The sequence below is a fragment of the Pleurodeles waltl genome, chromosome 5 (genome assembly GCF_031143425.1).
Source record: "Pleurodeles waltl isolate 20211129_DDA chromosome 5, aPleWal1.hap1.20221129, whole genome shotgun sequence".
NCBI lineage: Eukaryota > Metazoa > Chordata > Amphibia > Caudata > Salamandridae > Pleurodeles > Pleurodeles waltl.
Window position 1 is genome coordinate 1,401,348,435 of NC_090444.1, and position 72,089 is coordinate 1,401,420,523.

General features: G+C 45.6%; 1 protein-coding gene across 1 annotated transcript; it reads left to right on the top strand.

Moving 5' to 3' along the window:
* Positions 1-26,811: 26,811 nt before the first annotated feature.
* On the top strand, positions 26,812-50,802 carry COX7A2 (cytochrome c oxidase subunit 7A2). Its single transcript, XM_069235670.1, has 4 exons — positions 26,812-26,967; positions 36,915-37,004; positions 49,745-49,829; positions 50,581-50,802. Exons 1-4 carry the CDS (start codon positions 26,950-26,952, stop codon positions 50,631-50,633), a joined length of 246 nt encoding a protein of 81 aa, XP_069091771.1. The 5' UTR covers positions 26,812-26,949; the 3' UTR covers positions 50,634-50,802.
* Positions 50,803-72,089: the final 21,287 nt, after the last annotated feature.

The following is a 72,089-nucleotide window of genomic DNA, read 5'->3' on the forward strand; positions in this document are numbered from 1 at the left end:
TCTATTGTCTCTAGTTTTTCACTTCATTTTTTTTGCTATTCGTAGAACGAACATTACCTGACATTAAGGTAATAAATGTAATTCACTACAGGTACAGTTGTCAGTGCATTTGTCTTATTCATACTTACATCTGAAATGGTTGTGTGTGATGTCAGCACGCCCTTTGCCTTCCCTCTGCTGCACTGCTCCTGTCTGCTGGCTGTAGGGGTGGTATGGGATCATCATCCTCATCAGATTCAGATTCACATATTTCTACACGTATGCCCCTGGTGGTAGCTATATTGTGCAAGATTGCACAAGTAGCCACTATTCTACATGTGGTCTCTGGACTGTACTGTAGTGCCCCTCCACTTTTGTGGAGGCACCGGAAACGACTCTTCAGCAGTCCAAATGTGCGCTCCACCACGTTGTGGGTCGCCCTTTGTGCTGCATTGTATCTCCGTTCAGCAGGTGTTCCAGGATTGAGGTAGGGCATCATCATGTAGGTGCCCACTGCGTAGGCACTGTCTCCTGTAAGGGACAGAGGGTATGATGAGCCATCTGACATCAGCACGCCATCAATGTGCCATTGTTTAGAGGGACAATACCTGGTAGATATCCTTCTCCAAACTCCCCAGCTAGCAGTCTTGTGTGTATGCCGCTATGGCAAAAGATGTACGAATCATGTGTGCTCCCTGGGTACCTGGCCACGAGATCAGTAATGATGTAGGAAGCATTGCAAATCGCCTGTATATTCATTGAATGTTGGTATTTCCGGTTGCGGTACACAGACTCAGTGGCTGATGGTGGGCAGATTGCAACATGTGTCCCATCTATGGCACCTAGGACGTGGGGGAACTGTGCTATCTGGTAAAAAAACATTTTTTGTCTGCTGTATTTCCTGTGGGGTGTGGGGGAATCTGATGTACTGGTGTAGTTTGCTCAGCATGGCGTTGATAAATGCATTGAAAAATCTGGAGAGGGTACTCTGTGAGACCCCTCCAGCTGCTGCTATGACCCCTTGATATCTCCCTGAGGCGAGTAGTTGGAGGGAGCATAATACCTGCACATGGGTGGGTATGCTGTGAGTCCTTAGTGTTCTGCGCTGCAGTATGGGTTGTAGCTCAGCTATCAGATCAAGTATCATGGCTGAGTTCAACCTATACCTCTCATATATTTCCTCCTCTGTCAGGTTAAAAAGTGTAATGCGCACTCTGAAAATGCGCTCCTGTCTTCTCCTCCTTCTCCTCAAACCTGCCAAGATCCTCATCCTCCTCGCCATGACATAGAGTGCAGCCATTGTGGAAAAGAGTCTGATGCATTCTGGGGCTCGCTATATAAGTTGCACCTGGTTACCACCTGGTTTCACTTAGTGGTATTTTGCATGTGCAGAATGCCATTCTGCGAAAAATTGCAATTTGCGATTTTTTGCAGCATCGAATTGCGACTTGGATTTTGTGAAACGCATTTTGCACCTCGCAATTTCCTACTGGAAATACTGACTCGCAAAATGCGACTTGCAAAACCAGGTCGCAACACAAAAAATCTGAATTTTTGCGATTTCTTATTTTTGGTCTGCGAATGCCTTTCCTGCATCGTAGACCACGTTTTTGCACTCGCAAACGGCCGATTCTTACGATTCGCACCGTTTGCGAGTGCAAATAAGTTTCATACATCTGGCCCTAAACGAATAACTGATTGAGTCAACAGCTGATTTTCACCTTTTGTAATAAGTTAAGCATTTAATAAGCCTTCATGGCTTTGACTTTAGTACTTGTCAGCTTTTACTGTGAAGCCAAAAGTGTTTTACATTTAATTCAGAAATGTTATTTTGATGCTAAACTGTTTGAATGACGAGATCCAGTGAGGAACAACAACATTCTAAGGTGATTAAAACCACTTCTAGTAAATTAGTAGCACTTAAGATTGATTTTGGGGGAAAATCAATACACCAATATTCAACCTCCTATAATTTAACAGGCTTCCCTAGGCTTACATAATATCACTCTCTTTATGTCACCTTCCAACAATGTTTTTTTTTCACCATTTACTCTAATGAGATCCCACTCCTAAACATCTGCCCTTATTCTCATTTGAGAGACTACTGTTTGACAGGAACATGTACACAGTTCTCAAGTTTTGCAGGTCCATGTGTGAGAGGCTCATTTAGTCTACACAGCAGTTCCCAACCTGTGGTTCGTGGCCCCGCAGGGGTCTGTGACACATTTCCAGGGGGCCACAGACTTGGGCTTGCAAGAAGGCACTTCTCCAGCTGGGGTCTCTCGAAACTTGTATGTTTTTATATTTATTTGTTCCTCTCTGCAGCAGTATTAAAAGCACTGCAAAGTTCCTTGTTCATCCAGCAGCTTTCAGGAAAACATAAAAGCGTCAAGATAACTCTAGTGATGAATGTACCTCCTGGAAAGAGATGGGAGTTTTGTCGAGTGACAGTTTTGAGTCATCTAAGGTTGCACATATGGTTAATATGCCTGCTGCAAAGAATGTGGATCATGCAAAGAACAGTATTTTATGTGCATAGCACAGTAGGTTACTGCTTTTGTCACAGATATGTTACTGTGCTGTTCATAAGTTACAATCGTAATCTAGCACAGTGATCTATGAACTGCCATCAAAGAGCTGCATGCAAACTGCATGTCACAAATTAGAAAGTTATGTTTTTCCCCAGTCTTTCATTTTCCTTATGCTGCTAAAAAAAGGTTTGCTTGTATAGAAATACATTATTATTAAAGTCAATGCTAACCTCTGTCTTATTTTCTGAGTCCTGAGTTTGCGCTTCTCCAGACCAATTGTCGTAGTTTGGACTCTTGCTCTAGGCAAGACTGCTGGTTAAAGGATAACAGTACTTTTGTTTGTAGGCGACTACGCCTTTCCTACAACAAGTCGCAACTGTAGTCCCAACCTTACCGGCTCCCTAGCAGCACCTCACCCGAAACACAATAGTAAAAGGTGATTTGTGGCAGCCTTTACCCATGGACTAGAGAATAAGACATCTCACGGAGTGTCGTGGTTAAACGGAGATTACCCCTTTCTCACAGATATATCATGTCTCATACAAACACAGGCAATAATAAAGATGCAGTAGAATTTCAATAGTTTTTATTTAACATAACTGCAATTTGCGATAAGTTGCATGGGCTGTAATGATTAGGATAATGAATAATGCAAGGAACAGAATTGTGAAGACAAGAGTCATTATTACAAAGACCCCCACCATCTTGCAATGCATAAAAAAGACTTACGAGATGTAATATGCCCTAATACCCTAATGTGAAAGGCCTAACCTTCTACCTAAAGGAGAGCTGGGTTTGTTAAACCTAATCTGCCAATCCCATGTCCATGAGAGGAGCCCCCAACCCTTGTTACCTTGGAATGAGGTCTCTATCTCAGACTCCGCAGGGACACGAACACTGGGTCAGCGTCAAGACGATGTGCAGCATCGATATCAGCAATGGTGGCAATGCCCTCTGGTCGGAATCCCTCTGATTATCTGTCTAAAGTGCAATGTATTTATACAGATCTACAAGGACCCCTGACTTAGGTGTGTTCCCAAACAATAGATAACAGACATGCTTGGGACGGCAATTAATATAAACAATCCCTCGAAAGTATAGAGAGGGAAAATCCCTAAGTGTGAACACCTACTGTTTGTTTGTCTTTGTTGCTTGATCTTGATGCCTTAGCGCGGTGACACTGATAATGTAACTGTACAAACTCCAAGGTACATAGAAAGAAATGATCCTTTATTTCAGTAATATCCAGAATCAGGTAGTAACAAGATAAGATCCCCAGCATAAGCTGCTCATCCTCCAGTTTCCAACTCCTACTCCCCCACCATTCCAGAATCCCCTGTCCATGGATTCTGAATCCAAACCCTAGGATCATTACTACACCATCTCCCCCCCATACATCATAATAACTTATAGACACAAATAAATCCAAACAAAATGAAATTCCAAATTCTAAACATGTACTATTACAAGTTATGTCAGATGAAATATTTTCAAAAACATGAAAAAAAACACTTGTTGCGCACGTGACAACTTACTCAACTTTGCACAAATTTCCCATACTCCATTCTCTTCCGTCATCCAATCTAGCTACAGATTTAAATATCTTCACAACCTTTTGTGGTTCACCAAATCTACTCTCTCCCTTCTTTATTATACCATACTTCTTTACTCTCACCCAATCACCTACCTCAATTCCAGTGTCCTTTACTTTTCTTCTCATATCATAGTTGAATTTATTGCGTTCTTGATGACCCTTCACTCTCACTCTCATTTCTTCACCCACACCTGTTTCCTTTCATGCAACCACCAAGGAGATTCTTTCGTCGCTGGCTCTCTCCCTTTGAGAGCAACAAATGGTGCTACTCCAGTCACGGAATGCGGTGTCACTCTATGCGCCCACATCATCTTATTTAGCTCTTCCCTCCATTCTAGTCCATTAGCCAAGGACAATTGAATGTTATCCATAACAATTCGATTAATCCTCTCTACTAGGCCATTAGCCTGTGGTCTAAATAGGGCAACCTTTTCATGTTTAATTCCCAATCCTGTAAGGAACTCTGAAAATTTCTCAGAAACTAACTGCACCCCATTGTCAGTAACTAAGACTTTGGGTGTACCTTCCTCCAAAAACGTATATTTAAGAAATTCAATAACATTGCTAGTTGTTATGTGTTCCATGCTCCTGACTACAAACCATTTGCTGTGGTAATCTACTAAAACTGCCAAGAACCTATTTCTTCTTCCAAGTTTATCTACCGGACCAATGAAATCAAGAGCTAATTTCTCCCATGGTCTCGAAGGGAATTGTACACACTCCATAGGTGGCTGTCTAACAATCCTAGATTTGTCACTATTAGCACACGCTGCATATTCACTTACAACTCGCTCCACATCTTTATCCATTCCAGACCTCCTCTTTGTCATACTTCTTCCTAGATGACCCTCATGAAACATCCTAAGTTTCGTTGGTGGTACCACTTTCCCACGTCTAAATATTCTTTGACCATGCACACTCAGTTCATCTCTTACCATTAAATATTGCTTCAAATTTTGCAAATCATCACCAATGTGACCAGAACCGCTTATAAATTTATTTAGTTCATTATACTCTTTATCATCAAGTACAGCGTTCTCCCACTCTTCTTTGTTTAAAGTAAGTTCATTATGTATCAAAAATATTTCTGCCTCCGTCTTGCCTAATACTGAAGTTTCATGAGGATGTTCATCGATCGGCATGCGTGACAAGCAGTCTGCCACAAAAATGTTCTTACCTCTCACGAATTCCACCACAAAATTGAAATCGATGATATTAACCAACCACCTCGAAATTCTGGGCGTCATACTACCTTCCAGTCCTCGACCACTTTTGAAAATCTGAAGTAATGGTTTATGATCCGTACGAAGTACAAAGGGTAGACCCCACAGATAATGTTTATAATGGTTAATACCCCAGTAACAAGCCAATGCCTCCTTCTCGATTGCAGAATATGAACATTCTGCACCACGTAGCCTACAGGACGCAAACCCAATGACTCTTTCTTCCTTGTCCACCTCTTGTATGAGAACTGCACCTAACCCTATACTGCTGGCATCAGTCATTAGGATAGTTTTCTTTTTCACATCAAAATGTCCAAGGGTAGGCGCACACGCAATAGAACTTTTAATTTTCTCAAAAGCTCACATTCTCACATTTCTCACATTCTGTTGTCCACACAAACATTGCACCTCTCTTTAATAACAATCTCATGGGCTCTACCACTCCAGCAAAATCATGCACAAATTTCGAACAGTACTCTGCCAACCCCAAAAACGATTTGAGCAGATCTTTGTTTGATGGTTTTGGAGCTTCATTAATCGCCCTCACAATACTTTTTTTTGGCTTTATACCATCTGCAGATACTTCCCGACCTAAATAGTTCACGCTGTTCTTTCTCAATTGGCATTTTTCCTTCTTTACTGTCAGCCCATGATTCTCAATTCTCTCCAACACTTTCACAATCAACTCATCATGCTCTTCCACAGACCTTCCAACCATTATAATATCGTCTTGGAAACACAATATGTTCTTCCTACCATCAAAAATATTATGCATAATACGCTGAAAAACAGCAGATGCGGACGCTAACCCAAATGGCATCCTACAGTAACGATAGGCACCTAAAGGCGTTACAAAAGAAGTCAATGGACGTGAGTCTGGATGTAGGTTAACTTGATGGTAAGCTGCCGACATGTCCAGAACACTAAATACTTTGCCTCCTCCCATCATGCTTAACATTTCTGTGATGTTTGGTAAGGGCTGCCTGTCGACCCAAATATTCTTATTCAGGTCTCTCAAGTCTATGCATAAACAAATTTTGTTTCCCTCCTTGGGCGCAACAACAATCGGTGCCAACCATTCCGATGATTCGATAGGTTCAATTATTTTCTCCTGCAATAGTCTATCAATTTCCTGTTGAAGGGGTTCTCTCATCATATACGGTATAGATCTTACTTTGTGAACAACTGGAATGGCGTTCTTCTTTAAAATTATTCGGTGTGTGAATTTTTTCAACTTCCCAAGTTTCTCAGTAAAAACTTTTGGAAATCTCCTCATTAACTTCTCCTTCCATTCCTCAGTAGTGCATTGGATTTTCATATACTCTACATTTGGGCCCATATTTATACTTTTTGACGCAAAACAGCGCCAACGCAGCACCATTTCTGGACGCCCATACGCCATTTTTCCCCTACGCCGGCACTGCCTGGTGTACGTCGTTTTTTTTAACGCACACCAGACAGCGCCGGCGGCTAACGCCGGCTAACGTCATTCAATAAATACGGCGCCCGCATGGCGCTTCAGAATGGCGTTAGCCGGCGTTAGCCGCCGGCGCTGTCTGGTGTGCGTTAAAAAAAACGACGTACACCAGGCAGTGCCGGCGTAGGGGAAAAATGGCGTATGGGCGTCCAGAAATGGTGCAAGTCAGGCTGAGCCAAAAAAATCGCCACAACCCGATTTGCGCCATTTTTTTACGACGCCCATCCCCCATTGAAATGACTCCTGTCTTAGCAAAGACAGGAGTCATGCCCCCTTGTCCAATGGCCATGCCCAGGGGACTTCTGTCCCCTGGGCATGGTCATTGGGCATAGTGGCATGTAGGGGGGCACAAATCAGGCCCCCCTATGCCACATAAAAAATAAAAAAAATACTTACCTGGACTTACCTTAATGTCCCTGGGGTGGGTCCCTCCATCCTTGGGTGTCCTCCTGGGGTGGGCAAGGGTGGCAGGGGGTGTCCCTGGGGGCAGGGGAGGGCACCTCTGGGCTCATTCTGAGCCCACAGGTCCCTTAACGCCTGCCCTGACCCAGGCGCTAAAATCCGGCGCAAATGCGGGTTTTTTAGTCCCGCCCACTCCTGGGCGTCATTTTTGCCCGGGAGTATAAATACGACGCATATGCATCGCAGTCATTTTTTAAGACGGGAACGCCTACCTTGCATATCATTAACGCAAGGAAGGTGTTCACGCAAAAAAATGACGCTAACTCCATGAACTTTGGCGCTAGACGCGTCTAACGCCAAAGTATAAATATGGAGTTAGTTTTGCGTCGAATTTGCGTCGAAAAAAACTATGCAAATTTGGCGCAAACGGAGTATAAATATGCCCCTTGATTCTTCTATAACTATGACTGGTTCAGTTGCATTGGGATTGAGAACAATATTTAAGTCTTTCTGATGTCTCCATCCCAATAGGTTTGACCCTTCATGAGTCACATATACTTTTCCGTGCACACCATTTCCTTTAAATATAATGTCCATCCATCTCATTCCCACAATGTCAATTCTTTTACCACCATACCCCACTGCTTTCACATCCGTGGTATGTAGATCTTCAATTTTCTCCATCAAAATTCCTTCACAAACATCTTTAGATATCAAAGTATATAAACTCCCAGAATCAACCAGCATTCTTACAACCTTAGTCTTAAGTATTACCTCACAATGAGGCTTCATTAATTCACATTGGCTCTCACATTTTAGATCTACACAGTCTTTAGATTTAACATCACAGAAGTTATTCACCGGTGTGCTGTTGATAGTTAAAACAATTTCCTCTTCATGTTCTCCTTGTACATTATCTATTGATTTAACACTTTTATTTCACACCTTACCTTTCGCCCTACATACTTTGGCCAAATGACCACACCTACCACATGTTCTACATGTCATAGTACGTGCAGGACATATGGGATTAGAAGCAATGTGTCCCGGACAACCACACCTATAACATAGTATACTAAAACTTTTCTTTTCGCCCATGTTACTAGTAGTACTTTTCTCATGTTTCACTGTTTTAAGTTGTTCCACTTCTATTGTACTTTCTTTAGCTGATTCTCTCATGTGTGCTTTAGATTCAATACCTTTCATCCAAGTTTCAGTATGCTCCATACTCCTTGCTATTTGTATTGACTCCTCCGATGAAGGGTCAATAGATAGCAGTCTTTCTTTTACCTTTTTGTTATTAGTGCATCGAACAATTTGGTCGCGAATAAGAGAATCAGTTAAATCTTGAAAGTTGCATGTTACTGCTAAGCCTCTTAATGCAGCCACATAAGTCATTACATCTTCATCCAAACCTTGAACACGTGAAAAAAAATTGTGACGTTCAAATACGACACTATTTTTTGGTGTGAAATGTTTTTCCAGCATCTGTAAGGACATATCATAAAGATTTATAGGTTGTCCTTCACCAATACCCAAGGATACTTCTGGCAAATCGTCGTAGATTCTCCTGCCTTCAGTTCCCAAATGATGCAGTAAGATTGCCTGTTTCCTAAGAGGACTATATTTATCTCCTCCAATTGCTAATAAATAAGTGGTAAAAATATTTTTCCATCTCTTCCATGGAATGGATGGTTCACCTGGTACTGGTAAAAAACCGGGCGGAGCGGAAATACTTTGTTCAGCCATACCTGCAAATAATAGAAAATAACAAACTACCAAAATTTGCTAAAATAAACTTTTAAAACAAATAAGTAAAATAATAATCTAAAATAACTAAATGCTGATGTTAATTTTTTTTTTTTTTTTGTCTTTCCTTTGGTCCCTTTACTAAATCCTTCACCGTAGTCTCTTTTCCCCTTTTCTTAAATTATGTTTATTAGTCCTTTCTTTATTGTTATGTCGTGTGCAAGCTCCGAGGATGAAGAGTTACTAGAGAAGCAGTACAAGGTAGGGTGAAAAATGTCCTTTAATGTATTTATCTACTCTCCCCGGAATTCCCACAGTAAAATCAAGGGATTATTGCATTCTTTTCACTCCACGCGCTGTTCCTTTCGCTCTACACGCTCCAGCGAAGAGTTTCCAATTATTAATCAATGGCGCGCGTTCATTTCTGTGCGCGCGTCGCAACCATGAATTTCTATTCATCGGCGTGTTCAGTTCTCTGTTTATCTTGAAATCAAGCGCGAGGAATGGCACGCGCTGTGTTTATTCCGTATCTCTCCTTGTTTATATTCAAATCGTGCGCAAGGAGTGGCACGCGCTCATATTCCAACCGTTTCCCGATTTCAATCAGAAACGGAATTAACTCAAAAGAGATGTCGAACTAAAATTAACTTGTTTTCTTTTAAAAAAAACAAGTTATTATAGTTTCAATACACGAAGAGGTTTTCTTTGATGTAGATAAGAATTACGACTGAAACATCAATCGATTTCCCACCACTGAAATGTTAAAGTTCTCTCCTTGACGTACAAAATAATGGAAACTCACAATTATGTAGGCTTCTCTAGTAGTATTCTCAACGTTTCTCCAGGCTGAAGAAATATGTTCTCACATGAAGCTTCTGTATAGCCGATGGCTGATCCAGGGGTTGGGGGTACTCGATTCCTCTCACACTCTGTCCCCTGACCAGAGTCCCTTGTCGCCAAAATATGTACAAACTCCACGGTACATAGGAAGAAATGATCCTTTATTTCAGTAATATCCAGAATCAGGTAGTAACAAGATAAGACCCCCAGCATAAGCTCCTCATCCTCCAGTTTCCAACTCCTACTCCCCCACAATTCCCGAATCCCCTGTCCATGGATTCTGAATCCAAACCCTAGGATCATTACATCATTACTACAGTAACTCATAACAAGTGGCCTAACTATAAACAAGGCAGCCATCTTAGAAGAATTAAATAATTAAATGGGCTAAGACAGAGCAAGCTAAGTAGGTTAAAAGTCACTAGGTGACGGGGCACAGGTCTGCAAGCCAAAGGCTAAGCTAACTCCTGTTATCCCATTAAAAAACGAACTAGGGTTCACTACACAATCATTCTGAGAAAATGCCTTCTAGAGTGGATGAATGTGACAAGGGATCCTTGTAGTCCCCTGTAAAGTGTTCATACACCCTACACTGGTATGGGAGGTGCTATAAAACAAATTAAATACTATGCTATAAAAAAATAAATGTGACGGAGAGGCCCTTATGGTTTTACTTAATTTCCCCCACCACATATTTATGTGAAAAAGCATTCTCAGATCTTATGTACCCAAACAAAAAAACAGAAATTGCTTGGGAAATGTAGAATCTGAGCTGAGGATTCAGCATTCCTAAATAAAACCAAACAGTGAAAAGCTAGTTGCCGAGAAGCATCGTCAACCTTCCCATTAAAATGCATATTTTTTTATTATAAAATAATTAAGGGGGTCATTCTGACCTCGGCGGTAAAAGGCGCTTACCGCCGGTCAGAAGACCGCCATAACACCGCCGCGGCCACGGAAAGCCGCCACGGTCATTCTGACCCACAACGGCCAAACCCCCAAAAATCCGACCTCCACTGCAGCCCGCCACATCAGCAGGCAGCGATAAACTGGAGATGACCAAACCTCCACCGTCACGCCAACAGAAATACGCCCATGCCATTTCGACCCACGAATCAACGCGGCGGGCTTTCCAACGCGGGATTCCATTGGCGGTACACACCGCCGCGGTCAAAATACACACACAGCACCAAAACACAGGCACATTGGACAATTACAAATACACACACCTGATACACATACACAACCCACTCCCACACAATCAATCAACTATAAAACACACCCCCACATCACCCACAAACCCCTACGACCACAATTACTGAGAGAAGGAGAGAGAGACACAGCAGACAATCCATAGCAATACACACTGAGGCACACTACACCATCACACACACCACATAGTAGCACAAAGCACCACACACCAACATACTCATCATCACATACACCACCCCACACCTCACCCACACCACCCCATGGCACCCCAAAGGCACCCACGCTTTTCGGACCAAGAACTCCGGGTCATGGTGGAGGAAATCCTAAGAGTGGAACCCCAGCTCTTCGGCTCACAGGTGCAGCACACCAGTATAGCTAGGAAGGCGGAGATATGGCAGCGGATCGTGGACAGGGTCAACGCGGTGGGACAGCATCCCAGGAATAGGGAGGACATCCGCAAACGATGGAACGACCTACGGGGGAAGGTCCGATCGATGGTCTCCAGGCACAACATCGCGGTCCAGAAGACTGGCGGCGGACCCCCACCCACCCCTCCCGAATTTACATCATGGGAGCAAGAGGTCTTCAACATCCTGCATCCTCAGGGCCTCGCAGGAGTAGCCGGAGGAATGGACTCTGGTAAGTCCAATCTCAACTACTATATCCCCCCCACCCCACCAGCATGCCAACCCACACCCCCACCCCCACCCTCACCCCCAACCCCCCAGCACACATCCTCCCTGACAATGTCTCACCAGCACAACCCACCCATCCCAACACCAACTCCTGCATGCCAACACAATCCATGGACACCCATCACCCAAGCATGACCACTGCACTTACTCCCCCCCCCACTAACTACCCTCACAACACCTCCCTCAAGGGAATGCCTGCACTGGGGGACGAGGGCACCCATAACACGCACGCTATTGCACACACAGAAACAATAACCAAACTCTCTTACCCCATGCAGGACCCGAACGCCAACACACCAGCCAGGAGGGTCCAGAAATGTCCATCCCACCCCCGGAACAGGCCCACAGTGAGGACAGCAGCTCTGTCGACACTGAACCTGATGACCAGCCCGGACCATCGGGGACCTCTGGGCAGTCGGTTCCCCTCACCCAGACACAGGCCACACCAGACCCGACCCCCTCTGCCAACACCAGCACAGCTCCCACCCAGCGGGCCCATGCCTCTGTCTCTAGGACACGTCAATCAGCGGTGTGTCTGCCACTACAGGGCACCCAGGCTAACCCAACACCCCAACAACAACAGGGACCTGGGGGCAGTGGGAGCGGGCACACCGTCCAGGAGACAGAGGCTGGGGGAAACCGGGCATCTCGGAGGGCTGCTGTGCGACAGGGGGGGGAGGAGAGGCCCAGGGAACCCACTCTCCAAGAGGCCCTCACCACCATCATGGGGGCCTACCACCACTCCCAAGAGACGATGGCGACGGTACTGGCCAGGTTCACGGAGATCCAGGCACAGCAGGAGGAACGCTACATGGGGTTCAGGGAGGAGCTGAGAATCATCGGGACCGCAATGGGGACCATCGTCCTGGCCCTCAACAGGATAGAAGACGCGTTGCGGGACCATGTGGCACCACACAGGGCCCCTGTCACTAGCCCGGACCAGGAACAGCCTACCACCTCCGCCGGCGCTAGTGGACAGGAGGCCCCAACACCATGGCAGGCCACCAGAACCCCACCTCCTGCTGAAGAACAACCACCCCGTAAGAGGAGCCTGAGATCCAAAAAAAAGACAGAGTAGGATGTCAAGACCCCCGCCAGCAGGACATACCCCCTGAACTCTTCCCACTGTCCCACATTGCCACCCTGTCCAACCATGAACTGCCTCTGCTCCATCCTTCCACAGGCAAAAGGACAATGCACCTGTGAGACTGAGAACTGGACTCTGCCATGGACATTACTCCACCCCCACCCATCACCCTTATAATCACATGTACCAATATCTAGCCCTGTAAATAAATCACATATTGCACACAAATCAGTTTGGAGTCATGCTGTATTATTAGCAAATGTATTACATATTACTGTTCAATATCTGTTCTGTCAATTAGTGATGACAACATACCAATGTCAATACGCTGTAGTTCATGGGCAAACCAAGCAGAAGTCAGGCACTGCGTCATACAGCACTGAGAAGGGAAGGGAAAATCAAAAATTACCCAAAAAGATCTGGTGGGAACTACAGAAAGTACAGATGCAGGAGGCTAGAAGCAATTGTGAAATGGCGTGGGTTATTCTTACCTGGGTGTTACTGGAAATACTGTTGTATCACTCTGTCCCTATTGTCTGTGTCGTCCTCTGAGTCTTCCTCCTCTTCACTCTCCACAGGCTCCACGGCTTCTACAACACCACCATCTGGACCATCCTCCTGCAGGAAAGGCACCTGGCGTCGCAAAGCCAGGTTGTGAAGCATACAGCACGCCACGATGATATGGCACACCTTCTTTGGTGAGTACATTCGGGATCCACCTGTCATATGCAGGCACATAAACCTGGCCTTCAGGAGGCCAAAGGTTCGCTCAATCACCCTCCTAGTACGCCCATGGGCCTCATTGTAGCGTTCCTCTGCCCTTGTCCGGGGATTCCTCACTGGGGTCAGTAGCCACGGCAGGTTGGGGTAACCAGAGTCACCTATTAGCCACACACGTTGTCTCTGTAGCTGCTCCATCACATAGGGGATGCTACTATTTCGCATCACATACGCGTCATGCACTGACCCTGGGAACTCGGCATTTACATGGGAGATGTACTGGTCAGCCAAACAGACCACCTGGACATTCATCGAATGATAATTTATTCTGTTTCGGTACACCTGCTCATCGTCTTTTGGGGGTACCAAAGCCACATGGGTCCCATCAATGGCACCAATGATGTTGGGGATATGTCCAAGGGCATAGAAATCACCCTTCACTGTAGGCAAGTCACCCTCCTCTGGGAAAATGATGTAGCTCCGCATGAGTTTCATCAGGGCAGACAACACTCTGCTCAAAATCTTAGAAAACATAGGCTGAGACATTCCAGATGACATGGCCACTGTGGTCTGGAATGACCCACTGGCCAAAAAATGGAGGACTGACAAAACCTGCACCAGAGGGGGAATCCCTGTGGGTTGGCGGATGGGGGACATGAGGGCTGGCTCCAGCTGGGCACACAGTTCATGGATAGTGGCACGGTCAAGTCTGTATCGAAGTATTATATGGCGTTCTTCCATTGTCGACAGGTCCACCAGCGGTCGGTACACGCGAGGATTCCTCCTTCTCATCGCAAGTCCCAGCGGACGGTGCCTAGGAAGGACAACATGGAGCACAGAGTCAGCCAAACCACAGGTACGTACAGACAGCTTGCACAGTTAAAGAATGCCAATGGGTTGAAAGGCGTCTATGTGTGGCAATGCAAGGCCTAGGCCTGTGTGTCGCAGTCAAAATTAAGCCATGTAGGCCCTTGAAATGGCGGCTGCCCGACCTGTGAAGTGGGACAATGGGATGTGAGGTCAATGCGCTGGCGGGGCACACCGTGGCGGTAGGCGGTCGAAGACCGCGGCGCAAAGCCGCATTGGTTAACATTGAAGCCTATGGGTTTCAGGAGCCAATGACGAAGTGCGCCGGCGGTCGCGGTACGCACCGCCGCGGTACGCACCGCCGCGGGCGTGACCGCCATTTTCTATCTGCTTAATCACTCGAGACCTGATCATCCACAGGAGAGGACCTATACTGCAAGTGCTGCTGTGACCTCGGTCTGGAAGATACAATGGCTGCTGCGACTGGGGAAAGGGCCCCTGCCTTCACGTCTGAAGAGTTGGAGAAGCTCGTGGATGGGGTCCTCCCCCAGTATGGGCTACTCTACGGTCCTCCAGACCAACAAGTGAGTACACCGGGTGCACATGGAATGGGCTATGCCTGTGTGGATTGGGGTGGATGTAAGTTGGTGGGGTGGGGGGCGAATGAGGAGTGCAACGCCCGACAGATGAGAGCATGTGCCATATGGCAAAGTTGGTGGGGGGGGCCAATCACATCTAACATGCAGGTCATTCATGATTTCCTCCTTTCCACCCTGTACATGTCAAATAGGTCAGCGCCCATCAGAAGATCGAGATTTGGCGTGCCATCGCCAAGGAAGTCCGGAACTTGGGGGTCCACAACAGACGGGGCACCCACTGCCGCAAGAGGTGGGAGGACATCCGCCGCGGAACAAGGAAGACCGCAGAAACACTGCTGGGGATGGCCTCCCAACCTAGGAGGGGTGCCAGTCGCACCATGACCCCCCTGATGTCCCGGATCCTGGCGGTGGCCTACCCTGAATTGGATGGGCGCTTTAAGACATCACAGCAGACACAAGGGGGTGAGTATCAGCACATTCTCCTATCTTTCTGCACAGTGGAGGCGTCTGGGTGGGGGAGGAGGGCTGTGGGTGACATTAGGCCAGGGCGCTTTCTGTAGTGTAGTCCTCTCCCTTAGGCATGGCCCTGTGCCCCCGGCCCCCACCTCGGTAGGGTGACAAGTACAGGCATTGAAGGTCCAGCATCTCCCATGTGCGCGTTTGACGTCTCTTGGCCTGTTGTCTTAGTCAGTAGTACTGAGTAGTGTACCCCGAATGCGCGGCTTAGTGCATTAGGCACCTGTGTCTGTCCTCTCCGCCAACGATGTTGACATTGCATGCACTCAACCTGGTCTTCTTTTTTCTCCCCCCACCCTTTCTCTTCATCTTCTTGTGCATGTGTGCATTAGCATCATCAGGCGGAGGAGATTTGGCATCGGAGCATGAGGGAGCTGCAGGACACAAGGCCCCGGTGGGCCCAGGAACAGACACCGAGGGCACCAGTGATCCGGAGGGCGAGGGGAGCACCACGACGGGGACCGCTGGTGAGAGCAGCGAAAGCGACACGTCCTCGGATGGGAGCTCCCTAGGGGTGGCGGCAACATCCGTGCCCCCCGCCTCTACAGGTACAGCCGCCACCCAGCGCACCAGCCCCGCCCTCCCAGCAGCCCCTCAGTCTTCGCTCCGTGCCGGTTCGCCCAGGAAGGCGCGCGTCTCCTTCGCCCCAGGCACCTCAGCCCCTGCCCCTGTTGCCCCTGCTGCCCTCAGTGCGGAGCTCATTGACCTGGTAAGGACGCTCATTGTTGGGCAGACGACCCTTTTGAATGCCATCCAGGGTGTGCAAAGGGAGGTGCAACAGAGCAATGCGTACCTGGAGGGCATTCATTCGGGTCAGGCTGCCCATCAACGAGCGTTCAGTGCTCTGGCCTCAGCACTGACGGCAGCCATTGTCCCTGTTTCCAGCCTCCCTCTTCTTACTGCCTCCAGCCTTTCTCTGTCTCCTGTTCCTCAGCCTATCCCATCCACACCATCAGACCAGCCTGCACACACCTCAACACCCAAGAGCAGCTCATCCAAACACAAGCACCACAGATCCCACAAACACTCACCCAAGCAACACCCAGATGCAGACATGCCAACAGCCACTGCCACCCCTGTGTCCCCCTCCTCCTCGTCTCCCTCCCTGTGACGTCTACACTCACACCTGCATGCACCCCAACATCAGCCAGTGCTTCCATCACCACCTCACCCTCCACTACAGTCCACACTCGTGCAGTCACCACCCCCACTGCCATTTACACGTCCCCTGTGTCCTCTCCCACTGTGTCTGTCACCCCCTCTTCCAAGACACACAAACGCAGGCAGCCACCCACCCAACAGCCATCCACCTCACGACAGCCTACAGCACCAGCACCTTCACCCAATGACAGCACACCTGACTCTCCTACAACCACCTCCTCTACCTCCACTTCCATCTCCACTTCTCCTACCCTTTACCTTGGCCCTAAAAAACTCTTCATGGCTAACCTTAACCTCTTTCCCCCCGATGAGCTCCCCCATCCATCTTCAAAGAGTCCCAAGAGCACCGCAGCCACCACCAGCCCAGCTTCGGGTGTCACTGTTGTGCCTGGGTCTGGAGCCCACCCTTTGCCAGCAGTGACACATCGATCAGCAGCAAGGACACGTCCAGCCCCCCCCCCCGGCAAGAGGACCCGCAAAAACAAGGGCCGCCGTGCGAGGACCGACAGGGCTGCCCCCAAGGAGCAATGTGCGGCCACTTCACCACCCACACCATCTAGGGGAGGCAAGGGCCCGAGAGCCCCATCAAAGGAGCGGAAGGGCAGCAGGAGCGCGGAGAAGGTGGACCCCACATGCCACATCCCAGCTGGGAAGGAGGACACTAAGGAGGCCAGGAGTCCGTCCCCGAAGGGTCCAGAAACGTCACGGTCCGAGGGCGACTGAGCAGGGAGTCCAGGCCAGGTCTGGCTCCCTTGACCTGCTGGATGAGCACCGCTGAACAGGGCCCGCGGTGAAGAAGAGCACCACTGAACAGGGCCCGCCGTGGAGTAGAGCACCGCTGAACAGGGCCCGCGGTGAAGAAGAGCACCGCTGAACAGGGCCCGCCGTGGAGTAGAGCACCGCTGAACAGGGCCCGCCGTGGAGATAGGCACCGCTGAACAGGGCCCGCCGTGGAGAAGAGCACCGCTGAACAGGGCCCGCGGTGCAGAAGTGCACCGCTGAACAGGGCCCGCCGTGGAGAAGAGCACCGCTGAACAGGGCCCGCGGTGCAGAAGAGCACCGCTGAACAGGGCCCCGCCGTGGAGAAAGGCACCGCTGAACAGGGCCCGCGGTGCAGAAGAGCACCGCTGAACAGGGCCCGCCGTGGAGTAGAGCACCGCTGAACAGGGCCCCGCCGTGGAGAAAGGCACAGCTGAACAGGGCCCGCGGTGCAGAAGAGCACCGCTGAACAGGGCCCGCCGTGGAGTAGAGCACCGCTGAACAGGGCCCCGCCGTGGAGATAGGCACTGCTGAACAGGGCCCGCCGTGGAGAAGAGCACCGCTGAACAGGGCCCGCGGTGAAGAAGAGCACCGCTGAACAGGGCCCCGCCGTGGAGAAAGGCACCACTGAACAGGGCCCGCCGTGGAGAAGAGCACCGCTGAACAGGGCCCGCGGTGAAGAAGAGCACCGCTGAACAGGGACCCGCCGTGGAGAAAGGCACCGCTGAACAGGGCCCGCGGTGCAGAAGAGCACCGCTGAACAGGGCCCGCCGTGGAGTAGAGCACCGCTGAACAGGGCCCTGCCGTGGAGATAGGCACCGCTGAACAGGACCCGCCGTGGAGAAGAGCACCGCTGAACAGGGCCCGCGGTGAAGAAGAGCACCGCTGAACAGGGCCCCGCCGTGGAGAAAGGCACCGCTGAACAGGGCCCGCCGTGGAGAAGAGCACCGCTGAACAGGGCCCGCGGTGAAGAAGAGCACCGCTGAACAGGGCCCCGCCGTGGAGAAAGGCACCGCTGAACAGGGCCCGCGGTGCAGAAGAGCACCGCTGAACAGGGCCCGCCGTGGAGATAGGCACCGCTGAACAGGGCCCGCGGTGAAGAAGAGCACCGCTGAACAGGGCCCCGCCATCTCAAGCACCGCTCCGCTGGGCCCTTCCTCTCAAGCACCGCTCCGCTGGGCACCGCCATCTCAAGCACCGCTCCGCTGGGCCCTTCATCTCAAACACCGCTCCGCTGGGCCCTTCATCTCAAGCACCGCTCCGCTGGGCCCTTCATCTCAAGCACCGCTCCGCTGGGCCCTTCATCTCAAGCACCGTTCCGCTGGGTGCTTCATCTCAAGCACCGCTCCGCTGGGCACCGCCGTCTCAAGCACCGCTCCGCTGGGCCCTTCATCTCAAGCACCGCTCCGCTGGGCCCTTCCTCTCAAGCACCGCTCCGCTGGGCCCTTCCTCTCAAGCACCGCTCCGCTGGGCACCGCCATCTCAAGCACCGCTCCGCTGGGCCCTTCATCTCAAGCACCGCTCCGCTGGGCCCTTCCTCTCAAGCACCGCTCCGCTGGGCACCGCCATCTCAAGCACCGCTCCGCTGGGCCCTTCATCTCAAGCACCGCTCCGCTGGGCCCTTCATCTCAAGCACCGCTCCGCTGGGCCCTTCCTCTCAAGCACCGCTCCGCTGGGCACCGCCGTCTCAAGCACCGCTCCGCTGGGCCCTTCATCTCAAGCACCGCTCCGCTGGGCCCTTCCTCTCAAGCACCGCTCCGCTGGGCACCGCCATCTCAAGCACCGCTCCGCTGGGCCCTTCATCTCAAGCACCGCTCCGCTGGGCCCTTCATCTCAAGCACCGCTCCGCTGGGCCCTTCATCTCAAGCACCGCTCCGCTGGGCCCTTCATCTCAAGCACCGCTCCGCTGGGCCCTTCCTCTCAAGCACCGCTCCGCTGGGCACCGCCGTCTCAAGCACCGCTCCGCTGGGCCCTTCATCTCAAGCACCGCTCCGCTGGGCCCTTCCTCTCAAGCACCGCTCCGCTGGGCACCGCCATCTCAAGCACCGCTCCGCTGGGCCCTTCATCTCAAGCACCGCTCCGCTGGGCCCTTCCTCTCAAGCACCGCTCCGCTGGGCACCGCCGTCTCAAGCACCGCTCCGCTGGGCCCTTCATCTCAAGCACCGCTCCGCTGGGCCCTTCATCTCAAGCACCGCTCCGCTGGGCCCTTCCTCTCAAGCACCGCTCCGCTGGGCACCGCCGTCTCAAGCACCGCTCCGCTGGGCCCTTCATCTCAAGCACCGCTCCGCTGGGCCCTTCCTCTCAAGCACCGCTCCGCTGGGCCCTTCCTCTCAAGCACCGCTCCGCTGTGCACCGCCGTCTCAAGCACCGTTTATGGTTCACTGTGCCCACCATGCCTCCTCCTTGACCAGTGGAGACTGTCATCCACCTGATGGACTGTGGCTTTGCACTCCCCAGGATGGTCCAGTGGGCAGCCCACCCACTGTAGAGACATTGAGAGACTGTGGCTTTGCACTCCCCAGGATGGTCCAGTGGGCAGCCCACCCACTGTAGAGACATTGAGAGACTGTGGCTTTGCACTCCCCAGGATGGTCCAGTGGGCAGCCCACCCACTGTAGAGACATTGAGAGACTGTGGCTTTGCACTCCCCAGGATGGTACAGTGGGCATGGTGGCTCCTCGTGGATCTGGCGTCGTGGACTCATGTGGCTGTGGTGCCCCCCCTTCCCTTCCCCCTGAGGTGCCTGTAGTTTTTACATCTGATGCCCCTGCAGTGTTCTCTCCAAAGGACTCAGGTCTCCTGTGTGGGCTTTGCCCTTATTTCTCAAGACTTTGGCCCACGGACATGCTGAATTCGTAGGATGTGCAGGACTTGTTACTTCAGTTATACACTGATGTGTATGTCATTAGTTTTGTTGTGGATATCTTTCATGGTTGTACGATAATTTTCTGGAGCTTTTTGGTACATAAATATTTATTCCAAATTTGATTATGTCCTAGCATTTTTCAGGGGTGTTTGGGTGGTGTCACTGTGACTTGGTGCTCTGCATTGGTGAGTACATAGTTGGAGGGGGCGGGGGTCGCATATGTGTGTGCCCGTAACCTTTCGTCCTCCCCCTCCCGTGTGTCGTAGGTGCAGTACTCACCGTTGTCGTCTGCGCCGGACTTCGTACTCGTGGTAGATGAGAAGGTAGACGAGAGCAGGTAGGATGTTTAATTCGGGTTCCATGCTGTCCTCCTTCCTCCTGGAGTGCGTAGTGGTGAGCGTTTTCCCGTCCGTAGTCTGTTTCCGCTGTGTTTTTATCGGCGGTGCTCCCGCCCCGGAAAAGGTGGCGTATTGGTGAGTTGGAATAGTGTGGGCGGTACATTGTCTGCCGCCTGTCTGTTGGCGGTGACCGCCGCGCTGTTTGTTTGTACCGCCGTGGCGGTCGGAGTGTTAAAGTGGCTGTCTGTGTTGGCGGTTCCCGCCAGGCTCAGAATCCCATATTTTTTACCGCCAGCCTGTTGGCGGGTTGGCCGCCGCTTTAACACCGACCGCCAGAGTTAGAATCACCCCCTAAGTCTAGTAATTCGAGTATTTGTGTGGTGTGTACTCTTTGCGAATTACTGTCTTAATGTTTGAAATTTAAATCATACAAATCGATTGGGGGTCTCTCGACTTCCAGTAGTGATTCAGTCGGGGTCCTCAGGAGCCATAATGTTGGGAACCACTGGTCTAGGGTTCTTCTTTTAACTCTAGCACTTGTAATTCTAAGTGTGCATTGTGATCATCAAATTGCAGAAGGATAGCAATCCCTGCCTGGATTATCTTCTCTCAAATTGAACTGGGAAACTTGAGTGCTCTGCATTTAAGTAAATGGACAAGGCATGTTGCATTGTTTTTTTGTGTTCTTTAATTTTTTGGTCGCTCCTACAGACAGCTTTCAATTATCTGTTTTTGTAGATCTATTGTGTACATTGCCATTACTTCTGATGTGCTTTGGGACTGTGAAAGCTGAATTCATTACTAATAAATTTGCATCGATTGATAGCTAAGAATTTACATGAATTATGCTACAGTAGAGAAAAAGAGTGTCTTGGAAAATGTGCCCACCTAAGTGGCCACCATCCCTTGTACAAAATTCATAAAGAATTGACATTAATAGTTCAAATAATGTGCACATGTAGAATAACATGTATTGGTGGATCATACTAATATATGAATGTAAGGAAATGCCCCCTTGGCATGGTTACCCCCTAACATTTTGCCTTTGCTGATGCTAAGTTATGATTTGAAAGTGTGCTGGGACCCTGCTAACCAGGCCCCAGCACCAGTGTTCTTTCCCTAAACGCTACCGTTGTCTCCACAATTGGCACACCCTGGCACTCGGGTAAGTCCCTTGTAACTGGCACCCCTGGTACCAAGGGCCCTGATGCCAGGGAAGGTCTCTAAGGGCTGCAGCATGTCTTATGCCACCCTAGAGACCCCTCACTCAGCACATGCACACTGCTTCACAGCTTGTGTGTGCTGGTGGGGAAAAATGACTAAGTCAACATGGCACTCCCCTCAGAGTGCCATGCCAACCTCACACTACCTGTGGTATAGGTAAGTCACCCCTCTAGCAGGCCTTACAGCCCTAAGGCAGGGTGCACTATACCTCAGGTGAGGGCATATGTGCATGAGCACTATGCCCCTACAGTGTCTAAGCAAAACCTTAGACATTGTAAGTGCAGGGTAGCCATAAGAGTATATGGTCTGGGAGTTTGTCAAACACAAACTCCACAGTTCCATAATGGCTACACTGACAACTGGGAAGTTTGGTATCAAACTTCTCAGCACAATAAATGCACATTGATGCCAATGTGCAATGTATTGTAACATACACCCAGAGGGCATCTTAGAGATGCCCCTTGAATACCTACCCGATTTCTAGTGTAGGCTGACCAGTTCCTGCCAGCCTGCCACACACCAGACATGTTGCTGGCCACATGGGGAGAGTGCCTTTGTCACTCTGTGGCCAGGAACAAAGCCTGTATTGGGTGGAGGTGCTTCTTACCTCCCCCTGCAGGAACTGTAACACCTGTCTGTGAGCCTCAAAAGCTCACCCGTATTGTTACAGCTCCCCAGGGCCTCCCAGCTAGTGGAGATGCCCGCCCCTCCGGCCACTGCCCCCACTTTTGGCGGCAAGTCTGGAGGAGATAATGAGAAAAAAAAGGAGGAGTCACCCACCAGTCAGGACAGCCCCTAAGGTGTCCTGAGCTGAGGTGACCCCTGCCTTGAGAAATCCTCCATCTTGAGTTTGGAGGATTCCCCCAATAGGATTAGGGATGTGCCCCCCTCCCCACGGGGAGGAGGCACAAAGAGGGTGTAGCCACCCTCAAGGACAGTAGCCATTGGCTACTGCCCTCCCAGACCTAAACACACCCCTAAATTCAGTATTTAGGGGCTCCCCAGATCCCAGGAAATCAGATTCCTGCAACCTGAAGAATCAAGAAGGACTGCTAACCTACAAGCCTGCAGAGAAGGAGGAAGACAACACCTGCTTTGGCCCCAGCCCTACCGGCCTGTCTCCAACTTCGAAAACCTGCTCCAGTGACGCATCCGACAGGGACCAGCGACATCTGAAGCCTCAGAGGACTGCCCTGGACTAAAGGACCAAGAAACTCCAGTGAACAGCAGCCCTGTTCAAAACCAGTTGCTTCTTTGCAACAAAGAAGCAACTTTCAAAGACTCCACGTTTCCCGCCGGAATCGTGAGACTTCACACTCTGCACCCGACGCCCCCGGCTCGAGATCCAGAGAACAAACACCACAGGGAGGACATCCCAGAGTAACCAGAGACGACCCCCCTGAGCCACCACAGCGACGCCTGCAGAGAGAATCCATAGGCTCCCCCTGACGGCGACTGCCTGTAACAAGGGACCCAATGCCTGGAACCAGCACTGCACCTGCAGCCCCCAGGACCTGAAGGAACTGAACCTCAGTGCAGGAGTGGCCCCCAGGCGACCCTCTGCCTTGCCCATGTGGTGGCTATCCTGAGAAGCCCCCCCCCGTGCCTGCCTGCACCGCTAGAGTGAACCCCAGGTCCCTCCATTGTTTCCTACCTGAAACCCGACGCCTGCTTTGCACACTGCACCCTGCCGCCCCTGTGCCGCTGAGGGTGTGTTTTGTGTGCCTACTTGTCCACCCCCCCCAGTGCTCTGCAAAACCCCCTGGTCTGCCCCCCGAGGACGCAGGTACTTACCTGCTGGTAGACTGGAACCAGAGCACCCCTGTTCTCCATAGGCGCCCATGTGTTTTGGGCACCTCTTTGACCTCTGCACCTGACCGGCCCTGAGCTGCTGGTGTGGTAACTTTGGGGTTGCCTCCAACCCCCAACTGTGCGCTGCCTATGCTCCACAACTGAGACTTGTAAGTGTTTTACTTACCTCCTAATCTAACCTTTACTTACCTCCCCCAGGAACTGTTGATTTTTGCACTGTGTCCATTTTGAAAATAGCTTATTGCCATTTTTACAAAGACTGTACATGATATTGTTTTCATTCAAAGTTCCTAAAGTATCTAAGTGAAGTAACTTACATTTAAAGTGTTTACTGTAAATCTTGAACCTGTGGTTCTTAAAATAAACTAAGAAAATATATTTTTCAATATAAAAACCTATTGGCCTGGAGTAAGTCTTTGAGTGTGTGTTCCTCATTTATTGCCTGTGTGTGTGTACAACAAATGATTAACACTACCCTCTGATAAGCCTACTGCTCGACCAAACTACCACAAAATAAAGCATTCGAATTATCTACTTTTGCCACTATCTTACCTCTAAGGGGAACCCTTGGACTCTGTGCACACTATTTCTTACTTTGAAATAGTATATACAGAGCCAACTTCCTGCAATTAATGAAATGTATTTGCTTAAATATACTAGGCATAGAGTAATTATGAAATGTTGGGCCTAGTCGACAAGGCCTCATGCTAAGCTTCATGGCAGAAATAAGTGTTTGTAAATGTTTTTGCAAAAGTGGAAAATTAATACTTATTCATTGTTCATGCAGTGCTGACCAAATAGTTTTGTAATGTTGCAATGTTAAACTAGTCGATGTCTTAAACTTTCTTGTGAGAACTGTCTGCCGTAAAGTAGTGTGCTATCTATGGATACAAATGTATCCTTGATGCGTAAGAAGCAAATGTTCCCAGGACTTGACAATGGCTGCACTGACTGGAGTTAGGATTGCAACTAAAAGGTTACCTGACAAAACTGGTGATGGGAACGGGAGAAGAGGAGCCAATCATCGACGTGTGAAAGACTGTCTAGTTACATCATAGATTTGGAAATTAATGTTTATCGGTTCTACTGTGAACACACAATATTCTGACCAATGACGACTTGAGAAAATACCTTATGCATCAGACTACAATTAGCAGAAATTCTCAGTCTATTAGTTCCAGCCCCGATTGAGGAGCAGAGTCTTTTCTTCCTAACTTTAGCTTCACCGCTTAATTTTATTAATGCTATTGATGCAGTTTCATTAGCTTGATGCCTTTTTCTAACTTGGTTCGGTTAACTTAGAACCCAGTCATGGCTGAGCAAACCCCCTTCACTTTCCCTTGCCAAAAGCTGACCAGACGGATGTCCAACTGACGAAGAAATCACAGCTTGCTGATCCATTCAGAAGAGGTATTCAAAATGCTATTGTCTTTGTTACAGATTTTTGTTCTTTCATTTAGGTACCAGCAGCTATTTTATCACAGCCCTGTTTTTCAAATTAACTTTTGGACTAAATAATTTTTGAATGAAGCCCAAACATGCCATTCCAATTTAGTGTGCCACGTACTTACAATTGTTATTAACAAAGAATTGATTTTATTCACTTGTGAAGTCTTGATGTATGCCACCTCTGTTGTTCAGTTATTGTTGTTATTACTTTGTACGATAAATCTTGAATGTTTAATGATAAATGCTTTTGTAAGATTAAGATTTTTTCGTCGCTTTGGTCAGCCTGTGTTGTTTGTATATGCATATCATTAGGTTTTTAGATTAATTTATGTGATATTAGCATTGTTAATCTAGGGAAATAAACTTTCTAACTTTACTAAAAGGTGTGGTTATTCATGACCACATGGGTCATGGTGTGTAAAGATTACTGACTCAAAGTTTCTGGTGTTTGATTTATTAGACGGGTTACAATGTTGCCTGATGGGTCTTGAGCAAAATATGTGCCCATGGTGGAACACTCTTAGCGTGAGTCAAAAGGTCCATCAAACCTAACGCGTCCCCTTATGACTAAATTATCAAATGACAAATAAGATCAGGCGTACTGACAGGACAGCCCAAGCTTTAGCTTTCTTGTTGAGCTCAATTTACTTTTTTCATATTCAATTGTGTTGCTTCTTGTTGCATTTGCCCTTTCTGTGGAGTACAGCTTCAGCACCATCATTTTGATGGAACGACTTGTATCCTTCCACGGCTCTATATCAGGGAGCTACTTTTTCTTTTCTTTCAGCATTCAAGGGGAACAGCATGTGCTTTCTTGCTCTCTTTGCTGTGCTCCTTTCCCCTCACATACCCACACTCCCCATATTGCATCCCCATCTCCTCCCCAGTATGACTGTCTTTGTTAGGTTGTGCTGAGATCCAATGGAGGTGGTGAGCTTGTTAAAATCACTGTCACCTTAGAAATCTTCCTTGGCTAGAACTGCTGACTTTGGAACTTGAGAAGTAGTTTCGAATCCTTGTCTCAGCTCAACATCCTGTGATTCTAGAGAGATCAATTGATACCTCCCCATGCCTAAAAAATGGTTCTTATGGAAAGCACTCTAATGCCCTTTTGTTAAGTTACCACCTTATAAAACTGCAAAAAAAAGTCCTTCATAATTAACGTAGTAAGCTTCGTAAAACTTGCCAATATGTCTGGCTTTAATATACTATAAATTGGGAACAGTGTGTGTCTGTACGCTTTAGCACACTGAACCCAAACCTATTCCTTTTGCCATGGGTTGCTTTAGTAACTAATCGGTCGACGGTCGTGTAAGTCTATGGGACGGGCTGCCACAGTCCTCCTTCTATATCTACTGGTTGCTGGTATCGTAGCACCCTGCTCATCCTGTCCTTGTATTTTTTTGGTTATGAAAACTTCTAGGTTTGCGATGCCATAGGACGAGGCATACTAACGTGAGCTAACAAATATAGAAATATTGTATTTTTTGTGTCTGCTAGCGTTGCAGGTTGTCTCCAACACCGACTCCGTGGCTTTCGTTTCCGCATTCATTGCAACACCTCTGTAATACGTAGGTCGCATCCTTTATATTGTAAAGTCCAATGCAGCACCCATGTTGGTAGGGGATTGATTTTACTTGATCGCCGTTCATTTTGTAGCCAGGCACACGTATACAATTCAACCCTGCAGTAACTCAAAGTAGAGCAATCGAACTGAATACATCTTGCCTGACTTTAAGAAGGCCGCCTGTCGGGACACGGGAGTCGACTCTTTTAATCGTGTTGATAGCTGTAGAGCGCACGAGCGGATTTAGTACTGGTGTATTTCCGCTTCCTTTCTGTAGGTGCCCTTGTCAGGACTGAGCGAGTTGCTTTTCTTTCATTGAGGTCCAGTCAAGAGCGAGCCAAAATGTTGCGGAACCTTATGGTAAGCTAATGGCGTACTCCGTGGCAGAGCGCGGATATTTTGTGTCTCGGGGTGTTGGAATTGGGCGAGCGTTCAGAAGTTGGGGTAGTTCACGCTGTCCTTGAAGCTAGTGTTATTTCTTTTACCAGCTCTTCAGGGGCTTTAGGGTTACAGAGAGAACAACTAGCTCTCCACCCTAAAGCTGGTCTACTATATTAATTTTAAAGTTTGTTTTACAGTATTACGACACTGTAGCGACTACTTTGCACTGATTTCATTAGCCTAAAGGAATTTATCGATGTTTACTTTAAAAATAGTAATAAGTACATCAGGGTTAAACAGTCTAAATGAAGGTCTTTTGAGAGACGCGCCCACCTCACATCAATATATGATATGGGTAAACGGAATGTGCTGCCGTCTAGTGTCACCTTTGAGGGCTGTGTAATAGGCAACCACTATGGCTAGATCGTATTTGCGTTATCAGAAAATCAAGGACTCTACCATTGCAGATATATCCGTAGTAGTAAACAAGAACCGCATTATACAGTCAAGTTCTCTCTTTTTTTTTTTTTTTTTGTATTAATTGAAAAGACTGCGCCCCTGCTGTTTTAATCTGTATTTTGCAAATGTGGTCAGATTATTGTGCAAGTCAGGTCGTTTCCTCATAGTTTGTTACCTGACTTCACAGAACACTTTAATACGCGAATACTGTACTCTTGATAGCTCACTCGGGGTTTGAAAGCTCAAATTGTTTATTTTTTTATGTTATTGTGAGCTTCACTTTGCTAGCGGGTATTATAGGAAAATGAAAGTTATGGCCTTTTGGGAAAATTGTATTGCTTTCTTGGAGATTCATATTCGTTTGGACGGCTTTTCCTATTTTGGACATTATTTTATAATGTTGTTTTTTTTTAAATTGGGAGGGTAAACTATTGTAAAAATTATATATAAGGATGACGACTTCTTAGTATTCTACAGATCTTCTGATTATTTGGCACGAAGTTTGTATGCGAGATTGTACGAAATTGGTCCAAGTTATTGCTTTTCATATGGACCTATCGATTTCGAAACCGTGTACAACCATGGGGTCATTCAAAATGTGTCTTCAGTTAAAATAACCAGAGTTAAACATTAAGCATCTTCCTGCTGCTAGGTGAGTGTAGTTTTCATGGCATTTAGTAAATATTTCCAAGCTCTTCTGTTCTCAGAATCCCTGCGTTAAAACTAACATTGATGGGATTTCTGGTTGTATTTCGAGCAGTATCCAGATGTCTAAATATCCATTGTGATGAGTCAGACCTTGTATAAGCCTCACATTTAAAATTAAAGGTTTTTTAGTAGTATGTCCTATTTTTGACAGACTTAAAATGGGTTGTTTACCTAAAAACCTTTTCAGTTTATAGGCACTTTTTAAATGTGCAGATTGTCCGTTTAGATTTTGTGGCGTATATTATGTTATCAAAGTAAGGTTGTATAGGTTTGATCAGTGCTTTAAATGGAAATATAAAAGTGCATGTACTCGCTGTTCAGAGTACCTGTTTTGCTCCTGAGAAGTGCCGGCACTCTTTTACTAAATATATTGCAACAATGCTAAAAAAAAAGTGCAGGTACTCTCCCTTTCAAAAAAAAAAGTGCTGGTATTGATTACCTGCCCGTTTAAAAGCAGTGGGTTTGATGAGGAAAAAACAAAACAAAAACTAATCTGCTGACTTAATCTGAAATCCTGATACACAAACTTGTGATATGTAAAGTCGATGGGATTTAGTATAGCACATATTCTTTTAGTCTGGTATTCTGCAGTCCTTAGAATACATGTAAAGTCTGGAAAGAGGTATGCAGGGAGACAAATGGTAATTCAAAATTAATCGGCGCCCACAAGCATATTAGTCTGTTGAAATGTACAAACATTTTTCTGGAAAAAAACTTCTGCTGCAGAAGTAGTCGTGCTTACGGGGTCGGGTTGAAAGGGGAAGATTAGTATCTTCAAATAGCTCACTCAAAGGGGACTCTCTGCATGGAAAAGCGTTTCCTTTTTGGTGAAACCCAGATTCTCTCAATGGATTGTCCACAGGAGTAAGTTTGTTGGAAGGTGAACACATATACAAGTCTATGTATGAGTTCCCAAGGAAGTTGGAAGGATATACAAATTATAGGACTAAATGTGTTAATGGTTGATTAATGACTACACTAAATGTGTCTATAAAGGTTTCACACCGAGAGCAAAGACACCACTGAAGTGTTTTGGTGTTAGTAAAGAATATTGTTATGCAGCTAAGCGTTAAAAAGAGCTGAATTTGCTTACATGTATTTTCGTACAATAAGTGAAATAAATAGTAAGTTAGTTGAGCACTTTAGCTTTAGTAAAGTGACTGTGTCGGAGTCACCAGATCATCAGGGTCTGTGCACATTCCCAACACGTCCACCACAAGACAGCTCCAATACTTTGATTAGAATGCCACAGAGTCTAAGAGAGTCCAAGTGGGGAAAAGGGGATTAGGTAGGGAAACAGATGGGAAGGAGACCTGTAGAAAGCAAAAGGTTAAAACACACAATATCAAGATTATACCATATTAATCATTACTAGGCTTTGACTCTAAGCATTGTCATATTTGGAAACATGGATAACTTAAGCATGAACTTAAATATCTAGGCCTCAAGGTGTCTGGATACCTGTGAGGGAATCAAGAAAGATTAGTACCATTTTCGAATGAACCACTCAATGAAATGTTACACATGGATTAGAAACATCAGAACCTTCTAGCATTACACTTTCAAATTCAAGAATAGTCTTTGCATGAGGACCAGGAAATAATCTGAAAGGTTTCTATAACAATATATGAATTGTACTAGAGGGACTTAATATGCACATACAATATAACATCTAGAATTCTAACACTTTAGTTTTTTTAAAATGCAGGAACATGAATTGCACACATTGCAGATTTCCACAAAGGTTTATAAATGCCATGAAATGATTGTGCACAATGAATAACATGAGTTGGGCACGAGAAATGAATCGAGCGTCTTGCCGATTCGATAGCCACCATGTGAATGCCAAGAAATGGTAGCGTACAACGAATAACATGAATTAAGCACAGGAAATGAATCACACCTCTTGCCGATTCGAATGCAACCTTGTAAATGCCATAAAATGGTTGCGCACAATGAATATCAAGATTTGTATACGAAGAAAGAATCGCACGTCTAGCTGAGTCAAATGCCAGCATGTAAATGTCATTAAACATCAAGCGCACTTTCACACACACAAGAGCAAAATAGATTTATTATGCTAATTAGGCCCAAGAACTCGAAATCCTTTGAGAACGGGATCGGGGGCCCAGCCTGACCTCCGTCTTACCGCCCTGATCAAGAATCACCCAGCAAAGTGTAAGGGCGAGGCCTGGAAGATCAAAGTAGGCCTCCGGAACAGGAGCTCAGGAAGTTGCTGCTACTCTGCACCGGGACCTCTGAATAGTGAGCACGTGGAGCTGAGATGGCTTCCTTATATAGAGTCTTGGCCCAGCCCACAAACCACACCCAGGCATGCTAACGGGAAAGCTTCTAGAAGGCCCTGGAATGGGGACCACACCCTGACACACTCTGAAAGCCTGCAGCAGTACATTGCAAATGAACAGTATTTACATGCACCTTGAACATAAGTCTTCAGGATTAAACTCTGTAATGCAAAAGGTTAAACAGCATATCAGCACAATGCATAAATTACGTTATCTTGAGAGTGCTGGATTTTTGCATTCTAGTCGCCCGTATAGCGCGCACTGCCCTGATGTTGACAGAATGCCAAAAATTACAGATGCAGAGCTTTATCATTTATTAAATAAATACGTGAATTATAGTAAAGATAGTGTTGTCTCATGTTCATAGATTTATAGTCACGCATGAGTCGCATCTTTGCAGTTGAATAACAACAAACAGTAAATTTAGTTTGTAATACAGTGATATAAATATTAAAACTTAAATCTCCTGTGTTGAAAATAACCTTTTGTGTGCTTTTTTTTAGATTGAGCGCATGTGATTTGACCTGTTGTAAGTGTTGTGAGCTTTGAGCCATGCCCATATCATTTTTGCTCGCTCATTGGCTTGCCTTTCAAAAATCACTTGATGTCATTGCTCAAGGCCCATAACTCAGTCTCTGGTGGTCCTAGGACAATGGGACCACCGCCAAAACGTTCAGCATGACGTGATCTGTCTGTCTACATCATCTCTGGGTCCCCCCACTAAGTTAGTGGGGACCCCAAAATAAAAACCCCTCCCACAATTCAGTGTCTTTTTAAGTGCTCTCATGGCTGAAACTTTTGTTTTACAATTGAGTCTAGTTTGTGTTTTAAGGGCCATGTTTGTAATAATATTACTATAGGCCTGCTACTCGTGAAAGTGTGTAATGCACTATGCCATCTAGGGGCTAAATCTATGGTTACACGACATTAATGTCATTTTCTTTTTGTGTGGTTATGCTCTCTAGGGATTAACTATATAGTTAGATGACTGTGTTTCTTAAAAATGCTGTTTTCATTGTGGTGTCCTCTAGGGGCCGTTCTAAACATTAGTCATATCAACATACTAAAATATTTGTGGCACACAAAAACTTACCCATAATGCTTTTCAAGGCATTCATTTTGAGAAAACTTTTTTGTTCATAACACTGTCTACATCATCTCTGGGTTCCCACTCTGTTAGTGGGGATTCCAAAATAATAACCCCTACCACCATTCATTCTTTTTTTAAGCATTCTCATGGTTTGAACTTTAGTTTTACAGCTGAGAGAAAATATGTTTTATGGGCCTTGTTTGTAGTATCCTTGCAATATGCCTACTAGCCTTAAAAATGTATAATGTAATTTGCTCCCTAGGGGTTAAATATATGGTTACACTGCATTACTTCACCTGTTTTTTCATGTTTTCATGGAGGTATGCCCTTTAGTGGCTAACAATATGGTTGCATGACCCAGTTTCTTACAAATTATATTGTTTTTATTGTGTTTCAAGCATTACATTCTAATGCCAAAAGTTTATTTCTGATAAAGGTTTATATGATAATTGTATATGTTTTAGTAATCTCTCCTTGTTACAATTATGACCATGATTCAGGCCAACTTAACATCCTTAATGCGCTATGACTGAACACTCTTGATATGTTTGGCTGACCCTTCTAGTTTATTTCTTCTCTGTGGCTGTCTTGTGTCTTTTTGTAGGGAATTGTGTTAGCCAGCCAGCAACTCTTATAGTGGGGTGGTGAAAGTGGTATTCTGATGGAGTTAGCATAGCATATTTAAATTAGGATGCTAAATAGCAACATTTTCATTTTTTGCTGCAGATAGAGGAAGAAGGTAAATGGAAGTGCTTTGGTTATATGCAGGGCCACTAGAATAATATGATAGGAAGAGACAACATTATGAGGCAGAGCTGACAAGATTATGTGGCAAGAAAAGTCCAGTTATGATTTTACAATGCCAATAGCTCTAACTCGTGAAAATGCGAGACCTATTGCAAATGCTTGTCTTTAGACGGAAATCAATAAATGTTAACTAGAATATTAATTGCTCCCTACAATCAATCAATAATATTTATAAAGTGCGCTACTCACTCGTGAGGGTCTCAAGGCGCTAGGGGAGGGGGTTTCTGCTGCTCGAAGAGCCAGGTCTTGAGCTGCCTCCGGAGTGCGAGGTGGTCCTGAGGTTGGCGGGGAGGGAGTTCCATGTCTTGGCCCCCAGGTAGGAGAAGGATTTCCCGCCTGCCGTTGTGCGGCAGATGTGAGGGACGGCGGCGAGTGCGAGGTTGGCGGAGCGAAGTTGACGGGTGGGCGTGTAAAAACTGAGGCAACGGTTGAGGTATTCGCGTCCCTTGTTGTGGAGGGCTTTGTGTGCGTGGGTGAGGAGCCTGAAGGTGATCCTTTTGTTGACGGGTAGCCAGTGCAGGTGTCTCAGGTAGGTGGAGATGTGGCTGTTGTGGGGTATGTCGAGGATGAGGCGAGCTGAGGCGTTTTGTATACGCTGAAGACGTTTCTGGAGTTTTGTGGTGGTTCCTGCGTATAGGGTGTTTCCGTAGTCCAGGCGGCTTGTGACGAGGGCGTGGGTCACAGTTTTTCTGGTGTCGGCGGGGATCCAGCGGAAGATCTTTCGGAGCATGCGGAGAGTGAGGAAGCAGGAAGACGATACGGCGTTGACTTGTTTGGTCATGGTGAGAAGTGGGTCCAGGATGAATCCGAGGTTGCGTGCGTGGTCTGAGGGGGTAGGTGTGGTGCCCAGGGCCGTGGGCCACCAAGAGTTGTCCCAGACGGACGGGGTGTTTCCGAGGATGAGGACTTTCGTTTTGTCTGAGGTCAGTTTCAGACGGCTGAGATTCATCCATTCTGCGACGTCTTACATTCCGTCCTGCAGGTTGGTTTTGGCGATGGTAGGGTCCTTGGTGAGGGAAAGTATCAGCTGGGTGTCGTCGGCGTAGGAGATGATATTGTGTTTGCGTGCGATGTCGGCGAGGGGGCTCATGTAGACATTGAAGAGAGTCGGGCTGAGCGAGGAGCCCTGCGGGACGCCGCAGATGATCTCGGTGGGGTCCGAGCGGAACGGCGGGAGGTAGACTCTTTGGGAGCGGTTAGAGAGGAAAGAGGTGATCCAGTCCAGGGCCTGTCCTTGGATACCGCTGGAGCGGAGGCGGGATATTAGGGTTCGTGGCAGACGGTGTCGAAGGCAGCCGAGAGGTCGAGGAGGATGAGGACGGCTGTTTCTCCGTTGTCCATCAGAGTTCTGATGTCATCGGTGACTGCGATGAGGGCGGTTTCAGTGGTGTGGTTGGCTCGGAATCCAGACTGGGAGGGGTCGAGTACATTGTTGTCTTCAAGGAATTTGGTCAGTTGCTTGTTGACGGTCTTCTCGATGACTTTGGCAGGGAAGGGGAGGAGCGAGATGGGGCAGAAGTTCTTCAGGTCGTTGGGGTCCGCCGTAGGTTTCTTCAGGAGAGCGTTGACTTCTGCGTGTTTCCAGCTCTCGGGAAAGGTGGCAGATGCAAACGAGCTGTTGATGATGGTCTGGAGGTGGGGGGCAATGATGTCGTCGGCTTTGTTGAAGATGAAGTGGGGGCATGGGTCCGAGGGGGCACCGGAGTGGATGGTGTTCATGGTAGTTTTGGTCTCTTCCGCGCTGATGTGGGTCCAGGCGTTGAGGGTGATGGCTGGGGCAGTGGGTTCTGTGGTGGTTGGCTGGGTCTGAGGACCGAAGCTGTTGTGAAGGTCGGTGATCTTTCGATGGAAGAAGGTAGCGAGGGAGTTGCAGAGATCTTGTGATAGCGTTGGAGTTGGCGTTGGGATTGGAGAGCTCTTTGACGATGTTGAAGAGTTCTTTGCTGTTGTGAGTGTTCTTGTCCAGTCTGTCTTTGAAGGATGTTCTCTTGGTGGCGCGGATCAGCTGATGGTGTTCGCGGGTGGCGTTTTTGAGGGCAGACATGTTTTCTACGGTGTGGTCTTTGCGCCAGGCTTTCTCGAGGGTACGCAGTTTTTTTTTTTTGATTCCTTGAGTGGGTCTGTGAACCATTGAGGTTTCCTGGTGTTGGTCTGTCTTGGGAGGCATCTGAGGGGTGCGAGGTTGTCCGCGCAGTTGGTGATTCAATGTGTGAGGCTGAGGGCTGCGTTGTTGGCGTCGGTGGAGATGGTAGGTTGGTTGTGGCTGAGAGTGGAGAGTAGCTGTTCTGTGGAGATTTTGTTCCAATGTCTGCATGGGATGGGTTGTGTGCGGACGTGGAGAGTCGTGCGTCTGAAGGTGAAGTGGACACATCTGTGGTCGGTCCAGTGTATTCTGGAGGAGTGGCTGAAGGATACGTGGTTGCTGGCGGAGAAGATGGGGTCGAGCATGTGTCCGGCGATGTGGGTGGGGGTGTTCACCAGTTGCTTGAGACCGAGGTTGTCAAGCAGGGTGGTGGTGTTGGGGTCATTGTTCTGCTCCAGGTGGAAGTTGAGGTCTCCGAGGAGGATGTAATCCGGCGAGGCTAGGGCGTGCAGGGAGATGAAGTCCGCAATGGATTCCCTGAAGAGGGCGCGTGGTCCAGGGGGTCTGTAGATGAGAGTTCCTCTGAGGGTGGTCCTGGGGTCGGTGTAGATCTGGAAGTGCATGTGTTCGGCGGCGAGGGGGATGTCTTCGGTGGAAGTGGTGACGTTGATGGAGTCCTTGAATATGATGGCGAATCCTCCTCCGACTTGGTTGGTGCGGTCTCTCCTGGCGATCTTGTAGCCGTCAGGGATGGCTATGGCGATGTCGGGGGCCGAGGAGGCGTTCATCCAGGTCTCAGTGATGAAGGCGACGTGCGGTGGAGTCTAGGAGGTCCCATAGTTCAATGGCGTGCTTGTGGACGGAGCGTGCGTTGATGAGGATGCATTTGAGGTGGTTATTGGCGCGTGGTCTGGCGGGCGGGGTGCAGTCGTGGTAAAAGGTATGCTTGCAGGTAAGGCATGCGAAGGGTCCATGAGTGCGTTTCGGGTTGGCTTGGAAGCAGGTTCTAGAGCGTCCCGGGTTGAGTGCGTGGAGGGAGGTGGGGTCGTAGCGGCGCTGTGGGGTTTTGGAGTGCTGGGGGCCAGGTGTCGTGGCGCTGGGCGTGGTCCTGGCGCGGACTGGTGCAGACAGGCTCGCCTTTGGCGCGGCGCGCCTGCCATAAGACGGAGGAGGGGTCAGGTGGGGGCGGAAGGCGACAAATGGGAGCAGGGGGGGCGATGCCGAAAAGGTGATGGTGGCGGGAAAGCGGGGGTGGGGGGGGGGTCAGATGGAAGGAAAAGGAGAGGGATTACAGAAGAAAAGAGTGCAGCAGAAGAGAAGAACACAAAGAAGATGGGCTACAGAAGAAGAGAAGAGTACAGAAGAAGAGTACAGAAGAAGAGAAGAGTAGAGGAGAGGAACACCAGAAGGACACAGAAGAAAAAAAGAACACGAAGGATGGGGTGCAGTGGAGAAGAGCACCAGAAGAACACAGAGGAAGAAAAGAAGACGAAGGATGGGGTGCAGAGGAGGAGAAGGACACAGAAGAAGAGCAGAACAAGAGGAAAATGCGGTGAGGAAGAAGAGCAGAACAAGAGGAAAATGCGGTGAGGAAGAAGAGCAGAACAAGAGGAAAATGCGGTGAGGAAGAGGAGCAGAACACAGAAGAAGAAAAGAACACGTCTGATCGGGTGCAGAAGATGAGAAGAACACAGAGGAAGAAAGAACATGAAGGATGGGGTGCAGTGGAGGAGAAGAGCAGAGCACGAAGAAAATGAGCTACAGAAGAGGAGCAGAAGACGGAGGAAAATGGACAGAGAGAGGACAGCAGGGGTACGAAGAAAAGTTGGAGAAGAGAGAGATAAGGAGACAGAGGTGAGTATCAAGGGGCTGGGCGGGGGGAGCGCAGGGAGTACTTACGGTTTTGCTGGGAGGTGGCAGGAGCCTGGGCAGGTGGAGCTGCAGCGGTGGGGGAAGCGACCTACCCTAGGGTGACTTGCCTATAGATAATATAATCTGGAGAGAACTTCATTACCATAGCACAGACACATCTTAGTACATGTTTTTTTTTTGGGGTATTATGGGATCTCAGCAGATTACATTGTCAAAGGTTGAGGCTTTTTGTCAGCTGGTAATCAGTTAAATTGTTGTCCAGTGTGTATGAATTTGTCAAGTTCAGTGAAGTACATCACGTTTAACTAAAAAAAATAATACATTTCACTCATTTGCTTGTTTAAAAGTTGCATACATTGGGGGTACAAAGTTCATATACATAGTCTTTATTTTTGTTGAATTATTTTACTTTAGCTTTTTGGAAACATTAAAGATGAAGTTAAGCAAGTAGATATCTAATTTAGAGAGACCCAGCAGGAGCGGTAGTATGAAAACACAAAGTATATTGTTTTCATACTGGCTCTCCTGCTAATGGAGTGTTAGTGTGGAAACGCATAGATTGGAATTGTATACTGTTTTCTAATAAGGTACCCTCTTTCAGGCGCTGCGTCAGATTTCCCAGAGAATGATCACCACCACTTCAAGGAAGCAGCTTCAAAACAAAGTTCAAGACAAGCAGAAGCTTTTTCAGGTATTTTTACTAGTTTGTGATCAGTGGTATGATTTTACATTACTAATTAATTGTTTTTCAGTCTCTTGACAAAAAATGTGCACAAAAATATTGCAGATAGGGTGATTTCTAGAAATGAAGGGTCATTTGGAGTGGGAGTGGGCAAGGGAGAATGGCACCGAAATGTTGGTAGCTGCAGTAGAGAAGACAGAGGCACACACCTTTGTAATTTTTTTAAAGTGAGAAAAAAGCTGTAAACTCGGAATGAATAACCATTTTACATGAGTTTCGAAATGAGAAATGTGAGATCTAGATAGTGGTCTGGTGTTATCTCGGAGAGGATTCAAGTGTGTAAAAATGGGAAGACTTTAGACCAGGCCCTTTTTGAAGGTTGAATGGGAGAACTTGTAAGATGCTAAGTGATCCATGGAGTCAGTCACAGTTGGCAATGTACTTCTGATAGATATCCTGGGGAGTAGGTGAATAGTTTGTGGCAGCTGCCTCATGGTGGCCACTTGCTTATTTCCATTCCCTTCTAAGATCTTGGTAATGGAAGTAAAAAATGTCTAAATTGTTTTTTTTTTTAAACTAACAACATCTTGGATGTTTCGCAGGCTGTTTTTTCATTCTCTACATAGCAAATAGCCTTTCTAGCTCTAACTGATAACGTCCATATGAAGTTGGATAAAGAAGAATGTCTGACACTAATCCTTGTTGCCCTGACTACGGCCTTTGAGATGATGGAGAATTGAATGAGAGATTGTGTCAAATGTTATGCTCTATTGGTGTCCCAGGAAAGGATCTCAACCTGCTATCCTTTTTTGTGAACGGTTGTTGTGAATCTGTAACTTTGCCAACCTACCAATCCCGGTTTAGATCTCTGGTATGCGGGGTGCTGCAGTGATTCTCATTTATCCCTAAGCTGTTTAACATGTGTGTCGCCTCATTGGCTGAGCTCATTCAGGGTTTGGATTTTCTTTGATGTCACTCAGATTTTGGTCTGCTTTGCAAAGATGACCTCTGCCAAACATTAAAACTTCCATGCTTGTTTGACAACTGTGGCATCTTAGATGTGCAGAAATTCCCTAAAATTGAATGGAGAGAAGACTGATTTGCCCCTTTTATAGAAGTGCCTCCACCAGTTGGGCTTTATCCTCATGGCCTTCCAAACTGGGAGAAAACCAATTTCTAAAATAAAATAAGAACGTATATGGAGTTTTGGATACTTCTCTGTCCTTAAACTCAAAGACGTAACAGTGTTTATTTTTTTATTACTTGCGGATGTTAACCTGATAGGTGCGGGCGTCGGCCACTGGCCGACGCCCACACACCCTCCCTGGTGCGGGTCACGACCAGTGGCCGACACCAGGAAGGGTATCAATAAATCCTCGGGTGCGTCGCACCCGAGGATTTTTTATTTTTTTTTAAACCCCCCCCCCCCCCGGGAGACACGGAAGCTTCCGTGTCTCCCCCCGCCCCCCCCACCCGCCCCTTTGTGACGTCAGCGCGCCTCGCGGCGCGCTGACGTTGCAAAGGTGTTTTCCCCATCAAAGCAGGAAGCAGCCTTGCGGCCGCTTCCTGCTTTGATGGGGAAAACGGCCTTTCTCACGTTCGGGAAGGCCTCGTAAGAAAGGGGAGTGTCTCCCCTTTCTTACGAGGCCTTCCTGAAAGTGTTTCCTGGCCCCCCGGTCGCAGCTGTGCTGCGATCGGGGGCCAGGAAACACTTTCAGGTTTCCTGGCCCCCCGATCGCAGCACAGCTGCGATCGGGGGGCCAGGAAACACTTTGAGAAGGCCTCGTAAGAAAGGGGGAGAGTCTCCCCTTTCTTACGAGGCCTTCTCAAAGTGTTTCCTGGCCCCCGATCGCAGCACAGCTGCGATCGGGGGCCAGGAAACACCACTAGACGCCAGGGATTTCACTTTGGGGGGGCGGCCCCCTCGGAAAACGGGCCGCCCCCCCCCCCCCGGGGGCATAATTAATAAAAATAAAAAAAGGTAGGTGCCCCCTGAGGGGGGGGGCGCAATCGCGCCCCCCTCCCCCCAGGGGATTGTTTTTTTTTTTTTTTTTAAATAATGAAAAAAAAAAAAAAAATGACAGGGGGTCGCCCGTCGGCAGGGTGACCCCGTGGGGGCAATTTTTTTTTTAGATGATGTAGGGTTTCCCTGGGGGCCATTTTGGCCCCCAAGGAAACTATACAACAACTAAAAAAAATAGATCTATATATAGATCTATATTTATATATCTATGTAGATAGATATATCTATGTACATGGATATATCTATAGATATATCTATGTACATAGATATATATATATATATATATATAGAGGTAGATCTATATATACCAAAGAGATTTATAAAGTGTGCTACTCACCTGTGAGGGTCTCAAGGCGCTTGGGGGGGGGGGGGGGCGGGGGGAGGGAAAGGGGCTGGGAGGTTCACTGTTCGAAAAGCCAGGTTTTGAGGCCCTTCCTGAAAAGAAGTAGGTTTTGGGTCTTGCGAAGGTGGGTTGTGAGGGCGTTCCAGGTTTTGGGTGCAAGGTAGGAGAAGGATCTGCCCCCGGTGGTGGTGTGTTTGATGCGGGGGACAGAGGCGAGAGAGAGGTCAGCTGAGCGGACGTTTTGTGTGGGGGTGTGGAAGGTGACTCTCGTTGAGGTAGGCAGGGCCTGTGTTGTGGAGTGATTTGTGTGCGAGGATGAGGATCTTGAAGGTGATCCTTTTGTCAATGGGGAGCCAGTGGAGGGATTTGAGGTGTGGAGAGATGTGTTCGTGTCGGCGGAGGTCGAGGATGAGTCGTGCTGCTGAGTTCTAGATGCGTGTAGTTTGCGCTTGAGTTTTAGAGTGGTGCCGGCGTAGAGGGCGTTTCCGTAATCAAGCCTGCTGCTGTGTGCATGAGTGACAGTTTTTCTGGTCTCTGTGGGGATCCATTTGAATGTTTTTCAGTATACGGAGTGTGTTGAAGCATGAGGAGGTGAGAGCGTTGATTTGTTGGGTCATCGAGAGGGAGGAGTCTAGGATGATGCTGAGGTTGCGTGCGTGGTTGGCGGGGGTGGGTGCAGGGCCTAGCGTGGTGGGCCACCATGAGGGGTCCCAGGTGTTTTTGTGTGGGCCAAAGAGGATTATTTTGGTTTTGCTTGAGTTGAGTTTCAGGTGATTGGCTGTCATATATATATCACTTTTGTCAATATGTGTGTGGTTTCCCTGGGGGGAAAAGGGTCCGACTTGTCTAGTGGCAGTTTTAGTGCCATAAAGAAGCGCAGAAGGTTTATATGCCTACTGCAAAGAGCAAATCTGTATTTTATGTAAATAGCTGAGTACATTAGCAAAGTCTATGGAGAGATGAAGGGCACTTTTGCTGGGTGGTAATGAGGGAATCCGAGGAGGAGGGAGTGGGAGCACCAATAATGATTGTTGGACTGGGCGCAGGAGGTGCTAAAGACTGTGACGAATGGTATGTGACAAGGTGTTTTTTGAGTGTCTTGAAAGTACGTGCTGATTGAGGGAAGAAGCGCAGGTAAGGTGACCTCTACTGTTGCACGTATCTCACACACCATCGATTTTGTGACTGTCTACGTAGGCTAGTGTTTTAGAGCAACAGTTTAGCCAATAGCAGAGATGGCATCTTGATGGATGACTGCTGCCTACACTCGGGTTATAGAGGACCGCTCTGACATAGGATCAGAGACTGAGACATCAGATACTGAGACAGCATCTGAGGGATAGGACAATGGCGCAGACTCTGGGAGTGATTTTTCAGTCAGAGGAGTCCCATTCGATAACTCCTCTTCCAGTACATTATGAGGGAGGTGATGAGGACAGTCCTGCTGTCCCTTCGCAAGCTGTTTGTGCAACTGGGTAATAGTGGGTTAGGTCAACCCAGAGAGCAGGTGAATGTGGCGGCAAGCAGAGAGAGAGTGCTCTCTTGGGAGCTCCCCAATTTAGTTCAGCCCCAAATTCCACCACCCAAATCATATTGTGGAGACATCAAAATTATCCATGGCAAAACAAACTGGTTTTGTAAGGCAGGCACCTGTGTTTTTGGTCCTGGATTCGGCGGCCATATAGAGAAACACACTAAACCCAAACATTTCTGGAAACTAGACATTCGGGGGAGTCCACAGAGGTGTGACTTGTGTGGCTTCCCCAAAGTTTTCTTACCCAGAATACCCTGCAAAGCTGAAATGTTGAAAAAAAACTAAATGTTTCTCGCATTTCTGTCACACAAACTACAGGAATATGCTGGGATCCACAATATTCCTACCACCCAGTGACTCCTCACCTGTCCTGATAAAAACACTACCCCACTTGAGTGCCTACACCTAGTGTCTGTGTCAGGAATGGATCACCCCAGGGTCAACAGCTGCCTCACGTAAGGACCAACATTGACCGTTGTGTGATCTATTCCTGTCGCAGGCACCAGGCCTAACCACACAAGTGAGGTATCATTTTTATCGGGAGGCTTGGGGGAACGCTGGGTGGAAGGAAATTTGTGGCTCCTCTCAGATTCCAGAACTTTCTGTCACCGAAATGTGAGGAAAACTTGTTTTTTTAGCCACTTTTTGAGGTTTGCAAAGGATTCTGGGTAACAGAACCTGGTCAGAGCCCCGCGAGTCACCCCATCTTGGATTCCCCTAGGTCTCTAGTTTTCAAAAATGTACAGGTTTGGTAGGTTTCCCTAGGTGCCGGCTGAGCTAGAGGCCAAAATCTACAGGTAGGCACTTTGCAAAAAACAGCTCTGTTTTCTGTGATGTGTCCACGTTGTGTTTTGGGGCATTTCCTGTCGCGGGCGCTAGGCCTACCCACACAAGTGAGGTATCATTTTTATCGGGAGACTTGGGGGGGACGCTGGGTGGAAGGAAATTTGAGGCTCCTCTCCGATTCCAGAACTTTCTGTCACCGAAATGTGAGGAAAACTTGTTTTTTTAGCCACTTTTTGAGGTTTGCAAAGGATTCTGGGTAACAGAACCTGGTCAGAGCCCCGCGAGTCACCCCATCTTGGATTCCCCTAGGTCTCTAGTTTTCAAAAATGTACAGGTTTGGTAGGTTTCCCTAGGTGCCGGCTGAGCTAGAGGCCAAAATCTACAGGTAGGCACTTTGCAAAAAACAGCTCTGTTTTCTGTGATGTGTCCACGTTGTGTTTTGGGGCATTTCCTGTCGCGGGCGCTAGGCCTACCCACACAAGTGAGGTATCATTTTTATCGGGAGACTTGGGGGGACGCTGGGTGGAAGGAAATTTGAGGCTCCTCTCCGATTCCAGAACTTTCTGTCACCGAAATGTGAGGAAAACTTGTTTTTTTAGCCACTTTTTGAGGTTTGCAAAGGATTCTGGGTAACAGAACCTGGTCAGAGCCCCGCGAGTCACCCCATCTTGGATTCCCCTAGGTCTCTAGTTTTCAAAAATGTACAGGTTTGGTAGGTTTCCCTATGTGCCGGCTGAGCTAGAGGCCATAATCCACAGGTAGGCACTTTGCAAAAAAACAGCTCTGTATTTTGTGAAAAAATGGGATGTGTCCACGTTGTGTTTTGGGGCATTTCCTGTCGCGGGCGCTAGGCCTACCCACACAAGTGAGGTATCATTTTTTTCGGGAGACTTGGGGGAACATAGAATAGCAAAACAAGTGTTATTGCCCCTTATCTTTCTCTACATTTTTTCCTTCCAAATATAAGAGAGTGTGTAAAAAAGACGTCTATTTGAGAAATGCCCTGCAATTCACATGCTAGTATGGGCACCTCGGAATTCAAAGATGTGCAAATAACCACTCCTCCTCAAAACCTTATCTTGATCCCATTTTGGAAATGCAAAGGTTTTCTTGATACCTCTTTTTCACTCCTCATATTTCAGCAAATGAATTGCTGTATACCCAGTATAGAATGAAAACCAACTGCAGGGTGCACCTCATTTATTGGCTCTGGATACCTAGGGTTCTTGATGAACCTATAAGCCCTTTATATCCCCGCAACCAGAAGAGTCCAGCAGACAAAACGGTATATTGCTTTCAGAAATCTGACATCGCAGGAAAAAGTTACAGAGTAAAACATAAAGAAAAATGGCTGTTGTTTTCAGCTCAATTTCAATATTTTTTTATTTCAGCTGTTATTTTCTGTAGGAAAACCTTGTAGGATCTACACAAATGACCCCTTGCTGAATTCAGAATTGTGTCTAGTTTTCAGAAATGTTTAGCTTTCCGGGATCCAGCATTGGTTTCACACCCATCCCTGTCACTAACTGGAAGGAGGTTGAAAGCACCAAAAATAGTAAAAATGGGGTATGTCCCAGTAAAATGCCAAATTTGTGTTGGAAAATGTGGTTTTCTGATTCAAGTCTGCCCGTTCCTGAAAGGTGGGGAGATAGTGATTTCAGCACCAGAAACCTTTTGTTGATGGCATTTTCAGGGAAAAAACCACAAGCCTTCTTCGGCGGCCCTTTTTTCCCATTTTTTTGGAAAAAACTAAATTTTCACTGTATTTTGGCTATTTTCTTGGTCTCCTCCAGGGTAAACCACAAACTCTGGGTACCATTAGAATCCCTAGGATGTTGGAAAAAAAGGACGCAAATTTGGCGTGGTTAGCTTATGTGGACAAAAAGTTATGAAGCCCTAAGCGCGAACTACCCCAAATAGCCAAAAAAGGGCTCAGCACTGGGGGGGAAAAGGCCCAGCAGCTAAGGGGTTAAAGAAAGTCCTTCTCATGCTTCTTCCACAGCAGTATCGTTCAGGCAGTCATCGGTTCACGTATTGATTACTGAAATTCTCTTTACCTTGGACTGCTGCAACATTTATTACATCACCTTCAAGTTCTTCTGAATTTGGCAGCCCCAATCCTTCACTTCTCCCCATGCTATTCCATAATCCCATCATTTTAAAAGTCTGCAACGCCTGCCTAGCCCCTGTATTTCAAAGCTTTATTTAGAGCGTACCATAAACTCAGCCCTGCTGCTGTTAAATCCAGAAACAAACAATATTTGTCCAGGAGAACTCTGCATTCGGATGTTCAAGTTATTATTCACTGTAGTTTCTGCTCTGCGTTGGGTGGAAGAGCCTTTTCCTACTTGGGGCCTTAACTGTGGCATTCTTTCTCTGTCTCTTTGCTTACAAACTGACCAGCTAAACATTTCTAAGGACATTAAAAAACGTGACTGTTTGATTAAATTCACCTCTTTCCAGCTTAGCACCGGGACAACTGGTAGCAGTTTGCACTCTGTATAGCAGTTCCATCGTCATTTGTGTACGTCTCACAGTGTATAGAAGGCAATATGTATGTATATGTGTCGGTTTTCTATAGCACAAACCTAGCCAAAAGTAGTGAAATGTGGTACTGGGTCAAAGGTGAGCACAGAAACAACACGTTATAGAAGAGATATTTGGTTTGTAGACTGTTAATGCATTGTGATGTAGTGTTCTTTAACTATAGTGTTACACTTAGCATCATTGCTTATTAGTCTGTGGAACTTGGTATGTAATGTTAGTTGGGTAGTCTTTTTTGTGAAAGTGTTGCCATCAGTGCCTCAATGTTTTCCATTGTTTTTGGGCAATCTTTAGCATTGTAAACGGTTACCTAAGTTTCAGCACAGTAGACCTTGCCTTTAAGCCATTCTGCAAAAGAGAGTACTTTGTCTGCCTGCTAGTGACGAGCAGTGTCATGCTTATCTACCATCATGCCTTTATTCATAAGTGTTTGTGTCTTTAGGTCCACACACCTACTCCATGATCCCCCAGGATTGCTACCTTGAGGGTGTGTGAGCCAAACCATAATAATCACCTCACCCCAAAAGTGTTTATTTTTTATTTTTTGAGTTTGCAAAAAGAAATGCAGACAATGGGGGATCAGGGTTAAGGAGTCAGTGGAGGCAACATAGGTAAAACAATATGCAAAGATGACAAATCTTTGTATAAAACGTCATATTTGAGAAGTTTTAAGTGCAAAGATATGTATGGGTACCTCACTCCAAAAGCTTTACCAATATAATTTGGCTCTCCAGAATCTCTAATTGATCTAGTGGTAAGAAACTACACTCATCAGAAAACTGCAATTAAGCTGGGTTAAAAATAATATTACAGTGGACACCTAAATGACTGCGTTCTCAATCAAAAATGAAGTTAAAAGGTTAGGTATTAGAGTCTAATAAAAATGCAGTACAGAAAAAGAAAAATGCATGAATCGCCATGAAGGCCCAAATTACAGAAGTACAGAATAAACGCAAATCATAAAACACTAGTTACACATGTTCTCAATAAAAAAAATTAAGTGTTGTCTCATAAAGAGTACCAACATCATAGCATGTCACCTACAAGGAAATTACAAAGTAATCCTGCATAAATCCCAGAGGTTTTATAGAACAATTACACAAGCTATTAATCGATTGTTCAAATTCAGCATGGCATGATCATAATGAGGGTCGCATTTGACAAATCAGAAAGCACAACGTAATAATGAAAACAATGAAATAATTTAGTACTGACCCGTTTCTAAAGGTAAGTGAAGTCTTCCGCTTGCTTTCTCAGCAACTGCCCTCTGAAGATGTTTAATTCAAATTAAGCATTTATTAAACAATGGATCATAGAGCTAACACCAACACGTCTCCAGCTGCACTTCCAGCAGAAGTCCTCAAAAATGATACCTTGGGTAATTCAAGTTTCATTCACAATATGCGCTTTCTTACAAATGTTGTCCTTCGCTATTAAATCATTACATCATTCACTTGATGCACTGCAAAAGAGAGAGGAGAGATGGCTTTGCAGCAGGACACTGATTGGGAGAGGGAATGAACAGGAGAAATTGAGCAAAACACAAAAAAATGCATCCTTTTTATAGTAATGATGTTCTACATGAGTGTGGTGTAGCTATTCATAGCATTATTTGCTTCTAAGTGACTTAAGTAACTTGCTTCAGATGCAATATCATTAGCTTATCAGTTAAAATCCTATGCATCATTAAAACTAAAACATTTCCAAAATATTTGCACATCTTGCATATTTCGAAAAACGTTTTAACACGTGTGAAGTACTACAGGCGTTCTCAACCACTCTCCTAAAGGTATTTTGTATTTGTGACCAATATTCACTTGTGGTGAGGCAATCCCATATTGTCTGAATGTATCATACTAAGGCCGTTTTCTATCTAGCAGTGAGGGTTGTGGCTTCTGTTTATTTTGCATAGCCTTTCTGTATTAAACCCTGTAGAAGTATTTAAATCGTATGAAGCAAATGTAGGGTGGTGTTACAAAGAGCGTGAACCCTTCATAAGACTACATATTTTCATTGTTATTTGAGCTCACCTAAGTCAATCTTTCACCTAGCTACTATATCTTCCAGTGGGTCGGGCATACTTAATAGCAGGGTCATGTAAATTCTGGAGATTGCTTTCTTGCCCATCTGTTGCATTGTCCCTTTTGGCTCTAGTGCACTGCAGTGGGGACCAGCTGTTAGGTTTTTCATATGTGCCTCCATAGTGTGATGTAGCTGCAAGTATGAGATTAATTGGGACTTACGAAGGGAGAATTCAATGCCGGTTTATTGAAGAATTTCATGTATTCACCCTCCCAGACGTTGCCCAGTTATGTAATTCCCATTAAATCCTAGGGTTTAAACCGTTTACGCGTGCCACATGGGCCAGCCATATTGCGTGCCTCTGAGGATTCTCAGGGAGGCTTGTCCTCCTATCTGATCCATCCCACTTCTTTTGGCACCAGCATTGCGTGTGGGGGGAGGCGTTGTGACCACTGCAGTGTATTTAGTATGGCTACACCATAGAGAAAATCTAGTATTCCTGATGTATAGTCTGGTCTTTTTTTGTTTTTTTTTTCAGTTTCTCAACTTGTAATTTTTATAGGCATCAATTGAACCACCCAGTAGTAGTAGTAGATTTTGACAATCCCAGACCAGCGTCACAGGGTGATTTTTATGCATTAAATGAGAAGTGTAGCTTGCTGCTACATTTGTCGATTTAATCCTAGTTTAGATCTGAATTTATAAACCATGTACTCACAAAAAGATGTTACAAAGCTCTTATTTCTGTTCATTCACTGTGGGTAAAATGACTTTATGACCGTGCCTCAGGATACATGATTTTGCTGGTAATAATGAGGTGCCTATCCATTGCAGTCTATGAACTGACATTTCCTTTACATAAGTGACATCTTGCAGTATGTCCACGCGTCCTGAAGTGGCGAAGATAATCCTAGTATCACGTGACAGCCTTTTCCATACCTATAACCTGTAGGCCATCCTTAAAGTACCTGTATCAAGCCACAGTCTCCCTGGCCACCAGCAAACATTAGTGGGTATTCGAGTATCTCTCTGATTCCAGCAGGCTCAAATACCAATTATATGTGAATATTCATCCTTTTTTCCCCACAAAACTTAGTTTTTCAGGTTACAAGGGACTCACTCAGTTGTTTTTCAATGGCTGGATTAAACGATAAAACCCTCCCACTTTGGAGGGTATCAGATAACCCTGCAGAACTGGGTGGCAAGAATTGTAGTCAATATTTTTTTATTTCATGTAAATTTTTATCAAGGACATGGGGCGGTAGCTGGAACAGCCGGGGACATCCTTGCCCGTTTTGGGAGAGACGTAGTGTTTTCAGAGATGGGGGCCCCAAGAACCAGTCCGTTCTGCCTTATCATACAGTTGGGGTGTCACCTGATGGTTACCAGTCGAATAGAATTCCTCATTGAAGCCAATCTTTCATGGGAATTTTCATAAATGGATGACTTTAGCAATTTCTTCTTTAGTAATTTTGCCTTCAAGCAAGTCTATACCTTCCAGATACAAAGCGTGGAACCACTGTGGTCTGAGAAATGCCATCTTTTTGTGCAGTGTCATTAGTTATGGAGCTATATAGAGCCTTATTATGAGAGAGATATGTTTCATCTGTATCCAAGGGCTGTGTGAGCAAATTATTTCCAGGGAATCGGAAGGCTTTGGTTTTCATCTGAAATTATGGCTGGCACAGCTGCACTGCTCGTAGTCTACCAGCCTTCCTCCTGCACTCATAATGCCTTCAGTAGAGCATGATGGGCAGAGTAGATTGGATGCAGCAGGGTGGGTTACCAAGGTTGGAGTACATAGTAAATGCACAGTGCATTGTGGGTCCAGTGCAAGACTCTACAGTAAGGGTCACACCATCATACTAGGCCTCAGAATCGGCGTCTGCCAGCAGCCTCTTTTCGATGTGGCATGAGGTTTCTGTTGGGAGATGGCAGGATAGCCTGAGCGGTTCGGCAGTAGGAAAGTGTCAGTTGTAGCTCCCAGGTCAAGGGCTGGTCTTTATGCAAGAGGTGCATAATGGGCCTAGAGAGTATCCTTTCATGATACAGGGGCTGCCAGAAAACCTTTGCAGCAATGTCTTGCACCCAGTAGTTGTTTACTGCATATGTCTGCCGTCAGGGGACCAGGTGGATGGTGCTGTCGTTGTAGGCGTTACAAACTAAAATGGCAGTTTGTTTCATACTAGACCCTGGCATAAGTTTTCTTAGTATTATTACAAAGCTGCTGCATTAAACGGCCGCTGCCCCTTGAGATATCCGACTAGGCAACAGTTCATTGACTGGCTCATCACAACATGCCTCCTGTGAATCACAGTGTCATAGCTTGGCATTAGCGCAGCAGTGGTTTCCATGGCCAATGGCAAGCCGCGTTCCTTCCACACCCCAAGTGAATTCCCCTCTAGTTTGGGCAGTAGTCAGGGGTCAAACCATATTTCGGTATGCAGACCACAGAGACAACTTGCCCCAATACATGCCAGAGAACCAAAGTCCTCTGTCAGCGCCAGCGAAGCTAGTGTGTGATGCTGTACATCTGTGTTCTCTGGGTGCAGCCAGGCTGCAATAGGGTGGTTGCCAAGAGTAGTGCTAGTCAACGGTGCTCATGTAGAATTGCTTGTGCCTCCCGCTACAGGGTCGTGCTCTGTGTGGTTTTGAGTGCACTCCTCCCTCTTGTGGTCACTAAAACATCAGTGCACCAGAAATCTGCTCCAGAGCTGCCAGGTCTGATACAGAGAGAGTACAATGATCCCCAGACTGATTTTGGCTTACTTAGGCCTCATCAGTATGTGAGGTTGCTTGTGCTTGTTTTCAGAGGGGAGCTGGCTTGGCAGTTTGGCCTGGGTTGTCCTAATTGAGCAGGACTAAGGCTGATTGGCATATGTCGTGTCTCAGCCTATAGTGGCATGCTGGGTAAAAAACAATTGACTGTAAGGCAGCGGAAGTGATTGCCAGTAGCTTAGTCTTTACGATCGTAACACACATCTTCCTGTTTTGTCTAACTTTAAAAGGCCATCCACCTCAAAACCCGATCCTGCCTTGACGATCTTTCACTATCTCCGGCAGAGGGCAAGGACTAGTGAGGAAGATCTCGCAGCAAACATCAGCCTCTACTGCTTTAGAAGTGAAGCAGACTTCTCAGGAGCTGCCGCTAGCCTCGCAACTGCAACTCCTTCCCTACTTCCATCAGAAACCAACCTGACTTCCACACCCTTCAGAAAGCTATTAATACCCTTCCTTCACCTCAACTAAATGCTTGCTGAATTGCCTTTCTGTATCCAACTCCCATCTCTTATAAATACTTATTTCAGGTTTTCTTTTGTAGTTTGTATCTCTCTGGTTATTGTGCTAGGGAACTATAAACTGCGTGTGCCGGGGTAGTATGTTTTTTACTTCCGTAATTGCTTTTAAAAATTATTTTGGCATAGGGATGAAACTTGCATGGATATAACTGATCTTGAGCTTTATTTTTTCATTTTTTTTCTTTAACTTTTGTTCAGGAGGATAATGGCATGCCAGTGTATCTGAAGGGAGGAGCACGCGATGCATTACTCTACCGACTCACAATGGTTCTCTCACTTGCAGGTACTTTTGCCAGACTTTAATTTCAGATTCATATTTGAAACATTACTAATAGTCCACGTATAGCATGTTATCTCTAGTGCCTTGCCAGTGTATCACCTGCCGAGACGTTTGTATTTAAGTTGTAATTGTCACACGTTTTGTAGACATATACAGATTTTGACTGAATTGTAAGTTGATAAACATTATAATGCTTCTGCATTACTACACGTATATTTAGCATGTCTTTAGTGCACAGCTTTCGAAACATTTTTTGTCTCCTGTTGGTTAAATAACTGTGGCCAATTTATGTGTGGTACTTAATTTAGCAAAATAAGTCACTTGATAACTTTTAATGTACAGTTTGTTTATAAATTAGGCCTCACATTTCATAAAAACTTTATATACTTGCATTTAATCCCTTTCTCCTACTAAGGGATAGCTTTGTCCATTTCTCTTCTGTGCAAAAATCCACATATGGTTTTAGGCATTATGGCAGCCAACCTGCCTTGTGCCAAATGAACCCAGAAGGATTTACAAGCAGTTGTATCTTCAGATTGTGTTGCCAGTTTACAGGCAAAAACACGAGGACCAAAGGATTGGGCTGTTGATGTCCTATGGTAGTGATTCACATGTACACGTGGGGATGAAATCTCATCATTTTATTCCTGTTTAGCCTTGCTTGTGTTTTGCAAGCCACAGATATTCATGGATTTAATTGGACTGTTAGGTTGCCATCAAAATTATCTTACCAACACTTTATTTCTTGTTACAGGAACAGGATATCTTTTCTTTGAACTCTTCAACGCTGCTATGCCCAAAAAATAGAATTGATTTCTACCTGCCGTTTGTCAACTTAACGTTTGCCAGTACCTGTTTGCCCATGTCAGTGCAAATCTTTAGGGACCGACTCTTCTGAAAGCTGGATTCTCTCTAGGGATCAATATTTATTAAAATGTATTGTACAGACTGTGACCAATAAAGCAGTTTGACTTTGCTATGTTTTTTCTGTGTAGTTTCTTATTTTGCCTATTATTAATAAGGGTACCGTGTAAATATTGTTAACATTCAACAGATGGTCAATTTTATAAGATGAGATGCGATAAGTCCTCAAGATGGATATGTTTACATATGCTATCAGTTCAATATTCCCATCCCGAAAGAGTTATATAATTTAATGTAATTAGGGTGCATTGGCCATTTATGAGGGATTTTATTTGTGGAATTGAGTGTTCACACTACTAAGCGGCTTTAGAGCATGGTAAAATATTTTATTTTCATAATCCACTTTATCTGCATTTGGAAGATTATATTCAGGACCGTAAAAATATAGCAAAAATAAGACACACTGTATCCATATTTGTGTGTTCGTACTAGACCTCCACTAGGGTTCAATAGGAATACTGCATATTTAAAATCTCTGACTGTAATAGGTCTCTGTAGAGGTGCAGACTTCTTAACACACCTCTTCTTGGGAAATCATTGTGTTATGGTGACATTGAAATGGCAACCTTGGCCTCCCATTTTTCCATTTTTTTTGCTGGTAAATCATAAGGCTTCCAAATGCATACAGCTGTCCATACCACAAAGCCACTTCCTGATTCCAGATGCTTCTTGATTTATCCAACTCTTAGGTCTACTTTTGCTAGGAACAAACCATTATTGATGATCATCCCACTGCCATCTGCCATGTCTTCTAAAACCCAAGAATTTCATTATGCTGATGGCTACTGCTTGGTGCACATTCCCCACCTTGTCCGCCAGCTGTAGTCCTCCAGCACTGTTGGGTCATGTCATGTAGCTTCTCGTACTTAGGGTGTGACTACACTGGGACATAAAATGTCCCAAAGTCGTGCTTGCATGCACGCCACAGATTTGTGGGAGAGGTCCATGTGAACTTCATGAACATGGCCTTTGCTAGTGAGTAGCTCTTAATAAAGAGAGCAGATTAATTCCTGGAGCGATTCACAAACAGTTGCTGAATTGCATGCTCACTGTGGCCTTGCCTCCCCAGCAAACCATTCACAGACAAAACTAAAAGTTATGGAGTTTCTGCGTGGCACAGCTGTCATGTTCAAGATGGGCGTCACAGCCGACTTAAGCACCCTCAGTAGATGTTTAACTCTTTTAAAGGGTTTTTTAACATTTTATTTTTAACTTCCCAGTTTTAGTTTTACCACAGAACGGAGGAGGGACCAGTCTGAGAAACTGAATGAAATACAAAGGGATGAGTACGAGAAACGGCCGATTGTGAAGGGAACGCTTTACATTATTTAGTAATGCCCGCTCCCATTCTTAATGCTAAACATTGCATACATTTTATAGGAAAATGTTACCATGAAGAGTAGCTCACAATACATGAGATCAGTTACAACCAGAAGAATCTGAGTTGTATAATCCTGTTCTTAGCACCATGCTAGACCAATCACAGCACGGTTAACCAAAGTTCTAAATGATGTCCATGTTTCCTCATACTTCGCTATTTTTCTGTGGATAATAGTAGACAGTAGAGTCGGATTGAACGGATGCAGTATTCCTCTGCCTGTTTGATTACCTGCCTGCATCCAATGGGGAGCGCCTCTCGTTTCTCAAACCAATTGCAGAATGATAACAATGGATTGCTGGATGAGCATGGTAATCCACAAGGGTTGAGGCCAAACCTTCCTGTCTTCTGTGAACCGCCCACCTTCCACTTCCACTACAATGTGTTTTGAGGCACAACTCTCGATCTTTGATGCCAATGTTTTTCCCCTGCGCAAAGGGGCTATAGAGATGGTGCCTGTAGTGATGTAATAGTTTGTATATAAAAGAAGAATGCTATGACTTTAGGGGCAGTGGAATGTTGGGGCAGGCTGTGACGGGGGATTGGAATGTTTTCATATGAAAGGTCGGAGTTGTGCCGGTTTGGGGATGGCGAGCGCATGTATCTCTGTCGGTACATTATAACTGGAAATAAACTCTTAAGGAAAGAACAAGAAGAGCCAGTTTACTTACTTCACATGGCGACGAGCAGGATCGTAAAGCAGCAAGCATTGGTCTGAGAAAACTGCAATTATTGGAAGGCAACGCTACAGACATCAGACTGAGGATTAGAGAGCAGCTATTTTCGGACCTGCTTTGTTAAAGGCAACTTATTTTAAGCAAGTGAGGGAAGTTTTTTTTTTTTTATATTTATTTTTCTCTTTCTCTAATACAGTTGCCGTTTGTTTACTTTGTTTGAGGCGCGCTAAAGAGTTATATTTTACAGCTATAATTTTTAGTACACTATGTCTTCGAGTGGAGATTCTTCCGGGACAGGGACGTCGCTTTCTTTGCAGTTGAGTACACCAAAGGAATTTTTAGCATCTCCTGGTGAACCAGCTGTACAATGGAAGGAGTGGAAGGAATATTTTTTGAATTACATCGCAAACTTAGAAGATTGCAATGGTTTAATCTCTGCTGAAAGAAAAAAAAGGATCTTAATGCACTGTTTAGGCCCTGAAGGTCTTCGTATTTATAATCCACTACAAAAACCCGATAGAGGCGATGAAGATGTGTTTCAAAGTGCTATTTTGGATTTAAATGATCATTTTTCTCCTGCTGTTTGCATTGCGGTTACTCGTCACGCATTTTTCCACAGGAAACAAGAGAAACACGAGGACATAGAGAGCTACGTTTCTGCTTTAAAACATTTAGCTAGCTCATGTAGGTTTGCTGGTCTACATGATGAACTGGTACGGGGCCAGATTGTAATGTATACTAAAAACAAATCTATTCAAGAGAGGTTGTGGATTGAAGGCGAATCCAGTCTAAAGGATATTATTGCTTTAGTGAAGAAAGCAGAATTATCCGAAAGATGTGCGAAAATCACTTTGGCACAGGATAAGAACTCTGAAGAAGTCGTTGCCAAAGTTAGTGATCGCAAGCACAACAAATGGTCCATGGATAAGCGGGATAATGACTTTAAAAAAGAGAAAAATCAAACTTTTGCAAAGAATCAAAAATCTAACATGCCTGATCGATCCAGAAATGAGTGTTTCCGTTGCGGGAGTTCCTTTCATTCTGCAAAATTTGATGGGTGTCCAGCTAAGAATGCTAAGTGTTTGGAATGTGGAATTGTAGGCCATTTTGCTAGGGTGTGCAGGAAGAAACAAATGAAGAAGGTGAACAGTAAAGTGGCCTGCATTAAGGAAGTGCTGGAAGACTGTTCTGATGACAGTGATGAAGACGTGAATTATAAACTGAGGGGTCACAAAACTGTGGTTTTGAACATTTCAGGACAAACGTCAAACAAACCCTTGTGTTGGGTATCATTTGGGGGAGTTATGCTGCAAGTGGCAGCAGACTCTGGGTCCCCATACAGTATTGTTTCAGAATGCACATGGCAAAAGCATTTTGTACATAGTTTAGGGGAACATTTAGAAACCTCGGACATTTTGCCTGAAAGTTACACTGGTGATAGAATAGATATTATTGGTTTTAGATTGCTGGTATTCAAATTTAAGCAAAGACGAGCAGTATGTAAATTATATGTGGCTAAGGATGGTCCGTCGGTATTAGGCTGGAAAGACCAAAAGAAACTGCATATTGTGCTTGATCCTAACAGTGTAGAGCAAGTCTTAGTAATGTGTGATGAAGAAGACACAAAAAAATGGGCCACACAAGAGTTTCCAGGAGTGTTCAATGTGCAAGTAGGTCAACTGAAAGGCTTTATACATCAGATTAGACTAAAAAAGGATGCCAAACCAAAAATTCATAAGGTACGGAATATTCCGTTTATTGTCAGGGATGAGGTAAAGAAAGAGTTGGACAGGTTACAAAATTCACAGATTATAGAACCAGTTGAAGCTTCTGAGTGGGTTTCACCTTTGGTTGTTGCGCGTAAAGCTAATGGCAAAGTGCGTTTGTGTGTGGATTTGAGAGGTTTGAACAATAATATCATATTAGATCAGTTTCATTTGCCTCGTATTGATGAGATGTTGTCTGCCACGAGAGATGCTAAATGGTTTTCCACTTTGGACTTGTCGTCTGCTTACCACCAGGTTAGGTTGGACTATCATAGCAGACATCTTACAACGTTTTGTACACCATGGGGTTGTTTTCGTTTCAAACGTATGCCATTTGGTTTGGCGTCGGCGGCTGCCGTCTTTCAAAGGTTGATGGCGCAGTTATTTGGACATTTGCCTAATGTTACATTCTTTCAGGATGATATTTTAGTTATGGGAAGTAGCAAGAAACATCATGATAAGGAATTGAGGAATGTTTTGAACATCTTACAAGAAAAAGGTTTGACCGCAGAGAGCAGTAAATTTAGATTTGCACAGAGAAAAGTAACGTATTTAGGACATGAGATTGATCATGAAGGCAAAAGACCTAAAAAAAAAAGTTGGTGGAAGCTATTAAGAATGCCCCATGCCCCACATCTAAAGATGATTTGAGATCCTTTTTAGGTCTAGCCGAGTTTTATTCGAAATTTGTAGAAACATTTTCAGCTAAGACCTACCAAATGAGATTGTTACTAAAAAACAAAGTGAAATTTGAATGGAATGTAAGTTGTTAGAAGGCTTTTCAGGAAATTAAGAATGCAATTGTGAGGGCTCCAATGTTGCATGGATACGATCCAAAAGCTTGTTCTATTATCACTACGGATGCGATTGGTAAGGGCCTTGGTAGTGTATTAACACAGAGTGACAGTGTGGGTAAAGAATATGTGGTTGCATTTGCATCCCGTTCTTTGTCTCCCACAGAGGAAAAATACTCTAATAGAGAGAGAAACTTTGGCATGTGTATGGGCATTAGAACACTTTCGGAAATTTGTTTGGGGGCAAAAATGCATCATAAGGACTGACCATAAGCCCCTTACTAAATTGTTAACTACAGAAGGTTTATGTAGAGCATCTGCGAGAATAGCTAGACTATCTATGAGACTACAAGATTTCTTATATGAAGTGCAGTATGTTCCTGGGGTAAAAAAAATTTACTGCAGATTTTTTAAGTAGAATGTCCTTACCTTTAAGAAAGTTGGATCAACATCCATGGAATGACTGGTGTGTAGCTGGTGTGTTTGATGAGAATACTTTAAGCTCATTGCAAAAAGAAGAATGGATCATGGAGTATGAGAAAGACGAAGTGTTGAAAGAAGTTAAAAACAAAGTGATGTTCGGCTGGTATAATGACAAAGTCAAAAGCAGTGATATGTTAAGAGCATTTTGGGAAGTGAGAGATGAATTGAGTATTGAAGGTGATTTTGTGTGTAGAGGTGGGAAGATTATTCCCCCCCTGTTGTGTTAGAAATAAACTTATCGCTATTGGACATGAAGGTCATTCAGGAATATCTCGCACCAAAAGAGGAATTAAAGTACTTTATTGGTGGCCAAAAATCGATGTAGAAATTGAGAGATATGTACGTGACTGCATGGAGTGTGAGAATAGTGACAAAGCTCAAAAGACACTTAACCCGCCAATTTCTTCTTCAAGTTGTCCTAATATACCATGGGAAGAAGTTGCTTTAGACATTATGGGTCCTATTACGTAGCATGATGGGACTTCAAAGTTTAGTGTGGTTTTAGTTGATTTGTTTTCAAGGTGGATTGAATTTTCTGTGTTACAAAAAATTGATACCAAGGCAGTGATTAATTTTTTGGAGGAAATATTTTTGAGGGAAGGATTTCCCAGAATTTTATTGACGGACAATTGTGTTCAATTTAAATCTGAGGAAATGAAAACTTTTGCTAAAATGACTGGTATTGAACAAAGGTTTACAGCTTTATATAATCCCAGGGGGAATGCTGTAGTGGAACGTATAAATAGGATTTTCAAGGGCATCATTCAAATTGCAAAGCATGGAAACAAAAGTAATATAGATTCTGAGTTAAGGAAAATGTTATGGGCTTATAGAGTGACACCTCATGAGACAATAGGTCAAAGTCAGTTTGATATAATGCGAGGTAGAATTCCATTTTCGAAGATTAACCCTGGTTGGATGCAAAGAAGCAGACAAGTACTTTGGAGCAAGGAACATGTAAGAAAGTGCATAAAGAGTTCACAAGAAATATTTTAATAATAAATATGGCACTAAAGAAGTACATTTGAATGTGGGAGATTGGGTGAGAGTGAAATCCGTAAGGAAAGTGGCTAAAGGTGAGAGCAAGTTTGGCGAGCCTATAAGAATTAAGAAAGTGATGAGAAATACTGTCATTTTGGATGATGGCAGTGTATGTCACATGAGTCACGTTGCTATTGCTAAGTCTTGCAAACAACAATTTGTGCAGTATGATTTGCTGGAAGGTAATAATAACAAATATTGGTGGTTGGAGTGTTATATTGATGGTAACAAAGATTCCAGAGTTATTGGGGATTTGGAAGCTAGGGGCTGTCAGGAAGGTGTCCAGACTCGTATTAATATGGGAGAATTTGAATGTAATGTGAATGAGCGTGAACAGAATAAAAATGTAGCTTGTGGTGAAGTGAAGAAAAGTTGTTTCGGCAGGGTTCTGAGAAAACCTAAGGTATTAGAAAATTTTGTGTGTGATTAAATAAAAATATATATTTATTTATATACATATTATTTTTCTTGTTTTTTTTGTGATTTTTTTTTTTTTTTTAAAGGGAAGGGGATGTGTAGTGATGTATTAGTTTGTATGTAAAAGAAGAATGCTATGACATCAGGGGCAGTGGAATGTTGGGGCAGGCTGTGACAGGGGATTGGAATGTTTTCATTTGAAAGGTCGGAGTTGTGCCGGTTTGGGGATGGCGAGCGCATGTATCTGTCTGTACATTATAACTGGAAATAAACTCTTAAGGAAAGAACAAGAATAGCCAGTTTACTTACTTCAGTGCCCTTGGCATAACGGGCATGACATTTTACTAAATTTACTTAGGTCACCAGAGGGATGCAAGCATGACTTTGCTTCATATTCAAGCTACTTGTGAGGTTCACAGTGGGGTCTCGGCTCTCTGTGCTTGTATCATTTGATCTGACCAGTGCTTCTCAAGTGTTAAGAAAGATGCTGGTGGTAGTCACTAAAGAGGTCAGGTATCCACATATTTCAGTACTTGGACAACTAACTCATGAAGGCAGGGTGCCCTTTGCTAGGCATAGAACCTTTCAGTACATCTCAATCTTACTGCATGACTAATCTTACTGCATGACTTGGACTTTACCAACAAAGCCCCAAAGTCCCATATCACCTGAAGCAGAGGTTGACCTTTACGGATACAGTGCTGAACATGCTTTTTTTTTTCTTTCTTCTCCTCAGGGGGTTTTCGACACTTGGGATACAACTGAGAGATTTATGACACTGATTCCGTAACTGAATGTAATTTGCCTATTGGACCTGACACCTAATTTCTTTTTTTGTTGCTGCAGGCCAGATTGTGAATGAGGACCCTTTCATCAGTGCTTGAATAAACAGTGGCTACACCATGATGGGTATATGTTGGGTTAGATGCAGACTTGTAGCTCTTCCAGATCTGAACTGGTGGATGTGCCCATCAAATCTGTTTGTGAGGTTTCTCTCCCCTGCAGTTGTGGACTACCCTAGTTGCAGATGCTTTCTCGGGCTGGGGTACTCATCTGGGCGACAGCACGGCAAGGGTACTCTGTGTCCGAGTGGTGCCTTGGTCTTCTATAGAATGGAAGGTTAGTGGAGGCGTTAGATTTATAGAAATCTTCTTTTAGGGTGCATTCTATAGAAGTTCTACGAGAGATTTCATTAAGAAAGCATGAGTGACGGTAGCATCCCTTTTCCACATCCAGTACAGCATACTCTTTTGGGCAGGGATGGAAAAAGATCTCAACATAGACTCACAGATGCTGAACAATCCCTATTTAGTAAAGGGTTATCTTTTGTGCCTTTCACCATACAAGATCCCTTTGAATCTAAAATAGAGTGCCTCCAATTTTTGTGCAAGGTAAAATCTTAAAAGTCAATTTCTTGGCAGACACTAGTGTAACAAGTATAACTCAATTTTAATAAAAAAAAAAGAAAATCGCAGTTCTGTCGACGTGCTCCAGAAACACTCCCACAAATGATCACTTTTGAAGAGTCTGTTCTCTGCGAAATTGATGCATTACTCAAGAAATCCTACTTTCACAAAAATCTACCTGTCGGAAACAGGGTTACAAGTTAAGGAGGGTGAAACTCTTCTCATGGAACGACCGCAGTCCCAGTCAACGTGAAGTCATAAGCAGTTCCAAATTAACCAGTCCTTAACCCTCTCATAGCTTGGCACAAAAGCAGTCCGGGTTAACTTAAAGGCAGTGTGTATAATATTTATGTAGCACCTCAAACAGTAATAAAGTGAAAACAACACAAGACAAATCCCACATCAGTTTAAAGAAGTGAGTAAAAACAAATAAACTGTTTGAGACCAAAACAACAAAGATCCGGTCAGAAGCGGAGATATGCAGTTTTAAAGATATAAGTGAAAATGGTGCCTATAGGCACAAAGTGGCAACTGTAGTTATTTGGTGGTGCCGTACTGGGACAAAGTCGCAAGTTCAGTGGGCCTAACTTGTCCCTGTATCAGACCCTGTGCTCCATCCATTGAAAGTTGTCACTTAAGGGTTTAGCTCAAGAGATTGGTCTGGCAGTTGTGGACAACGAATTTGAGTTTTTCACTACTGGGGCATGTAAAAGTATAGGTCCAACTTTTTACGTATACTGCACCATGCCCTCTGGGTTGTTGAGGGCCTACCTTAGGGAAGATTTGTATGCATTAAAAAGAAAGGTGTAGACATGGTGTTAGACTTTTCATCCTTGGCGTGGTCTCCCTTCACTTTTTGCCTCTGTTCCCCAGGTTGTTGATGTGTGCTGGACTCTGATTTTGCTGTTTGTTACTCTGGGCTCTTTACCACTGCTAACCAGTGCTAAAGTGCAAGTACTCCTTTACAAAATGTGTATGTAATTGGTTTATCCATGATTGGCATATTTAATTTATTAGTAAGTCCCTGGTACAGTGCACTAGAGGTGCCCAGGGCCTGTAAATCAAATGCTGCTAGTGTACCTACAGCACTGGTTGTGCCACCCACATAAGTAGCTCTGTAATCATGTCTCAGACCTGCCACCACAGTGTCTGTGTGTGTGCAGTTTTTAAACTGTAAATTTGACTTGGCAAGTGTACCTACTTGCCAGGCCTAAACCTTTCTTTTTCTTACATGTAAGGCACCCCTAAGATAGGCCCTAGGTAGCCCCAAGGGCAGGGTGCAGTGTATGGTTAAGGTAGGACATATAGTAATGTGTTTTATATGTCCTGACAGTGAAATATTCCTATATTCGTTTTTACTGTTGTAAGGCCTGTCCCTCTCATAGGTTAAAATGGGGGCTACGTTTAAATCTGATTAAAGTGTAGATTCCCTTTGGGAGCGGATGGACATGCGGAGTTTGGGGTCTCTGAGCTCACAATTTAAAAATACATCTTTTAGTAAAGTTGATTTTAAGTGTGTTGGTTTGAAAATGCCACTTTTAGAAAGTGAGCATTTTCTTGCTTATACCATTTCTGTGACTCTGCCTGTTTTGTGGATTCCCTGTCTGGGTCAGTTTGACAGTTGGGCTGGTTGCACCTCACACTAGACAGTGACACAAAGGGAGCTGGGGTGTAGCCTGTATATCCTGATGAGCCATCTGTTCCAGGAGGGAGAGGAGGATTGGCCACTCACACCTGAAAGGGCTGTGCCTGCCTTCACACAATGCAGTCTCCAACCCCCTGGTGAGTATCTGGGGCCTGACCCGGTCAAGGCAGGATTTCACATTCAAGAGACTTTGCTTTGAAGTAGGCCTACTTCAAAGGAGAAATTGGGTATAAGGGCACCCAAAACCACAGACTTTAGAACACATCTGGAAACCAAGAGGAACCTCTGCCTGGAAAAGAGCTGAGGAAGAAGAGCTGCCCTGCCTGTGACTGTGCTTTGTGGAGCTATCCTGCAGTTGCTGCTTCTCCCAGAGTAAGAGGGCAAAGACTGGACTTTGTGTGCCTTCCATCTTGGGAAGATCTCCAAGGGCTTGACTTAGAGTTTGCCTCCTGTTGTTTGAAGTCTCAGGGACATCAAAGACTTCTCTCTGCCAGCACCTGGAGTCTCTGGAGAGACTCCTACTCTGCCAAGTGATGTCCATCCAGTTTCTGGGACCCTGAAAGGAGAAGCTGGCAGCCTAAGAGGAAGAAATCCACGCACAGAATGCTGTGCGGGGAAAAGATCGATGCAACTCCGATCTGCGGCTGGGAAATCGGCGCACAGCCGGCTTCGCGGCTGAAAATCGTCGCTCGCCTGCAGCGCGAACGAAGAATCTGCGCACGGAGCTGGAGAAAATGCGCAGCATCGCTGATGGAGGCTGGTGAGACCGCAACCCGCGCTGCATGGTTTTCGGATCATTGTGCAGCTGGATTTCCGACTCAAGCACCACTGGGCATGTAAAAACAATGCAATGCCTGCCAGGACTTGAGAGTGCTGACCGGATCGACGGGTCGCTCTCCTGCGGAGAGAAGAAATTACGCGCCCTGACCTGACGAAAGGAGAAACATTGCAAGGTCTCGCTCGTGAGTGAAATAGACGCATCGCAAGCCCTTTTTGAAGGACACTCGCCAGTGCAGGTTTATTTTTGATGCACCCAAGGTACACTTTCACACTAACATTGTTAGTGTGTGTTTAAAACTACAGGAAAACTTTTTGCTTTTTAATTGATAACTTGACTTGTGTATTGTGGATTTTTGTAATTTTGGTCTTGTTTTTGTTTAGATAAATATTTTCTATTTTTCTAAACCTGTGTTGTCATTTTGTAGTGTTTCCATTAAGTTACTGTGTGTGTTGGTACAAATACTTTACACCTAGCACTGTGAAGTTAAGCCTACTGGTCATGCCAAGCTACTAAGGGGGTAAGCAGGGGTTAGCTGAGGGTGATTCTCTTTTACCCTGACTAGAGTGAGGGTCCTTGCTTGAACAGGGGGTAACCTGACTGTCAACCAAAGACCCCATTAATAACTCATGGCAAAAGGTTTATTTTGCCAGGTAGAAGTAGCAGTTTAAAATTGCACACAGGCTGCAATGGTGGTTCTGAGACAGGTTAGGGCTAATTTTAAGTAAGTGGCACAATAAGTGCTACAGGTCCACAAGTAGCATTTCATTTGTACGCCCTGGGTACATATAATACCACTGTGCTAGTGACTTGAAAGTAAATTAAATGTGCCCATTGGGTGTAAGTCAATTTTACCATGTTTAAAGGAGAAAGCACAAGCACTTATTAGCAGCCGTAAATCGCAGGAGCGCTAAAGACAGCAAATGCAGGAGGATTGAAAGCAAACAAAAAGTTGAGGGAAAACCATGTCAAGTATGTTGGGTCCAACATCTGTCCCAAATACATCCCTCCCCCCCCACCTCCTTGAAAGCAGCAAGAACTACCCAGCCTCAAGGAAGTTCTTGTGGCTACAGTGGAAGAACCTGGAGAGACCATCCGCACTGACGTGGTCCTTTCCAGACCGATGCTCCACCATAAAATCTATTCCCTGTAGGTGGATGGACCACTTCAACAGTTTGGATTTCAAACTCATCTGCATTACCCATATGAGGAGTCTGTGGACTGTCTGAACCCGTATGTGACTTCTTCAGTGGTATGACCACTGCAAAGGCTTCCCTATCCATTGCACTCCACCTCTGCTCCCTGAGAGGCAACATCCTGCTGATGTAGGATACTGGTTGATCTGCTTCGTTAAGCTGTGAGTGCACCACCCATGTGCCATGTTGTGAGGTGTCCGTCAGCATGATGACTTCTTGTGAGAAATCAGGAGCCTTGATCACTTATGTCTTGCACATGGCCTTCAGGGTGTCAAAAAAGGTCTAACATACCTCCATCCAAATCACCTGACGGGCTGCTGGTCCAGTTTTGTCAAGGCAGCAGCAAGGTGCCATACTCTTAACAAACCTCTTGTAGAACCATGTGAAGCCCAGGAAGGACCTCACCCCTGTCTGGGTGTTCGGGTTCCCATGCCAGAATGGTCTGAATTTTGGTCTGGAGGGGCTGTACCTTGTTCCCTCAACTTGGTGACCCAGGTATACCACTGGACCCTTCCCTATCTGGCACTTACTGGCCTTGAAAGTCAGGCCTGCTCTCTGCAGAGCATGAAGCACTTCTGTGAGTAGGTACAGTTGGTTCTCCCAGCTGGAGATGAAAACCAAAATGTTATCCAGGAACGCAGCACTGATGTTCTACAGCGTTGCCAGGACCTGTTTGAACAACCTCTGGAAGCTCCAGGGGCGTTCTTTAACCTGAAACTGGAAGTGGCAGTTTACGGTAGAGAACTCAGACCTCTTTGCCCCCTCAGTTAAAGTAATCTGCCAGTATCCATAAATCAGCCTAAAAGTGCTTCAGAGATTGGCAGTCCCCAACCAGTCAATGAGCTTATCCGCTCGGGGAATTGAGGTGAGCGTTGGTTTTAGTAACTGAACTGAGCCCCCGTTAATCTACACAGAATCGGAGTTCAGGGTGGTAAATGGAGAGGCAGCCTGAGGGACCAGCAATACTGGGTTGGATCAAGGGCTGCTTGAGAGATTAATTACTTTAGATCTAAAATTTTGGAGACTTCCTCTATGCTGGCTCTCACCGTGTCAGATAATCTTGACAAGCATACTGTCCCCACTGTCAATATCACGGGCACACAATGTGAGCCCTGGGATTAGCGAAAAAAGTGAGGCAAACGTCCCCGACAACTGGTGGCAGTCCCTCTGTTGCTCTACAGTCACTGACCTGTCCTGCTCCTTAGAAGAAAGGAAGTCAGGAGGAGGTCCTCGCTCCCCTTCCTTTCCATAATCCGTGGACTGGAGGATAGTAACCTCTGTCCTCGCAAAGTGGAGTTTGAGACCATCAACATGCAGGACCCATAAAGGGTTCCTGAGGGTCTTGAGATCGACCAGGTAAGTAACATTCCCCTTCACCTCATGGGGTCCAGACCATCAGTCTTCTAGGGTCCTGGGCCCCATTGGCTCCATCACCAAAACATTCTGGCCAGGCTGAAATTTGACTAGAGTGGTCCACTGGTCATATCAGAGCTTCATAACCTCCTGGTTGGCATCCGGATTCGCTTAAGCCTTCTTCCAGAAATGCTTCATCTGGGTGCTAAGGGTGAGCCTATATCGGACCACATGCTGAGAAGCTTTCTTGGGAGCTTGCTCCCAATGCTTCTTTACCTGGCTGAGAGACCCTCGAACAAAGTGACCGTTCAGAAGTTCAAAGGGACTGCATCCAACTACTGGTAAATGAAACAAAGGTATGGTAAGAGGACATCCCACTTCCACCTCAATGGCTCTAGCATTCCCATGGTCATGTCTTGGAGGTTCTTCTTGAACCCTCCAACAAGCCCATTGGCCTGGGCATGTTAGGGTGTGGTGAACATTTGTTACTCCTTTCTCGCTCCACATGGTGTTCATGTATGCGGACATGAAGTTGGTACCTGTCTTATCCAGGTGACTGGTTGACACCTGTTCGGTATAAGTCAATAAGGACGCTCAATGAAGGACCACACACCAATTATAAATACAATTTAGCTTTACTAGAATTTCAGGTAAAATGTAGGCATTTAGCACATTAACAATAGTAGAATAAGAATAGCAATGAAAAGCATCTATTTATATATATATATATATATATATATATATATATACAAAGAATTCATTGACAGACATAAGTTTTGATTCACTGTATACTAAAATGCATCGCACTACGATATTCAGGAAGCAGAATATAAATGAGTTGAATACTTCAGATAAGCTTTGATTTACTGCACACCAAAATGCATGTTTCAGTTATTGTAGCAGTTCACACTAATAGGTTTAGAAAGCAAAATATAAACGAGCTGAATACTTCAGGTTATAAACACAGTGCAGGCATAAATAATCAGTCATAATAATAGAGCAGAGAAACAAAGGTATTTTATCCCTGTGTGGAAACTTAACTTAATCCACGACATGCTGGGGAGCCCTCTACCGCCTGCTTGGACCTCTCTCCCCCTCAAACACCACGAGCAAACAGGGAGGCAGCGCTGGGCCATGGCAGCTTCCACAGTTCCATCTGCGAGCTTCCAAATCCCTCACCCACAGTTCAGTGCTTAAATAACTAGAAGCTTGGATTCTATCTCATTCTGGCATTTTCTAGCTATGTTATCAGTACTTGGCTGCTCTGCCCTTCTCCAGCCTTTGTTTTTCATTCCATCTTCTCCCTGTACTCTCGTTCTCAAGGTTGTGACAGAGTCTTCTACACAAACAAGCTTGAAAATAATATCATGAACTTTTCCACGATGTTTCGGAGGGGGTTTCAACAGGCATTACACTCATCTACACTGCTCAAGATAATTAACCCTTCGCGTTACAATGTCTTCCGCATCTTTCCCTAATACTGAACACTCCACCCCTTAGATGAGTGTGATGCATGTTGAAACGGATATCATTTACTTTGACATTCCGCTAGCTAGGTTGCTACTAATACTGGTCAACGTTATTCTAAGCGCTTGCATCTTTAGTATGAAAACTGCTTTGTGCATACATATAGTCTACATAGTATAGTCATTAGCGTAACACAAACAATCAATAACCAAATTAGCTGTTGTAACACTATAGTTAGCGTCTTTATAGCTCCTAGTGCCCAGCCTAAGAAGATGTCATACCAATGGTGCTCAGTTATTTGCTGGATGCATGAAGCAGTGCGCATAAGCTGTTTAGTGTTTATGGTCATCAGTATGGCTGTATTCTTGGTGTATTTAGCTGCCATATCAAATTTAGCAAAGGTAACTTGTGCGTAGTGCTTGATTGCCTCTTATCTGGGTAGCTTAACAACAAGCGAGATGTTCCACTCTAACTGCGCACGCATTTGCGTCTGTAATGTGGTTATGGTGAACTTGGTCAGTACATGATGTGAGTGCTTATGTCAATAATGCTGGTAATGTTGCTCGTACACATTACTTGCTCTCCAGTGGTTTGTATAAATCCATTAATAAGTAAGGGATGATTAGTAACTTAACATATACTCTCTGTTCCTATCTGATATAAGTCTGTGCCATTAATAGTATAAGGTAACCATTCACATTCTCCTGGTATTGGGTGAAGGCATGGGTCTAGCGCCCGTCCAGTGTGGGTACATACCCACCCCTTAGACCAATCTGCACATCTAGTGGGATCTACGGTGTGATTTGTTTGATCAATCAATTTTTTGTCAGTGTTGAGGTATCCACCATTCTTCACCTATTACTACAGGGAGCAATATAAAGGGGCGCCATATTTCAGGAGGAAGATTACTTCTAGCTATATCAAAATGAGCATAACACATCACTCCCTCACAATGGAATTGTATAGGCTTTACCCATATTTCCTCAGGCAAATGCAATTGTCTCCAATATTCACTTTGAAGCTGTCCCCATTCCGCTTTGAAGTCTACTTACTGTTGATTAACAATACTTTGCCATAGTATGCACTGAATTCCTTTTTGGGCATTGTTTGGGTGCTTTGAAAGCTTTTTCCAAATTGTTCATAAGTGAAATTATGCCATTGCCAATCACGATACAACCCACGCAGGACTTTCCATACTTCTTGTGAGTGTGTAGGCCCCCATTGAGAAATTACTTTTATGGCCTCTCCTGTACTATATCCTGTAGAAGATAGCTTATTCCTAATGGCTTCAACATCAAAAGAATTCAGGGCCCCTATCCCGATTCCGGTGGCCCCAGCTATCAAGGACCCCAGATCTCTCATATTGCGTAACTTTGGCAAGGGCCATAACTGTGGTGTCCATGGTGCACATAATAGATCATACTTTGAGACATTCCCCTTGACAAAATTTATCTGTAACACAATACGATTAATTATGCTTGCATGCAGAACTTGCTTACATCCTATTCTATATCGCATTATAGAAATGTTGCTTAAGTTGTTAACCATGCGTCTTTCGGTTATGTAAAACATGAAGGCTGGTATTCTATTGTTCATTGTAACAACCACCATGTGTCCTGGTATCACAATATTTACATATCATGTTTAGCATGTAACTAAAAGCCTGTACTGTTGCTGGCATCCTCTCGACCTTGTTCAGTCCGTTGGCATGTCGGATTTGCTGTCCAGTTACCTTCCAGGTCACAGCTTTGGCAGCCATCCACTTGCCTCCAGGTACCTCCACGTTGCAAAGTAAAACATTTCCCTGGTCATCAGTTATGTTAGCTGCTTGAGGTGCACAAGTGACATGACTGACTATATTCGGTCGGACTCATACACTTTTTCCGGTTATAATCATGAACCGCGTCATCGATGCAGATGTCCTCATTTACGACCGTGGGGTAAGTCTCACTGCAAGTACAAATACAGGTACATTTGAGTTCTTTAAAAGTATAATATGCATACTCCCCACCCCTTGACTCAATAGCTCTCCTGCCTCTGGCTTTTTTCCTGGATGGTTCACCCATACTTTTCTTCCTGTGCTTCCAAATCCTTCCTCACCTCTCTGGGTGTTATCGGGTGGCCAGATCTTTCTTCAATGTGAGGGGTGTACGCTTGTTCACAAATCACTTGTGCAAGCCTATCATGTGCTGATAACTTTATTTTTTTTGATGTTCTTTCAACAATCCGTTATATCTCTGAATCATACCTACAGCTTGTGGATAATAACTAAGGTGCACAATCCACCGAATTCCCTGTTCTTGCGCCCAGCCCTGCACTGTTTTCCCTGAAAAGTGTGTGCCCCTAACTGTTTGGATCTCATCATGTGCCCCATAATGTTTTATCAGGTAGTTTAGCCCTTGCAAAGTGGACTTTTGGTCTGCAGACTTACAGGGCATACCAAACATAAGGCCAGAGTAGGTGTCCACCATGGTCAATACGTAGCTTTTTCCTCCTTCCTTTGGTAGCGGCCCGATATAGTCCAATTGCCACACTGTAGTAGCTGCAGTTCCTCTTCTGATATGGCCGCTAGGCTTCTTTTGCAAGGGCATTTGTCTAATCCGGTTGCATGTGGGGTACTCCTTTACTGCTTTTTGCACTTGTTCTTTAGTGGCTGGAATTTGTCGTAGCTGTGCCCATGCATAAGTGCAATTCTCTCCTTGATGTCCGGATGTTGCATGGGCCCTGTTTGCTAAAGCGGCTTCAGCTTCCTCCTTGATGACCACCATTCGCGTTTTGGCCATCTGATCTACGGTGTTGTCGAATAGGGATGCAAGTGAAGTGTCCAATGGGAAATGGGCATCCACATGTCCCACATAGATTTGACATTTGTGCCCTTTCTCCCACATCTCTTCCCATAGCTGTTCGCCTCCTGAAATAGGGGTGCCTTTAATTTTTCATCCATCCTTGCGTCAAGTCGGGGCCCAGCTTGCTAGTCCCTGGTAAGTGGCCCGACTGTCAGTGTACACAAATGTTTTCTCTCTGATGGGGGCTTGTTCGATCACTGCTGCTACCCCCTGCCGTTCTGCAAGCTGGCTTGATTCATTATCTCCTTCTCGCAGCAACATCGTTTCTGTAGCAGGCTGGAATGCGACTGTTTGCCTTTGTCTTTTTCCTTGATAGTACCGGGCGGTACCATCTGTGAACCATGCATTTTGCCGTTCTTCTTCGGTGAGTTGTTCAAATTTGAACTCCATTGATTCCATTTCAGAGGGCTCTAGTGCAGGGGCCATTGCCTGCAAGTCCACTGCCCCTAGTTTATCTTCTTGTAACTTCGACACTCCTGCTGGTCCTGGTTTTTCCCTCTGCTGCAGATACCATTTCCACTTCACGATGGCAAACTCCTGCGCTCTGCCTACTTTATTGCCAACCCCTCCGTCTCTTGTCCAACCTAGTAAGGGGACCCATGTTTTTAAAGTGACCGGCCGATTATCAGTTATGCGTTCTATTGCTACTAAGGCCCAATCTTGTGGCACCCTCATTTTTTCCTGCCTCTGCCATAGGCTCCACATCACTACATCATCTACATCATCCTGTACTATCATTTCCAGCTCAAACGGGTCTCCTTCTGTGATGGGACCTAAAGTAAAAGGATTCTGTAATGCATCTTTTGCTCCAGTGTCCCACAACCTCACCAACCATTTAAACAAAGGCTCTGCAGGCATCTGCCTAAACATACGGGTTCTCTGCAACAACTCACTCTGCGTATAATCTCTTACCAAACAAGAATTCTGTATTTGCCCGCCATTCGCTCCCTTTTCACCTTCAATTTCACCTACACGTCCTTCTCCACTTTCAACTCCACCTAGTTCTGTTACACGTACTTCCACCTCATCCTCCCAAGTATGTGGATCCCAATTCTCTTTGTACCAATGCCCTCACTTGCACAGTTAAGGGCATTTTAGGCTTCTGCATACTCTTCTGTTTGCGTATCAGTGCCCTCACTTGCACAGTTGAGGGCATTTTAGGCTTCTGCCTACTCTTCTGTTTTGCTACTCGTACTGCTAATGCGGTGCACCTTGCCTCCATTTGATCACCCCGAGTCACTGCACTTTCTATGGTCTCTTTCATAAGTAACGGCCTTTCCTGCAAGGCTGCAACCTCATCCCGCAGTTTTATTATCTCTGCATCTTGTATTAATGTATTCCTGTATACCGTACGGAGCGCAGACAGGAAAAGCCATCCCACTTGCCCTGCTGCTTTCAGCTCCAGCTTCGCCCCTCTTAGCTTCACACTCTCAACCGCATCTTCCACTAAGAGAGGAGTCACTTTCTCATCTAATGCCTCCCATACCACTGGTGCTGCCCACCGGTTCAGGAGTCCTGCCACACCAGAGAACGGGTCAGTTGCTAACCACCCGGGAATTGATCTGGCTTCTGCCCCATGCTGCCTTCCGCTCTCTGCCTCACTTTTCTTACGTCCCCAAAGAGGCATTATTGACTTATGCCCCACTTCTGGTGCCAAATGTCTTATCCAGGTGACTGGTTGACACCTGTTCGGTATAAGTCAATAAGGACGCTCAATGAAGGACCACACGCCAATTATAAATACAATTTAGCTTTACTAGAATTGCAGGTAAAATGTAGGCATTTAGCACATTAACAATAGTAGAATAAGAATAGCAATGAAAAGCATCTATTTATATATGTAAGCAAAGAATTCATTGACAGATACAAGTTTTGATTAACTGTATACTAAAATGCATCGCACTACGATATTCAGGAAGCAGAATATAAAGGAGTTGAATACTTCAGATAAGCTTTGATTTACTGCACACCAAAATGCATGTTTCAGTTATTGTAGCAGTTCACACTAATAGGTTTAGAAAGCAAAATATAAACGAGCTGAATACTTCAGGTTATAAACACAGTGCAGGCATAAATAATCAGTCATAATAATAGAGCAGAGAAACAAAGGTATTTTATCCCTGTGTGGAAACTTAACTTAATCCACGACATGCTGGGGAGCCCTCTACCGCCTGCTTGGACCTCTCTCCCCCTCAAACACCACGAGCAAACAGGGAGGCAGCGCTGGGCCATGGCAGCTTCCAGAATTCCATCTGCTAGCTTCCAAATCCCTCACCCACAGTTCAGTGCTTAAATAACTCGAAGCTTGGATTCTATCTCATTCTGGCATTTTCTAGCTATGTTATCAGTACTTGGCTGCTCTGCCCTTCTCCAGCCTTTGTTTTCGTTCCATCTTCTCCCTGTACTCTCGTTCTCAAGGTTGAGACTGAGTCTTCTACACAAACAAGCTTGAAAATAATATCATGAACTTTTCCATGATGTTTGGGAGGGGGTTTCAACAGGCATTACACTAATCTACACTGCTCAAGCTAATTAACCCTTCGCGTTACAATGTCTTCTGCATCTTTCCCTAATACTGAACAGTACCCTGGTTAGATTCTACCTACTTGGGGAACTCCACGCGACCGAAGATCCTTATCAGTGTCCTGGCCACTGCAGGTGCAGTCACTGTCCTCTGAGGTAAAGCCACTGCGAGCCATGATCTACCAAGACCAGGATGGACCTGTTGCCTAGGTTGTCTTTGGGTCCAAAGACCCAACAATGTTTATGCCCACCCTTTCAAAGATGGTGGTAATGACTGGAAGGGTAACCAGGGGAATTTTGAGCTTCTCTCCTGACTTCCCACTGTCCTGGCAGTTGGGACATGACCTGCAGAATGCATCTGTGGTTGATTTTATTCAGGGCCAATAAAAGTAGGTGACAAGTCTGCCAAAAGACTTGTCAGATGAGCTGCCAGGGGAACATCATGAGGCAACTCCAGTAGGAAAATCCTGTAGCACGACCAACACACAGGTTGCAACAGGCTCAGGCATCTTAGACTTGCTGTACAGGAGACCATGCTCCCAGCAAATTAGGTTATCACGAGAGGTATGGTCAGCTGCCTGGGCCTCGACCTGCTGCTGCAGGCCCTACATAGTAGGGGACTCCTGTGCTCTGTAGAAGTCCTCCCTGGTGAGTCCTTCTTCCTTCTGCCAGTTGTCAGTTCAGGTAGGTTTCCCAGGGCAACAATGTCCTCACCTGTAGGTTCTGGGGCATTGCCCTCAGGCTCAGCCTCCTCCCAGACCTTGGGAGTTTGACGAGTTTGTTACCAGTGTACCATACCCTTCCTCTTTTTGGCAGTTCTTTTAGGCTCCAGGTCCTCCTGACTACCATCTCTTTTGGCCATGGACCATGTGGACAGGCACACCCACTCAGGCAACCTCAACATCTCTAGGTGGAATTGGGGCTCCACCTCTGTCCAGATAGTGTGCTCCTGGTTATTACAGAGCAGATAATCCACTGGCATGGATGTACTCACAGCTGCCCTCAAGGAACTTGAGACCCCCACCCACCATTTAAAGGGAGCCAGAGCCAGTGGGTAGTGACTCATAGATGCCAGTTACTACAGCCTGGTGGATTACATTGGGGATTACCTGCTCTGAGGACTCCAGCCAACATCTGATGGTAATTGTTAGAAATGGGGTCTCTAGTTGGCAGTCAGTTTACACCTTGTCCAAGTAGGAACCCTCACTATAATCAGGGTATGGGTTTCACACACCTAATATAAACTCTGCTCACCCCCTTCGTATCTTGGCACAAGCAGTCAGGCTTATCTCAGAGGCAATGTGTAAAGTATATGTACACATACACAGTGGCACAGTGAAAATGCCACAAACATACTCAACACCGGTTTAGAAAATAGGCAATATTTATTTAATTAAAACAAGACCAAAACAACAGAAATCCAACATACACAAATAAAGTTATCACTTTATAAAGGTTTAAAGTCTTAATCCTGATAATTCAGTGGTTGTATCCTTATAACACACAGCACCTTGGATGCTTCAAAAAACAAAGATGATGCGTGCCGCAAAGGAGCTGATGTGTCTGAAA

Excerpts from the sequence above, each read along its gene's own strand:
- COX7A2 (XM_069235670.1), top strand. Across the intron at positions 37,005-49,744 it reads ACAAGCAGAAGCTTTTTCAG|GAGGATAATGGCATGCCAGT; the intron begins GTATTTTTACTA and ends ACTTTTGTTCAG. Across the intron at positions 49,830-50,580 it reads AATGGTTCTCTCACTTGCAG|GAACAGGATATCTTTTCTTT; the intron begins GTACTTTTGCCA and ends TTCTTGTTACAG.